General features: G+C 44.6%; 1 protein-coding gene across 1 annotated transcript; it reads right to left on the bottom strand.

Annotated features, from left to right (window-relative positions):
• Nucleotides 1-31,304: 31,304 nt before the first annotated feature.
• Nucleotides 31,305-42,242, bottom strand: LOC121551852 (zinc finger protein 883-like). The gene is made up of 3 exons (XM_045221447.1): nt 42,010-42,242; nt 34,215-34,398; nt 31,305-33,799 (listed from the first exon to the last, which is right to left on the bottom strand). Exons 1-3 carry the CDS (start codon nt 42,019-42,021, stop codon nt 31,881-31,883), a joined length of 2,115 nt encoding a protein of 704 aa, XP_045077382.1. The 5' UTR covers nt 42,022-42,242; the 3' UTR covers nt 31,305-31,880.
• Between the last annotated feature and the right edge of the window lie 29,847 nt (nt 42,243-72,089).

Raw genomic sequence — 72,089 nt, 5'->3', positions numbered from 1 at the left:
CAATATCTAAAAACCTGTTTTCGCTTTGTCATTATGGGGTATTGTGTGTAGATTGTTGAGGCAAAACATGTATTTAATCCATTTTAGAATAAAATGTGGAAAACGTGAAGAGGTCTGAATACTTTCCAAATGCATAAAGTGACCATTTGATTAAAAAAATTCCGGATTGACTAAGTTTGTAGCTGCAACAGATTTGATAATTTATCACTCTCACATGCACATTTCCATCCATTAGGAACCAACGATTTCTGACAATGCTAACATCTTTTCAGCCGTATCTCAGAGTTCTATCTAAACGGGTCAGCAACTCTGTTTCTCTGTAACAATACAGCTGCTATTAGCTAACGTTAGCTTGCTTGTCCAAAGTCCAGCAACTAGCTTCTGTAGCTAGCTAGCTAACACCAGTCAGCTGAAAGCTAGCTAGTTAATGAACAGGCAAAGAAAGGTAGCTAGCTATACAGTGAGGGAAAAAAGTATTTGATCCCCTGCTGATTTTGTATGACAGTTTGCCCACTGACAAAGAAATGATCAGTCTATAATTTTAATGGTAGGTTTATTTGAACAGTGAGAGACAGAATAACAAAACAATCCAGAAAAACGCATGTCAAAAATGTTATAAATTGATTTGCATTTTAATGAGAGTATTTGACCCCCTCTCAATCAAAGATTTCTGTCTCCCAGGTGTCTTTTATACAGGTAACGAGCTGAGATTAGGAGCACACACTTAAAGGGAGTGCTCCTAATCTCAGCTTGTTACCTGTATAAAAGACACCTGTCCACAGAAGCAATCAATCAGATTCCAAACTATCCACCATGGCCAAGACCAAAGAGCTCTCCAAGGATGTCAGGGATAAGATTGTAGACCTACACAAGGCTGGAATGGGCTACAAGACCATCGCCAAGCAGCTTGGTGAGAAGGTGACAACAGTTGGTGCGATTATTCGCAAATGGAAGAAACACACAATAACTGTCAATCTCCCTCGGCCTGGGGCTCCATGCAAGATCTCACCTCGTGGAGTTGCAATGATCATGAGAACGGTGAGGAATCAGCCCAGAACTACACGGGAGGATCTTGTCAATGATCTCAAGGCAGCTGGGACCATAGTCACCAAGAAAACAATTGGAAACACACTACGCCATGAAGGACTGAAATCCTGCAGCGCCCGCAAGGTTCCCCTGCTCAAGAAAGCACATACAGTGGGGAGAACAAGTATTTGATACACTGCCGATTTTGCAGGTTTTCCTACTTACAAAGCATGTAGAGGTCTGTAATTTTTATCAAAACAAAAATCCAGAAAATCACATTGTATGATTTTTAAGTAATTAATTTGCATTTTATTGCATGACATAAGTATTTGATACATCAGAAAAACAGAACTGAAGATTTGGTACAGAAACTTTTGTTTGCAATTACAGAGATCATACGTTTCCTGTAGGTCTTGACCAGGTTTGCACACACTGCGGCAGGGATTTTGGCCCACTCCTCCATACAGACCTTCTCCAGATCCTTCAGGTTTCGGGGCTGTCGCTGGGCAATACGGACTTTCAGCTCCCTCCAAAGATTTTCTATTGGGTTCAGGTCTGGAGACTGGCTAGGCCACTCCAGGACCTTGAGATGCTTCTTACGGAGCCACTCCTTAGTTGCCCTGGCTGTGTGTTTCGGGTCGTTGTCATGCTGGAAGACCCAGCCACGACCCATCTTCAATGCTCTTACTGAGGGAAGGAGGTTGTTGGCCAAGATCTCGCGATACATGTCCCCATCCATCCTCCCCTCAATACGGTGCAGTCGTCCTGTCCCCTTTGCAGAAAATCATCCCCAAAGAATGATGTTTCCACCTCCATGCTTCACAGTTGGGATGGTGTTCTTGGGGTTGTACTCATCCTTCTTCTTCCTCCAAACACGGCGAGTGGAGTTTAGACCAAAAAGCTCTATTTTTGTCTCATCAGACCACATGACCTTCTCCCATTCCTCCTCTGGATCATCCAGATGGTCATTGGCAAACTTCAGACGGGCCTGGACATGCGCTGGCTTGAGCAGGGGGACCTTGCGTGCGCTGCAGAATTTTAATCCATGACGGCGTAGTGTGTTACTAATGGTTTTCTTTGAGACTGTGGTCCCAGCTCTCTTCAGGTCATTGACCAGGTCCTGCCATGTAGTTCTGGGCTGATCCCTCACCTTCCTCATGATCATTGATGCCCCACGAGGTGAGATCTTGCATGGAGCCCCAGACCGAGGGTGATTGACCGTCATCTTGAACTTCTTCCATTTTCTAATAATTGCGCCAACAGTTGTTGCCTTCTCACCAAGCTGCTTGCCTATTGTCCTGTAGCCCATCCCAGCCTTGTGCAGGTCTACAATTTTATCCCTGATGTCCTTACACAGCTCTGTGGTCTTGGCCATTGTGGAGAGGTTGGAGTCTGTTTGATTGAGTGTGTGGACAGGTGTCTTTTATACAGGTAACGAGTTCAAACAGGTGCAGTTAATACAGGTAATGAGTGGAGAACAGGAGGGCTTCTTAAAGAAAAACTAACAGGTCTGTGAGAGCCGGAATTCTTACTGGTTGGTAGGTGATCAAATACTTATGTCATGCAATAAAATGCAAATTAATTACTTAAAAATCATACAATGTGATTTTCTGGATTTTTGTTTTAGATTCCGTCTCTCACAGTTGAAGTGTACCTATGATAAAAATTACAGACCTCTACATGCTTTGTAAGTAGGAATACCTGCAAAATCGGCAGTGTATCAAATACTTGTTCTCCCCACTGTATACAGGTCCGTCTGAAGTTTGCCAATGTACATCTGAATGATTCAGAGGAGAACTGGGTGAAAGTGTTGTGGTCAGATGAGACCAAAATCGAGCTCTTTGGCATCAACTCAACTCGCCGTGTTTGGAGGAGGAGGAATGCTGCCTAGGACCCCAAGAACACCATCCCCACCGTCAAACATGGAGGTGGAAACATTATGCTTTGGGGGTGTTTTTCTGCTAAGGGGACAGGACAACTTCACGCATCAAAGGGACGATGGACGGGGTCATGTACCATCAAATCGTGGGTGAGAACCTCCTTCCCTCAGCCAAGGCATTGAAAATGGGTCATGGATGGGTATTCCAGCATGACAATGACCCAAAACACATGGCCAAGGCAACAAAGGAGTAGCTCAAGAAGAAGCACATTAAGGTCCTGGAGTGGCCTAGCCAGTCTCCAGACCATAATCCCATAGAAAATATGTGGAGGGAGCTGAAGGTTTGAGTTGCCAAACATCAGCCTCGAAACCTTAATGACTTGGAGAAGATCTGCAAAGAGGAGTGGGACAAAATCCCTCCTGAGATGTGTGCAAACCTGGTGGCCAACTACAAGAAACGTCTGACCTCTGTGATTGCCAACAAGGGTTTTGCCACGAAGTACTAAGTCATGTTTTGCAGAGGGGTCAAATACTTATTTCCCTCATTCAAATGCAAAATCAATTTATAACATTTTTGACATGCGTTTTTCTGGATTTTTGTTGTTGTTATTCTGTCTCTCACTGTTCAAATAAACCTACCATTAAAAGTATAGACTGATAATTTCTTTGTCAGTGGGCAAACGTACAAAATCAGCAGGGGATCAAATACTTTTTTCCCTCACTGTATATGTTTTTGAAGGTTTGTTACACAAATAACAAAGTCATTAGGTAGTTAGAGCCAGACAACACCAGATGACCTCGACACTGAAGGTAGCTAACGATAACTAGTTCACTTCCAAATGCCAGTCCTACATTTTTCCATGAAACATAGCTAGCTAGCTAACTAAATTACATCAGTTCAAAACCAACATCAAACTTTGGGCAAACTGTCACTCTGCTACTTTACAATGCATACAATGCAATTGGCTTTTGCAACACTAGCTAGCTCTATAGTCCAAGCTATGGTAAGAGCTAGCCATATTTCACTGTCAGACAGGACACAACTCAAACTGTAGCTGAGAAAACAAATGCACATGTAAACAGCATGTTGTGCACTGCAGTGAGCAAATGCATGCCTGCTAGCATCAGGAAAAACTCACAATTTTCGAACATCCAGAATACATTCCAGTATGCTCCTTCTCCCGTCATTGTAATCCAAATCTGTTTAGATCAACAGTGCCAAACTAACAAATCTGCCATTTGACAGGCTTGATTGTTTTTACAGCTCTGATCTAAAATGGTGGACTAGCCCATGTGTTGGAAATGTGTCAACAACTCTGCAGTACACGCTATTCCAGTGGTGTGGCGCTTGGGGTGGGAGACGGGGCTAATATCCCCCAAACCCAGATTATATAAATGTATAGGATGCATAACTGCAATGGTTTAGGCTAGAAACAAGCTGTAAACGGCACAAGAAAGACCTGGCTCTATTGTACATGGGGATATCTTTGTTTAGTTTCTATGGCTGAGTTATATGACCTTCAGGTATACAACCTTTAATTAAATGACAACCATTTTCCTTTACTTAGCTTTTAATGGGAATTGATTAATATTTTACAATGCAAGACCGTCACAATCAACTGAGCTATTCACCTTCTGAAAACTGTAGACAATTACCTTTGACTATCCATGGTCAATTCTAAAAACATACTTTAATATTTAGTTTAAAACTGATTTGAGCTATTAGAGGACAACAGCCAATAGACTGTATATTCCCATTTTAATCTGACATCTAGAATTTGAGCTAGATAGGCGCAGAAAATACTCTGAAAACTCAATTGCTAAGGACCCTGTTAGAAATCCGGTATATGGTACTCCGTAACGGCTGGACAGCTCATGACGAGAGGTGGGGAGTGTGTTGTGTATCTCCAATCAAGTTGATTTGCGAGTTTTCATCAACGTTGGAGTCATAATGGCTTGGATATGATGGTAGGGAGATTTGAATTTAACAGAAATTCTGAATCCAGATGTGTCTTTTAGACATATATGATATTGTGATTACTCCAAATATCACACATGGACATTTCCTATGGTCGGATATGGACTCATTCAATATCCTGAGATATGTGACATCCTATTTTCTCTCTTCATGTTTACAAATACTGACTGTATACATTGCATCTTTTTTTTTCTCAGTACATTCAAGAAATGAAACTTCTCTTGGTTGAGGTCCATATATGGATCTTGATATGCTGAAAATAAGGAGGATTTCTGAAGCATTTCTGAGTTTTCAGCAAAGGCTCAATAATTAGACACATATGAAATCCATAATTTTTATTTTATGCACAAATCATTTTGGGATTCCCTCCAGATATCATACATGGTTTGGCCGGATATTAACTCATTATATATCCTGAGATAGGCCTATGTGGACACCTTACTTTCTCAATATGATAACAAATACTGATGGTAGGGCTACATAGTATATTTTCTCAGCACATACAATGCATATTCTCTTGACTGAGGTCCACATCAGGATCTTGATATGCTAAATAAGGACAATTTCTGATTCTTACTTGAGTTGAGGACATGCTCAATAATTTGACAAATTTTACATCTTTAACATTAGCTATAATTGTTGTATTCCCTCTGCATAAAGGCGGGAGCAAACACAAGCTAAAAGCGCTGTAACTGGTAGCCTAGCAACAAGCATCAAGTATTTTCAACTTGCGCCACAAATGAGTGTGTAAACGGTGTGTGGTCGAACTGACATCTGGAGAAACGAAGTGAGGTGGTGTTCAAAATCAAATCAAATCAAATGTATTGGTCAAATACACATGGTTAGCAGATGTTATTGCGAGTTGTAGCGAAATGCTTGTGCTTCTAGTTCCGACAGTGCAGTAATATCTAGCAAGTAACATCTAACAGTTCCACAACAATTATCTAATACACACAAATTTAAGTAAAGGAATGGAATAAGAATATATAAATATATGGATGAGCAATATCGTTGTCAGAGCGGCATAGGCTAAGATGCAATAGATAGTATAGAATACAGTATTGTATATGAGACGAGTAATGCAAGATATGTAAACATGATTAAAGTGGCATTATTGAAGTGACTAGTGTTCCATTTATTAAAGTGGCCAGTGATTTTCAAGTCTGTATGTAGGTAGCAGCGCCTTTGTGCTAGTGATGGCTGTTTAACAGTCTGATGGCCTTGAGATAGAAGCTGTTTTTCATTCTCTCGGTCCCAGCTTTGATGCACCTGTACTGACCTCGCCTTCTGGGTGAATGCGGGTGAACAGGCAGTGGCTCGGGTGGTAGTTGTCCTTGATGATCTTTTTGGCCTTCCTGTAACATCGGGTGCTGTAGGTGTCCTGGAGGGCAGGTAGTTTACCCCCAGGTGATGCGTTGTGCAGACCGCACCACCCTCTGGAGAAACCCTGTGGTTGTGGGCGGTGCAGTTGCCGTACCATGCGGTGATACAGCCCGACAGGATGCTTTCAATTGTGCATCTGTAAAAGTTTGTGAGGGTTTTAGGTGCCAAGACAAATTTCTTCAGCCTCCTGAGGATGCAGAGGCTCTGTTGCGCCTTCTTCACCACACTGCGTGGGTGGACCATTTCAGTTTGTCGGTGATATGTACGCCGAGGAACTTAAAACCTTCCACCTTCTCCACTGCTGTCCCGTCAATGTGGATAGGGGGGTACTCCCTCTGCTGTTTCCTGAAGTCCACGATCATCTCCTTTGTTTTGTTGACGTTGAGTGATTGGTTATTTTCCTGACACCACACTTAAGAAAGTACCTCAAAGAAGTTAACAATGGCCAATACATAACATCAGCAATCCAGGGTTTATATACATCATTGGTGTAGCCTATGCTTAATTATTTCTCCCTGGTTCTGACTTTACCTGCTGGTTGCGCATTGCTTGTATCATCAATCTGTGTGCGATAGGCTAGTAGGCTACTTGGCTGAAATTACCACCATGGTTTATTTTGTCTAGCTGTTCAAATCAAATGCATGGATGTGGAAGATCAAAGATGATGAAGCTAGACCTAGACATTTTATACACCACAGTAAGCATACTGTTCTTAAAAATCAACCCAATTTACCCGATCCATCGTGGAGGCTACTGTATTCTTTCTTCAACGTTTCTTCAAATAAAAAAACATGACAGTAAATGTTTATGCTGCAGTTACTTTCTTTGTCACAGCGTTCAGATAAATAAAAAGCTAGACCACACCTTTTTAAATATCCAAACTCTATCAAAATTAACATCTCATGTAGACTAGTCTTACATCAGAAAGATCCTGCAAAAACCTGTGGAATTTTATTTGGTTTGAAACCTCGATTTAGGATGGTAACAAAGAACTTCCTGTTGATGCTTTTTGTCTTCTTCTGTGGTGTTTAAGAGGTGCCGCCACCTACTGTACATAGTCTTCAACACTTCTCTTCAAGTGGGTGAGGCGGTTTAGGGAGTGTCATTTATTGCTAGAAAATAACTGTATTGCCTCAAATATATAGCATGTTAAATGAATCGCAAAATGTTGGCTATTTTTGGCATAGTCAATATATCATTAATATTTTTTAAGTGTAAATTATTAGATGTATCACATTTTTGTGTCATTCTCAATTATTGTAAATGCATTTTGTCCACATGTCCACATGTGGTTGTATTGTGTTTTTAAAATTGGCAAATAAAATAAAATAAAAATCACAACAAATCTTAAGGTATTTATAGAAACAACAAAAACTGCTTGGCTGGCTTCGGTTTGCTGGAAGGTGGCAGGCCGAATTTGAGATGAGAGTAATTCCTTGCTATTGTCTTTCAAATTAGTTCATGGCTAGATGGCTTGCCTAGGGCTTATAGCCGTCAAGGGCTTGTAGCAGTCCTATGAGTGCAGGCTAAGAAACTTCTATTCGATCAAATAAACCTCACGTAGAAAATAAGCCATTTGTTTTCTGGATGACCAAATTCAACACTCTCATTGACCTCCATACAAAAACTCCTTGCTTGGTGGGGAAAAAACTAACAAACGCCACCACCTCCCTCGAGTTGGGCCTCTCTCTTTGCCTCTTCCTCTCTGACAACGTTCTCTTCGAGAGTCCAGATATTGTTATTGGCTGATGCCCAGTAAGAGTAGCCTCGTAAATACCAGACTGATTACCGATACACTATCCATGCAGTAAACCAGTAAAGCCCGATTTATGTTCAATCCGACCTCTGCAGTGGCCATACACAGTGGCGATTTTAACATGTAAATCTTGGTGGGGCGAACCCCAAAATTTTTTGGATGTATGGCCACTGCAGAGATGCATACCAGAAAAGCAACAACACAACACTAAACCATACATTAATTGCACTATAAGTTAGTGACAAACGGTGCCCACTAACTATTAGGGCCTACATAAAGCTGTCCCAACAGCAAAGCTTTATTTTCAGCACCATGGAGTGCATCCTCAATACTGCTACACCTGGCTATCAGCGGAGCCTTGTCTGGCAGCAGTGAAACAGTTCATTCAGCCTCATTTCCTGCCTTTGAAAAAAACTAGCTTAAACAAATGTGGTTTCTACTGACAAGTGAGATGTACAAACTATGGCAAAAGCAAACGATGAGCATATAAGAGGCAATCCGTAATTTTTATTAAGACAATGAGCAACGTAGTAGTAGTCAATATAACTATTTGTTCAGCACTTTTGAAATGTAGTGACAGAATTCAGAACATGGGCCGTTCTTACAGTATTCTCCCTGTACACCAAGTCAGACCGTAGGATAAATAAAGGGGGTATATAAGCAGACAATGAAAGCTCTTACAATATTTGATGATGACATTTCTCTAAAACAGGCTATAGGCTACATGTACACCACCAAGTCAGAACAGTTGGCTACGTTATGAGGGGGAAAGGACCAAATTATTAGGGAGAGGCACATGGGCTATTAACAGCTTACTACACAACATACAGTTAGTATTACTTTCTTAGCTACAGTATACATATCTCGCTGACATATTCCATCATTTATGCAGCAGCATACAATACATTTTTGGACTCACCTTCTTGTGCTGTGCTCACTTGAACAGGAAGGTGGCGCAACGGTCCTTCTTGTGGGCAAATTTTGTCATCAAAGTCTGTCATTCTCTGGATTTATGATGCTATCAAGACAACTGAAAAAACTTGGAAAAAAACAATGTTGAATCATGACGTCAGTGATCTTCAGGTCGGAGCTATAGAAAGAGACCCGAGTTGGATGACCGTTCAAAACTAATTTTCATAGTTCACAGTTGTTTTGAACTCACTGAAATCAAAATGTTCGCAGTTCCGTGTTTCCAGTTGTTTTGAACGCGGCAGAAGTCGTGCTGGATTGACAGCATGGCCAATGTATTCAACAGTTTCTGGCCCATGGTGTTATAATAATATAAATAATAATATAATAAGTGAATGTTTATCCTTTTAAGCTTGGAAAATAGACTCTTAAACCCAGACTTGGACCACACACCCTCTCCACTGAATAGCAGGCTAGTGATTGCTTTGCAGTGCTTGCAGTTATCCGCTGATACCTTACAAACCACTCATAGTTGAAGTTGCGATTTCCAACTTGTTGTGTAATGTCCAATAGCCATTGAGCACCAATACGTTTTATCTATAATTTCCCTTCATATGATAAGGATTGAAAAGGATTTGCCAGTAGATTGTTCACCTGACTGATAACGTAACTTATTACATTGAATGGAAAAGTTATTCCGATAACAATTCAACATTTTATTATATTAACCGACAAGTTATTACATTGTATATCTAAAATTATTACATTAACCGTTGTTACAAGACACAGCATACACAGTTCTTGCCTTGACCTCATGGATATTATTATCCATTGTATAATATATTCGTTTTAGGAACACACACACAAACACACACACGTTCACTATGACATCTTCTATGATAACATTTATCCATTTAGATCACAACGTGTGATATTACACAGACACAGGGGACCTGATCCTAGATCAGAGCTGCATATTATGCGACACAGAGGTTACCATGGTGATCAGACTAAGTCAACTGTTTAAGAATGGGAGATGGATATGACTGTTCACTAGATGTTTTCTGTTGATCCTTTATTTAGGGATCTGGAACTGGTGCCGGATAGGAGGGAGATAAAATACCACATGTTTTTGATTTCTGGTGTTTTTTCATTGACCCTAACTGAGCAAAGCTCTTTCCACATAGACAAACATAAGGTTTCTCTCCTATGTGGGTTCGCTGGTGTGAATTCAGGGTCCCTGATTGACTGAAGCTCTTTCCACACTGATTACAGCTATAAGGCTTCTCTCCAGTGTGTATCCGCTTGTGTATGGTTAGGGCTCCTGCACTAACAAAGCTTTTCCCACAACCAAGGCAAGGGTAAGGCCTCTCGCCTGTATGAATTCTCAGATTATATTTTAAGGTGTTAAATGCAGCAAAACTCTTCCCACATTGTGAACATTTGTAAGGTTGCTCTCCTGTATGGATTATTTGGTGTACTTCAAGACCCCCTGTAGAGATGTAACCCTTCCCACACTGAGAGCAGCGGTACGGTCTCTCGCCGTTGTGAATCCGCTGTTGAATAATGAAGCTACTCCGGCTAGTGAAACTCTTCCCACAGTCGTAGCAGCAGTGTTGAGGTTTCTTCCCTATACGTCTCTGCTGGTGTTTCTTGAAGTGTTCTGATCTGGAGAAACTTCTCTGTCTCATCAGCAATGTGGTTGAAGTTCCCCAGATGATAAGCCCCTCCCACCGAGATAACGTTTAGGGGTGTCCCCTGTGAAACAAAGACATTGAATAACTAGGTTTATGAAATATGGGTCCATAAACACAAATTATCAACAAAATACAGTTCACTCAGTGGCCAGTTTATTAGGTACACCTACAGACAGTGAGTCACATGGCTGTGGCTTGCTACATAAAGCCGGCAGACAGGTATTGAGACATTCAGTTACTGTTTGATTGAATGTTAGAACAGGAAAAAGGAGTGACAAACAAAAGACAACGTCAGCAGCAGTCCTGTGGGTGAAAACAGCTCGTTGATAAGAGAGGTCGAAGGAGAATGGCAAGAATCGTGCAAGCTAACAGGCGGGCCACAAACATACAAATAACAGCACAGTACAACAGTGGTGTGCAGAACGGCACCTCGTCATGCATAACTAGTCGATCCTCGTCACGGATGGGCTACTGCTGCAGACGACCACACCGGGTTCCACTCCTATCAGCTAAAAACAAGAAGAAGTGGCTCCAGTGGGCACGCAATCAACACTGGACAATTGCGGATTGGAAAACGTTACCTGGTCTGACAAATCCCGGTTTCTGTTGCGTCATGCTGATGGCAGTCAGGATTTGGCGTACCGAGCATGAGCCCATGGACCCATCCAGCCTGGTGTCAACAGTACAGGCTGGTGGCGGTGGTGTACTGGTGTGGGGAATGTTTTCCTGGCACACGTTAGGTCCCTTGATAACAATTGAGCAACGATTAAACGCCACAGCGTATCTGAACATTGTTGCTGACCAAACCCAATAGAGTTTATTTGAGATGAAATAGAGAGGGCTGTTGGCAGCATGAATGTGCCGCCGTCCAATCTGCAGCAACTGCGTGATGCCATTGCGTCAGCATGGACCAACATCCCTGTGGAACGTTTCCAACACCTTGTAGAATCCATGCCCCGAAGAACTCAGGCTGTTCTGGAGGCAAAGGGGGGTCCGGTCCGGTACTGTTATGATGAGTTTTCTGGTATTGAGAAGTTCAGGATGCAAGAGAATAGCTAAACACTTAGATTGAGAGTTGATTCAGAGTTGATTTAATATTGACAGTACTGGAATCGAATGACAAGCGGTAAGGGCGTAGCCTATTGTCATCCAAATTACTTACATAGAAAACCTCTCAGTTTATATAATGCTTTTCGAGCTAATTCCATCCAACAGTTGCCAACCATTATTGAGTGTCACTCATCTCCTGCAATAGGATCCCCCTACATGGTATCGTGTGGCACCCTAGCCAGGCTATTCCATCACGTACTCCTTCTAAGATTAGCACAAGTGGCCCCCAATCTATCTTGGCATGCAGACCTTCTGGCACCCACCAGAGACATAAATAACACATGGCGTGTCCTTATCCTCTCTCCCACATACAGCTCATGAGTTTAAAGACATTAACAAATACTATATAAAAAGATGTTATATCAGGTACCAGATTGGGTGTACCTAATAAACTTGCCACTGAGTGTATATTGTTTATCAATCAATTAACAGACGTTTCAGAAGCAGATTGTAGTCTAATCCACATACAACATTGTTCTTACTTGATGAAATCAAATCTCCATCTCCCTCTTCCTCGTGTCCCACTCTCGAAGTTCCACTCTGCCCTGGTGTTTTCCTGCATTTGACCAGCCACAAAGACACCCTCTTCAGACCCAGCAGTAAGGGGCTACCGGGAGAGTTGTGACCAGGGGACTCCAGCAGGGTGGAGGAGGACGGGCTAGCTCTGTCCTGGTGACCACAGGAAGTATTGTACATATAATATTATTAGACCAAATATTTCTGATTGATTGGGTGCATCCTTATAATATCTCCTTTCTCTTATGGACTTGCCAAGGTTATTTTCCATGAATGCAGAGCTATGATAGTCAATTAATTAACACTGCTTTTAATTAACACTGCTTTTTTACCAACCATTTCCATGAGCAGCAGCACTTAAGAGCTCCTCAAATATAATTGTTTATACAAAAAACAATATATTGTATGTGAACAGTTTTGTTATTTTTGTGCATTGCTGTGTTCTACCCAGTGGTGAAAAAAGAACCCAATTGTCATAGTAAAGATACCTTAATAGAAAATGATTCAAGTGAAAGTCACCCAGTAAAATCATACTTTAGTAAAATTCTAAAAGTATTTGGTTTTAAATATAGTATGTAATTGCTAAAACATCCTTAAGTATCAACAGTAAAAGTTAAAGTATAAATAATTTCAAAATCCTTAAGTCCGCCAGATCAGAGACAGTAGAGATGACCAGGGATGTTATTTTGATAAGTGTGTGAATTATACAATTTTCCTGTCCTGCTAAGCATTCAAAACTACATCATTTTTTTTAGGACTGTAGTAAAGTAAAAGTAGAAAAAAATATAAATAGTAAAGTAAAGTACAGATACCCCAAAAAAACTACTTAGTAGTTCTTGCAAGTATTTTTACACCACTGGTTGTGCCCTTCTAGAGGAATTGGAAGATACTTTTCTTTTGTGGAAATAGTTTGGAGAGATTAACCGACTTGGTTCTTGCAAGACTCCTCTGCTGAATCATCTGGCAACACAAGGAAGGAATGGGATAGGAGGACTATAAACCCAACCAGGACAACAACAAGAATTATGGCATAGATAAACACAAAACCAACAGAGGGAGAAAGAGGTAGGATTTCTGAGGGATTTCTGGAGGATAGTTCAGGCCTTGATATGGAAACAAGCATACATATGAACAGACAAAGCGAAAGAGCACTTGGAAAAGAGGTAGAAACATTCTGAACATTGAGAGAGTATCTTCATTTATGTGTAATGTGTTGTTTAATTGAAAAACATTGAATATATTTATTTGTATTGTTCATTCATTGTTTAAAAAGTCTATAGGTGCATTTTTTAAATAAGTGCTTTCATCAAGAGGCACATGCACATCATTCTAGAGCAGAGTGCATTGTTTAAAGAGGCCACCATGGAGATACATTCTCTATTAATTGTTTCAGAGTCCTTGCCTTCACATATCCTGAAAATGCTACAAGTGAGTCAGGAAAAAATCAATTAGAAAATCAATTGCTAAGAAAATCCCCAGAGACTCTGAGGGCAGACGTCATCCTAAAAGCGAACAAGGAAATATTAGGAGACCTTCTGTTCTACACAGATGATCCTAAAGCTTGGCACACAGCTCTCCACAAGACCAACATGATGGTCCTAAAGCTTGGCACACAGCTCTCCACAAGACCAACATGATGGTCCTAATGCTTGGCACACAGCTCTCCACAAGACCAACATGATGGTCCTAATGCTTGGCACACAGCTCTCCACAAGACCAACATGATGGTCCTAATGCTTGGCACACAGCTCTCCACAAGACCAACATGATGGTCCTAATGCTTGGCATACAGCTCTCCACAAGACCAACATGATGGTCCTAATGCTTGGCATACAGCTCTCCACAAGACCAACATGATGGTCCTAATGCTTGGCACACAGCTCTCCACAAGACCAACATGATGATACTAATGCTTGGCACACAGCTCTCCACAAGACCAACATGATGATACTAATGCTTGGCACACAGCTCTCCACAAGACCAACATGATGGTCCTAATGCTTGGCATACAGCTCTCCACAAGACCAACATGATGGTCCTAATGCTTGGCACACAGCTCTCCACAAGACCAACATGATGGTCCTAATGCTTGGCATACAGCTCTCCACAAGACCAACATGATGGTCCTAATGCTTGGCACACAGCTCTCCACAAGACCAACATGATGGTCCTAATTCTTGGCACACAGCTCTCCACAAGACCAACAATGAACTTCAAATGTCAGAAAATAGAACAACGAGTTAACTGTACGTTAAAAATCCTACAATGTGATTTTCTGGATTTATTTTTCTCAATTTGTCTGTCATAGTTGACGTGTACCTATGATGAAAATTACAGGCCTCTCTCATCTTTTTAAGTGGGAGAACTTGCACAATTGTTGGCTGACTAAATACTTTTTTTCCCCACTGTATGTGGCATTGTGTTGTGTGACAGAACTGCACATTTTAGATTCACCTTCTATTGTCCCCAGCTCAAGGTGCACCTGTGTAATGATCATGCTGTTTAATCAGCTTCTTGATATGCCACACCTGTCAGGTGGATGGATTATCTTGCAAAGGAGAATTGCTCACTAACAGGGATGTAAACAAATTTGTGCAAAACATTTGAGAGTAATAAGCATTTTGTGCGAATGGAACATTTCTGGGATTTTTTATTTCAGCTCATGAAACATGGCACCAACACTTTACATGTTGCGTTCATATTTTTGTTCAGTGTATATTAAAGCAAGCTTTGCTTTTATCCTTACACAGACCTTCATGATTAATTGACCGAGCGGTTTTGTCTTGTGGTAATGTGGTGCCTGCATGTATTTCCTTAAACCTTCCTTAATTCATAATGTATTTTTTGCCCCCATTAGCCCCACCCCTAGCGCCGCACCACTGGAATGGCCGTGCATGGCAGAGTTGTTAACAAATATCCAACAGATGGGCTAGTCCAGCATCCAGATCGGAGCTGTAAAAACAATCAAGCCTGTCAATTGTCAGATCTAAACAGATTTTGATTAAAATGTCAAGAAGACAGGAGAAGGCACATACTTGAATTTATTCTGGATATTTGAAACTCGTGAGTTTGTCCTGATGCTAGCCAGCATGCATTTTCTCAATGCAGTGCACAACGTGCTAACTAGCTAGCTAGCTAATGGCTGAAGTTATTTGTGTAACAAACCTTCCATAAACAATTACAGCTAGCTACCTTTCTTTTCCTGTTTGTTACCTAGCTACTTTCAGCTGACTGGTGTTAGCTAGCTAAAGAGGCTAGCTGCTAGACATTGCGAGACACAAGCAAGCTAACGTTAGCTAATAGCAGCTGTATTGTTGCCAAGCATCCAAGTTGCTGACCAGGTTAGATAGAACTTGGCTAAAACGAAATTGTCATTGTCAGAAATGCTACAAAAAGGTAGCACATCATTGGTTCTTAATGGACAGAAATGTGCACGTGAGAGTGATAAATTATAAATTTGGGGCCCCGTGTAGCTCAGTTGCAACGCCAGGGTTGTAGGTTGATTCCCACGGGGGGACAGTATGAAAAAAATGTTATGCAATCACCAACTGTAAGTCACTCTGGATAAGAGCATCTGCTAAATGACTAAAATGTAAAAAAAACTGTTGCACCTACAAACAGTCAAACATTTTAAGTCCAATGGCAACTTTATGGAAGCTATAGTGCCATTTTAAATCAGACACAAGACGTTTAGCGAAGTAGGCGCAGAAAATACTGAACACTAACGACTAGAATATAATGGAATTTAAAACATTAAAATAGAATATAATCTTAAAAAATTGGTGGGGCAGTGTGTAGTGAGATCAGCATCTCACAGTTACTTCTCAAAATGAGTAATAATTTGAAAAGGGGCTATTAATTAGCTGGCCTGGCGCATCGTTGCCCATGAATGGAAGTTACTAGGCTATCGTGCAAGCATCTTAGCCAGGTAGCCTAGGCCAAAAAAACTAAAACATTTTACATTTACATTTTAGTCATTTAGCAGACGCTCTTATCCAGAGCGACTTACAGTTAGTGAATACATATATATATTTTTTTATATATACTGGCCCCCTGTGGGAATCAAACCCACAACCCTGGCGTTGCAAACACCATGCTCTACCAACTGAGCTACATCCCTCCTGGCCATTCCCTCCCCTACCCTGGACGATGCTGGGCCAATTGTGCGCCGCCCATGAGTCTCCCGGTCGCGGCCGGCTGCGACAGAGCCTGGATTCGAACCAGGATCTCTAGTGGCACAGTTAGCACTGCGCCACTCAGGCGTGTACAATATGACAGAGGAGGGTGGAATTTGCTTTCTTTACAAGTTGGGTGAGTCAACAAGTTTTTTTCTACTTGCACGCACACATAGACGCATCATATTAAGCTTAGGTTGATCGGACTAAATCGTTTTTTGGCAGGGGTGCAACATTGGTTTTAGAAGTGGGGGGCCCATAATGATTTAATTGTTTTATCCAGTCGGATAAACACTCCAAACAGCCTACCCGACCGTTCGGAGGCGTCCGCATGGTCCTAAAACACACCGTTGCAGGTTTTTATCACATTCCAACGATAAAACTTGTGGGGGGGGGATGCAATTTAAGAAAGTTGGGGGCACATGTCCACCCTGTCCCCAGTGAAAGTTGCACCCCTGTTTTTTGGTATCTTTTAGTTGTCACTGTAGTAGACAAAGCGTAGGTGATTAGATGATGATGAAGTTGAAATGGTGCTTGTATAGTGAAGGCAGCGTCTGTTTTCTTTGCGACTTGCGGTAACTCTAAATCAATAGTTGTTTAGAAGGCCGAAAACATTAACTTGCTTGACCATTCTGTAGGTCATGTAACTGTTTGTTACATGCAACATGTTTTGTGAACTGAACCGGACAGATGTTCCTCTCCGGTTTTATGATTGAAAAAAAGATGTGGTTGAATTTATTCTGCCACTGTCTTCTTGTCTCGGCTGTGTCAAGGCATATGAAGTAACAGGTTACAGAATAAAAAACGCAATTATCACAACAAATAGGTTGTAATATGGCAATTTTTCTGGATTGTCTTCCCCTGTGATTTTACCCACCCACCCCTACTGCAAGGTGTAGACTTGGCCTCATTATTTCTCCATGGTTCTGACTTTACCTGCTCGTTGCGAATTGCCTTGTATCAATCTGTGTGCTTTAGGCTAGTAGGCTACTTTGCTGAAGGCCAAAATATACCAAGTGTTTATTACCACCATCGTGGATGATATTCTTTCTTCAGCGTTTCTTTAAAAAAAAGACGTCAAGAGTAAATCTGTAGCTAGCCTACACTACAGTTCCTTTCATTGTCACAGCTAGACCAGAGCAATCAAACGTCCTTTTAAATATCAAAACTGGATTTAAGTTGTGACAAATAAACATCTAATGTAGGCTAATCTTACTTCAGAAAGATCCTGGATAAGATTTTACCTGATCTATTAGTCAATAAAACGTTCAACACCCTATTCACCAAGAATCCTGATGTCTGTTATCGTCTACCTCTACCCGAGAGCCACTTGGAACAACATCCTCGTCGAGAGTCCAGATAGTAATAATTTACTGAGGCCCAGTAAGGGAAGCCTATAAAATACCAGTGTAACGATCCCGGCAGTCTGAGTCGGGTCCTGTCTGTGGACTAGTTTTTCTGTTCGTGATCTCCAGTTTCCCGAGGGTTCGGGAACGCTCCGGGGAGCTCTCTTGATTTCCGCACCTGCATCCCATCAGCAATCTGCACACCTGGTCCTGATCATCACCCTTCTTAGGCTCTGGCCTAACATCCATTCCCTGCCGGATCGTTAGCCATGAACAGTAGGTTTACCAGAGTATCAGTCTTAGAGCCTAGCGTAAGTTTTGTTGTTTTTGCACCTTGTTGGTTTGTTGCTTACTTACCCCGTTTTGTTCCATCTGCAGTCACCCGTCCGGAACCTTCATCCAACCTCTGCCTGGTGGTCGGCGGCTGCCGACCCAGGATGGGATCAACCACTGCACCCCCAACAACTAATCAACGCCGCCCGCTCTGTTCCCTGGATTATTCAGCATCACTCTTGAATTTGTAAATAAACACTCACCTTCGTTTCAACTTACCTTGTCCTGGTCTGCTTCTGGGTTCTGGCTTAGCAACTCGTGACAGAACGATCCGGCCAGTAATGAACCCAGCGGACCTGGACTCTGTTCGCCATGCCATTACCCAGCAGGAGAAGATGTTGGGCCATCATAGCACGGTACTACAGGAGATCGCGTTGTCAGTTCGGAACCTTTCTACCGGTCTGACGGAGGTCCAGAACCAACGCAAGTGTCCGGTGGAGGATCCACTACCGGTTTCACCCATCTCGCCTGCCGCTTCTGAAGCTGTGTCCTTCCGTGAGCCCAAGGTTCCGACGCCGGATAAATATGAGGGGAGCTGGGAAGATGCCGTTCCTTCCTTATGCAGTGTGGATTAGTGTTCGATCTACAGCCCTACTCTTATGCCACAGACAAGGCTAGGATAGCCTTTGTGATTGAGTTGCTGCGTGGTCGAGCGCTGGAGTGGGCTTCAGCCGTTTGGGGAACGACAGGATCCCTGCATGGCTTCATACCAGGGGTTCACGGCCGAGATGAGGAAGCTCTTCGACCATTCCGTCCGAGGGAGGGACGCAGCTAGGCGCCTGTTTCGCTTCGCCAAGGAACTCGCAGCGTGGCCGACTTCGTGATCGAGTTCAAGACGTTGGCTGTGGAGAGTGGGTGGAATGAGGAGGCTCTGCAAGCGGCCTTTTACCAGGGTCTGTCGGAGCAGCTCAAGGATGAGTTGATCTCCTATCCGGAGCCTAGTGACCTGGACAGCTTGGTAGCCTTGTCTATTCGGGTGGATAATCGAGTCCGAGAGCGAAGGAGGGAGAAGCAATGGGTTCCGTCCAACCGATCAGCTTCTCAGGTTCCAGTCGGGTCGTCAAACTGCGCGGCTCGCTAAAGTTGGGAGGACTTTTAGCGAGCCAGTTTCGACCTCTCAATACCTCTGTCAGACCCCGTTTCCGGCTACCCTTATGAACAGGAATCAGAGCTTAGCGATTAACGCTTTATCGATTCAGGTGCCGATGGAAGCTTTCTAGATGCCGAGTTGGTGGAACAGCTGGGGCTTTCCAAGGAGCAATTGCCGGAAGCCATTGAAGCTACCACTCTGGACGGCAGTAGTCTGGCACGTATCACGATGAGGACTGAACCGGTTAAGATGCGGTTGTCGGGGAATCATTCTGAGATGATTTCATTCTTCATTCTGCCGTCTTCCCATGTTCCTCTGGTCCTTGGATACCCCTGGCTGAAGGAACACAATCCCACGTTCGATTGGGTGACGGGCAAGGTAACGAGTTGGAGCCTTGATTGTCATGCTAACTGTCTCAAGACTGCCTGCCCCCATTCGGTTCCCAGTCAGGTGATTGAGGCTAAACCCCAGATTTGTCCCTGGTTCCCGAGACATATCACGATTTGGGGAAGTTTTCAGTAAGCAGAAGGCTCTGTCACTCCCTCCCCACCGACCATATGATTGTGCCATCAACCTGTTCCCTGGAGCTGTCTACCCCAAGGGAAGGTTATACAGTATCTCCCGACCTGAACGTGAGGCTTTGGAGACCTACATCAAGGAGTCCCTAGCTGCTGGTCTCGTTCGTCCCTCGTCATCACCCCTGGGGGCAGGATTCTTCTTTGTGGGTAAGAAGGATGGCTCTCTTCGACCGTGTATTGATTATCGGGGGGTTGAATGACATCACGGTCAAGAACAAGTATCCCCTGCCCTTGATGAGTTCTGCCTTCGACTCCTTACAGGGTGCTACGGTGTTCACCAAGCTAGACCTACGCAATGCGTATCACATGGTCCGGATCAGAGAGGGGGACGAGTGGTTGACGGGTTTCAATACACCGATGGGTCACTTCGAGTATCAGGTGATGCCGTTTGGACTGACCAATGCTCCAGCGGTATTCCAGAGTATGGTGAACGACGTCCTGAGAGATATGATCGGTCTCTTTGTGTTTGTTTACCTGGATGACATTCTGATCTTCTCGAAGGAACCTTCCCGACCACGTCCAGCATGTCCGGCAGGTTCTGCAGCGATTGTTGGAGAATCGCCTGTTCGTGAAGGCCGAGAAGTGCGAGTTTCACGCCCACACGACATCCTTTTCTCGGGTACATCATCTCCAGGGGAGAGATTAGGATGGACCAGGAGAAGGTTAGAGCGGTTCTGGAATGGGCCCAGCCCGGTACGAGATTGCAGCTCCAGAGATTTTTGGGGTTTGCGAATTTCTACCGCAGATTCATCCGGGATTACAGCCGTGTGGCCGCTCCGTTAACTGCCTTGACTTCCAGTATCAGGACCTTCAAGTGGAATCCGGAGGCGGATCGAGCGTTTCTGGATTTGAAGAGGCGATTCACCAACGCACCGATTCTCTCTCAACCGGACACGGCCCGTCAGTTCGTCGTTGAAGTGGACGCGTCTGATGTGGGAGTTGGCGCCATCCTGTCGCAGCGATGCTCCACGGACAGTAAACTCCATCCCTGCGCCTACTACTCTCGCCGCCTTTCGCCTGCGGAGAGGAATTACGATGTGGGTAACCGGGAGCTTCTCGCGGTGAAACTTGCCTTGGAGGAGTGGCGCCACTGGTTGGAGGGGGCGGAGCAACCGTTTATTGTCTGGACTGACCACAAGAATCTTGCTTACGTGCAATCGAGCTAAACGTTCTCAACTCCCGGTCAGGCCAGGTGGGCGTTGTTTTTCGGACGATTCAAGTTTTCCCCTGACGTTCCGACCTGGATCTAAGAACGGCAAGGCGGACGCCTTGTCCCGGATGTTCTCCAAGACGGAGGAGAGTGGGTCCAAGACCGAGACAATTCTCCCCCGGAACTGCGTCGTGGGAGCAGTTATGTGGAAGATTGAGGAGGAGGTGCTGGCGGCCCTTCGGACTCAGCCCGGTCCCGGTAACGGTCCACCCGGTCGGTTGTTTGTGCCTGAGTCGGTTCGTCCTGCTGTCCTCAAATGGTCCCACGCCAGCAAGATGGCTTGTCACCCTGGCGTGGCTCGGACAATGGCGTTTCTTCGCAGACGTTTTTGGTGGCCTGCCATGGCCGAGGATACTCGGGGTTTTGTTGCTGCCTGTCCAGTGTGTGCGCAGAATAAGAGTACCAATCGGCCCAGCTCTGGACTACTTCACCCCCTTCCTATTCCCCGGCGACCATGGTCGCATCTGGCCCTGGACTTCGTCACTGGGTTGCCCGCTTCTGAGGGGAACACGGTCGTTCTGACTATCGTGGACAGATTCAGCAAGTTCGCCCACTTTGTGCCAATTGCCAAGCTTCCCTCTGCCTCGGAGACGTCCGAGATCCTGGTTAGGGAGGTTTTCAGGGTCCACGGTTTGCCCAGTGATATCGTTTCCGACCGTGGCCCTCAGTTTACCTCTGCTGTCTGGAAGTCCTTCTGTTTGGCCATTGGAGCTACAGTCAGTCTCACATCTGGTTTTCACCCCCAATCCAATGGTCAGGCGGAGAGAGCCAACCAGAAGATGGAATCCACGCTACGCTGCCTGGTCTCTTCCAACCCCACCTCCTGGGTCTCTCAGTTGCCTTGGGTTGAGTATGCCCACAATACTCTCCCTACATCTGCCACTGGGATGTCTCCCTTCCAGTGCCTGTATGGCTACCAACCTCCCCTGTTCCCTTCTCAGGAGAAGGAGCTCTCAGTGCCTTCTGTTCAGGCCCATATTCGCGTTGCCACCGGACCTGGCATCGGGCCAGAAAGGCACTCCTTAGAGTTTCGGACCGGTATCAGCTCCAGGCGAACGTCGCCGGATCCCCGCTCCCACCTATACCATCGGAGATAGGGTCTGGTTGGCCACACGGGATCTTCCGTTACGGACTGAGTCTAGGAAGTTGTTACCGAAGTTCATTGGTCCGTTTGTGGTGGAGAAGGTGATCAATCCAGTGGCAGTTCGACTCAAACTACCGAGGACGCTCAGAGTCCATCCCACCTTTCATGTCTCCTGCCTCAAGCCTGTTTTCCTCAGTCCTCTGTTGCCTCCTCCGCCTCCTCCTCCTCCTCCTCGGATGATCGGAGGTGGTCCTGCCTACACGGTGCGACGCATCATGGATTCCAGACGGCGGGGCCGGGGTTTCCAGTATCTCGTGGACTGGGAGGGGTATGGTCCTGAAGAGAGGAGTTGGATTCCGCGGCGACAGATCCTAGATGCTGACCTCATCCGTGACTTCTACCGCCTCCATCCTGGCGCTCCGGGGAGTCCGCCCGGTGGCGTCTGTCGGAGGGGGGGTACTGTAACGATCCCGGCAGTCTGAGTCGGGTCCTGTCTGTGGACTAGTTTTTCTGTTCGTGATCTCCAGTTTCCAGAGGGTTCGGGAACGCTCCGGGAGCTCTCTTGATTTCCGCACCTGCATCCCATCAGCAATCTGCACACCTGGTCCTGATCATCACCCTTCTTAGGCTCTGGCCTAACATCCATTCCCTGCCGGATCGTTAGCCATGAACAGTAGGTTTACCAGAGTATCAGTCTTAGAGCCTAGCGTTAGTTTTGTTGTTTTTGCACCTTGTTGGTTTGTTGCTTACTTACCCCCGTTTTGTTCCATCTGCAGTCACCCGTCCGGAACCTTCATCCAACCTCTGCCTGGTGGTCGGCGGCTGCCGACCCAGGATGGGATCAACCACTGCACCCCCAACAACTAATCAACGCCGCCCGCTCTGTTCCCTGGATTATTCAGCATCACTCTTGAATTTGTAAATAAACACTCACCTTCGTTTCAACTTACCTTGTCCTGGTCTGCTTCTGGGTTCTGGCTTAGCAACTCGTGACAACCAGACTGATTACAGCAGCGCTATCTGTGCTGCGAAGCAGTAAAACCTGGTGTATGTTCAATCCGACGTCTGCAGTGGCCATGAAGCATTTACAGCAATACAACCTCCGCAGTAGTCAGTGGCAGTGGCGGCTCCTGAAAAAATTCTCAGGGGGGGCAATTTTTCTGATGATTTAGGTGACCTACACACATTTAAAAAAAGATATGTCCAGCAACAACATGAAGACAGGGGCAGCATATAAGTCAATGCCAGAAGCATTTATTGACTGATCTCAAAAGTGTTGGCTTACAAAAATAAGTTATCACAGTAAAAATAATCAAGGGTGTTCTTTCACATTCCTCAACACTGCATAAACAATATGCATTTCCATAAACAAATGAAATATCAGCTGAAAATACAGCATCTTGGTATTTGTTCAGATTGCAGGATCAACAAGAGCTTTTACCACATTTTTTGCCTCATGGTTGAATTGGAAATATGTGCACCTGAGCATAATTCACAACAAGCAAGCAGGAGCTTTTGATAGAGGCTACTGAAAACATTGATGCAAGTTATTGGTAATAAGACATTTTTATAGACTTCCATATTCTGCCCTCTTGTATAGATTTGTGAAAATGAACAGTGATAGACATTTTGCCTGAAAACAGAATTTGAAAATAATTTCTAGAAAAGGTAAACACAGCTATCTGTATGGCTTTGTAAAAATGAACAACCATATTCTGGCCAATTGTATAGATTTGTAAATATGAACAACCATATTCTGGCCAATTGTATAGATTTGTAAAAATGAACATGAACAGATTATTTTATTTTTTTAAACTTTTTTTAAAATGAAAAATAACTATTTTAAACAACATCAACTGTGAACTGATTTGGGCGTGTGTGTGTTAAAGAGACAGACAGGGAGGGACAAAGAGAGAGAGAGGCTACATTACTTGTACTGAAACTGTTCTCTTCTCTCTTTCAATGCAGCAAAGTGGTCAATGACTTTCTCATTGAAATCAGGCATGCTGAGGACTAGTTCCCTCTCCATGGAAAGCATGGCCAGTGCATTCAGACGTTCCTGGCCCATTGAATTTTGCAGGAATGTCTTAACTCGTGTCAAAGTTGAGAAACATCTCTCAGCTTCAGCTGTTGTCATGGGAGTAGTTATGAGGATGTTCAACAGAGTCACAGTCTCAGAGAACGTCTCCTGGAGGTTGTAGCTCATGAGAACCTGGTACAGTGCCAGTGCACCACAGTTTGACTTTCTCGTCGTCGGCAAAAAGACCGTTCAGTCTCTCCAAAAGCACACTGGCGATTGAGACTGAGGTTGATTCCGAGATGGGAAGGAACTCAAAAAGCGCTCCTGCACTTTGTGGTTGCTATCTATGTACCTCAGCACAAGCACCAGCTGTGTCTGTGTAGAAACGTCCGTGGTCTCGTCAGCTTGGATAGCTACGAAGTTCGCCGACTTCACCTCCTCCACAATATGTTCCCTCATGACCGCTAGCATACACTCCAGTAGCTCGTTTTGAATGGTCTTTGATGTGAACTTCTTTCAAAGAGACAATCGAGTTGCACTGAACGCTAGCCATCTTTTGATAGTAGTACGTGAATTGATTGACGCTGCTACCCGCTCTTTACTTAGTTACGTTCATGGTTATGTTACGTATGACGAAAGCGCGTAAGTGCAAGCCCTCAGAAACCCATAGAGATTGTATTGAAAGCTCTGATATTTGAAAAAAAAAGATTTTACATGAGAGGCTATGACAGACTTCTGGGGCGATTTTCAACCTGACTGAAATCGCCCCAAAAGGGGCGGGGCCATTTGAAGCACGACTTTAGCCTGATTGGACATTTAGTGGCAGATCAGACGTCTAGATTAGAACACTGATAACTACTGTTGCCGTGATATAATTGATTAGAAAAAAAATCCCTTCCTTTTCCCGTTTGGCAGTGCGTCGCCCATATCGCCCTAATGAACACACCGCCCCTGGTCAGTGGATGTATACTTCTTACGCTTCACCGAACAGAGCAGACTGAAGGAAGTGGGCTTCTTCTTTGGTATTATGGCGGTCGGCAAACAATTGTTATAGGTGCATGCCGCTACGAATTGAATTGGGCTGTGTGTCAGCCTACTGTGCTGTAGTATGAATTAATTACACTTTATGAAAAACCAACTAATCGTACATCCATTAAAACCTCATTATAATTCCACTACTTTGGCCATCTGATCCTACACCAGGCCAGTAGCCTGAGCGGACAGGATATTATCGTTCAAAACCCCTTGGAACTCTGCAGTAAAATATTGTACACCCAAGTACTTCTCTGCAGCTGCCACCACAACATTTATCCACTGTGATTTCCGTTCTATTCCTGCTGGTCAGTTGACAACCATGGCATGTTATTCTTATCACTCTCTGTTGACCTCTGCCTAATTTTAATCTTGTAAAAATAGCCTCCTCTCTTCTGTCCCTTCCTGCTGTCCTCCCCGACTTTCCTCTGTACTTGAAATAAATGCCTTCCCTTATTATCTCTATTCCACTGCTCCTGCCATCTCTGCACCATCACTGTATATATCAGTCTTTTTGCCTCTGCCTTGCTCATTGAAACTTCAACATCAACATCCCCACTACTAAGAGCTTGTTTAGCCTGTTCATCTACTGCCTCATTCCCCTCCACATGGGCTGGGACCCAAGTAAATCTTATCTGTATACCCATCTGTTTAATCGTGCCATGGGTTTGTAGCACCTCATAAAGCAGGTATTGTCTGCTACGTGAGCTAAAGGACAGGAGACTCATTAACACTGCACATGAATCAGAGCAAATAACTCCTCTGTCTTGTGTGACTTCCTCCACCCACTGCAAGGCCAACAGTATGGCCATCAGCTCCGCCGTATATACAGCCAGATGATCTGTAATACGTTTCCTGACTTCCACCCCACATTCCTGCATTACAAATGCTGACCCAGTATGTCCTGTCCTTGGATCTTTTGAACCATCTGTGTAAATGGCCACAAAATCCTGATACACAGTTTCCAGACGTCTCTTAAAGAAATCAGATGGATCAACACCCTCCGTATCTTTCTGTAGTCTCTCCAACACTTCTAGATCAACTACTGGAGGCGGGAGTAGCCATGGTGGATTTACAGGAATAACTACCATTGGACTAAACTCCCTTCCATACAGTCACCATTTCCTTCACCTGGGTTTTACCCACCTACCCAAAGCTCGTGTTCTGTCTTCGCTCATGTTCCCAGCATGCCTGTAAAATCCCTTTTGCAGGATGAGACACCCCATGTCCTTGTAGGTTGACCCAATAATTAATTGCCAGCTGCTGTCTCCTAATCTGCAATGGCATATCCCCCATCTCCACCTGTAATGCAGCAACTAGGGATGTCCGAAACGCCCCACTACATATTCTGAGTCCTTGCCCCTGTATGACATCTAGCCTTTCCAGTGAGGTCTGGGCTGCCGAACCATATGCTATACTGCCATAGTCTATTACAGATCAGATCAATGCTACATACATGGTCTTCAATGAGGAACGCCCAGTCCCCCACTCGTTCCCCGTCAGAAAGCGCATCACATTTAGCACCTTCTTACACTTTCCCACCACTCTCTCAATGTGTTCTGCCCAGGTCAGTCTAGTGTCAAAGTATACCCCAAGGAACCTGACAGCCCCCACCCTTTCCAAGTTTCTCCCATATAACCTCAAGCATACCTCATCTCCCAACTTCCTCCTGGTAAAGAACACTGTTTGAGTTCTCTACAGAGAACCTGAATCCCCACATTAATGCCCACCGCTCTACCTCAATTGCTTGCTATACCTTCCTGACTATGTATGGCACATTTCTTCCCCTCTTCCATAAGGCCCCATCATCTGCAAATAACAACCTCCCTATATCCGGCTGTACCTGAGAGTAAACATCATTGATCATGATTGAGAACAACAGAGGACTAATCACGCTCCCCTGTGTTGTACCATTATCCACCAAGTAGCTGCCTGATAAAATACTTCCCCACCTTCACCTGGATAGGACTTCCAAACAGAAAATCCTTTATCCAGTTGTACGTTCTTCCTCCTACCCCCATAATATCAAGCTTGATTAACAACCCCTCCTTCCACATCATATCAGTCGCCTTCTCCACATCAAAAAAGACAGCTACAACAGTCTCCTTGTTCACCTGAGCCTTCATGACCTCTGCTTCTAAGCAGAACACTGGATCCATAGTTGCCGTACCCTTCCTGAACCCACTCTGATGTGGCGATACTAGCGCTCTGCTCTCCAGGAAGTAAGTTAGCCTCTCCCTAATCATACGTTCCATAATCTTACATACATGTGATGTTAAAGCCATTGGCCGATAGCTTGTTGTTTCGTTGGATAGGAAGTAGTCAAGGATTGGAGTTTGTGTTTATACAGGAAGTACCGCCCCCAATCATGTCAATGTTGAGCTATACGAGCTCGCCAGTCTTAAAACTCGGAAATGAGTTACCTTTGGCTCGTTCAGCCATCCCTATGGGACAAAATGAATGGGGGAAAATGTGGGTTTTGGAATAAGCGCCGAAAATAAGGTTACCACAGGCTTAGGAGATCTTATACGTTTTGTTCTATTAAATAATAGCAGTCTGTTAATATGACCTTTAGGAATTATGAAGCCTTTATGTGATTTATATGCTTTCTATTTTACATAAATTCTTCAAAATTCACAAGAAGTGACATTAGCTGATAAAGATTATAGAACAAAACGAATAAGATCTCCTAAACCTGTGTTTACAACAGACCTTATTATCGGCATTTATCCAAACACCTTACAAAAACACCATTAATTTTCCCTATAGGCTTTGTCCAACGAACCATGTGCCTCTCAAAAGATGCCATTACTATTTCTCTCTATAGAGCCCCCCCAGTGGATGAGTCATAATACCCATAAAACGTAGTGGTCAAGCAGGCAAATGGTTCCATTTGTTTTCCACCATTCATTTTTCCCCATAGGCTTACCCCGGCGAGACATTTTGATAACCGTGTAAATCTCTCCCGGACAAGGTGACTTTTATCAACATAGTCGCTCTATTTACTCACAAATTTTGCAAATTCTAATTAGCATGAAAGCAGACATCATGCTAGAATACAAATCCCTGCAAGCTCGTGGACATCATCTGTAGCTGACACCTTTCCTAACAGGTAGTGTAATTTTAAAACTTGCCCATGACAGGTCACAGATTTGTCAATTTAAAGAAATGTATTCATTACTACATTTACAACATTTTCCAAAAGTATTCACGCCCCCTTGGCATTTTTCCTATTTTGTTGCCTTACAACCTGGAATTAAAATGGATTTTTTGGAGGTTTGTATAATTTGATGGGGTGAAACAAACAAGAAATAAGACAGAAAAACAGAAAACTTGGGCATGCATAACTATTCCCCCCAAAGTCAATACTCTGTAGAGCCACCTTTGGCAGCAATTACAGCTGCAAGTCTCTTGGGGTATGTCTCTATAAGCTTGGCACATCTAGCCACTGGGATTTTTGCCCATTCTTCAAGGTAAAACTGCTCCAGCTCCTTCAAGTTGGATGGGTTCCGCTGGTGTACAGCAATCTTTAAGTCATACCACAGATTCTCAATTGGAGAGAGGTCTGGGCTTTGACTAGGCCATTCCAAGACATTTAAATGTTTCCCCTTAAACCACATGAGTGTTGCTTCAGGGTTATCTTTGGTCTCTTTGTTGCCTCTCTGATTAATGCCCTCCTTGCCTGGTCCTTGAGTTTTGGTGGGCAGCCCTCTCTTGGCAGGTTTGTTGTGGTGCCATATTCTTTCCATTTTTTAATAATGGATTTAATGGTGCTCCGTGGGATGTTCAAAGTTTCTGATATTTTTTTATAACCCAACCCTGATCTGTACTTCTCCACAACTTTGTCCCTGACCTGTTCGGAGCGCTCCTTGGTCTTCATGGTGCCGCTTGCTTGGTGGTGACCCTTGCTTAGTGGTGTTGCAGACTCTGGGGCCTTTCAGAACAGGTGTAGATATACTGAGATCTTGTGACAGATCATGTGACACTTAGATTGCACAAAGGTGGACTTTATTTAACTAATTATGTGACTTCTGAAGGTAATTGGTTGCACCAGATCTTTAGGGGCTTCATAGCAAAGGGGATGAATACATACGCACGCACCACTTTTTCGTTATTTATTTTTTGACATTTTTTTAACAAGTTATTTTTTTCCATTTCACTTCACCAATTTCGACTATTTTGTGTATGTCAATTACATGAAATCCAAATAAAAATCCATTTAAATTACAGGTTGTAATGCAACAAAATAGGAAAAATGCCAATGGGGATGAATACTTTTGCAAGGCACTGTAGATAACATTAGATAGTTAATCCAGAGATTCTTACCTTTAATTCTAGGTAATTGATTGCAAGATATTACCTCTTGTCCCTTAGTCTTTTAATAAATGACTAAATCAAATACTCATTTTCCAAATGTGTATGTTGGTCCTGTTTCATCCAACTGACAATACATTACATTATCAAAGTATGTTTGTCTATTTTATGTTTCCATCTGAAAATATTTTTCACTCTTACCGTCTTCTGACGTTGACATCAGAGTCATCTGAGGCATGTAGTGACCTCTCCGAGGAGTGGTTGTCGGGGTGGAGGTGGTAGCCCATGATGGGGTGTGGGTGGGGGTCCGGTCAGGGCCTGGCCACTTTTTAAAGGTAATTTTTATGACATTTCAGAACCACTTGTCAAACAAAGTTTAAAATGTAGAATTGTCTTTTTAAAGCAATGACAGGCAATTCTGACATGTATCCTAGAGGTCAAAGATCACATTTCTGTCGATCTGAACATTCTGAAAATGTGTCTGATGGATGGCTATGAATCAAATATTTCCAATGATATATGAGTAAAGGGTATACATGAGCAATAACCTGATGTACTGTATGCTGACATTGTCATAGGGTAAAACTGAATAAAATGGAGGGATGGATAGAAATAGTGATAACACAGAGAAATCTACCATTGCTTCAATGATAGAACACATTTACAACTCTAGGGACATAGATCTTTAAAAATAATCACTATGGGCCATTTTCACCCTAAGTGAGCCCCCTGGCTCATTGACTATAAGGTCTACAGATTGATTCAGTAAATGTTTTATCAATGTGTGTGTATGATTGTACAGGTGTGTACATGTTAGATGTGCGTGTATTGTTGTGTATTGTTAGACATTACTGCACTGTTGGAGCTAGGAGCACAAGCATTTCTACACCCGCAATAACAACTGCTAAATACAGTACCAATCAAAAGTTTGGACACACCTGCTCATTCAAAGGTTTTTCTTTATTTGTACTATTTTCTACATTGTAGAATAATAGTGAAGACATCAAAACTATAATTTGTTTTCAACAGGACAATGACCCAAAACACACCTCCAGGGTGTGTAAGGGCTATATGACCAAGAAGGATAGTGATGGAGTGCTGCATCAGATGACCTGGCCTCCACAATCACACGACCTCAAACCAATTGAGATGGTTTGGGATGAGTTGGACCGCAGAGTGAAGGAAAAGCAGCCAACAAGTGCTCAGAACTACTTCAAGACTGTTGGAAAAGCATTCCAGGTGAAGCTGGTTGAGAGAATGCCACGTGTGCAAAGCTGTCATCAAGGCAAAGGGTGGCTACTTTGAAGAACCTCAAATATAAAATATATTTTGATTTGTTTAACACTTTTTTGGTCACTACATGATTCCATGTGTTATTTCATAGTTTTGATGTCTTCACTATTATTATACAATATATAAAAGATCAAAAATAAATAAAAACCCTGGAATGAGTAGGTGTGTCCAAACTTTTGACTGGTACTGTATGTGTATGCGAGCAATACAATTTGATGATTAGAGTGTGTGTTTGTGTGTGAGTACAACTGCATTGGTTTGTGTGTGTGTGTGTGTGTGGGTTTGCAATTGGTGGTGTGTGGTATGTGCATTAACATTAGTGAAGTAACACATAAAACATTGGTTTAGGTGTTATTACATGATCGGTTGAAGTCATTATGTTAGTTATTCATCAAAAAAGTTGTTACTCACCTGATAATGTAACTTATTACATTAAATGGAAAAGTGATTACTATAACAATTTAACATTTTATATAACCTGACAAGATATTACATTTACCGGTTTTATTACATTACCAATCTAAAAGTTATTACATTAACCGTTGTTACAAGACACAGTATGCATAGTTCTTGCCTTGACCTCATGGATATTATTATCCAATGTATCATTGATTAGTTTTAGGGTCATTTTAATCAATTTAGATCATTATTATAAAAATATCAAATTAAAGTGATAACTTCTTGTTTAGAAGATAATGGATGAATTTATTGATGAATTGAATACATGAATATACACCTATTGTTGAAACATTACTCTACATAATGACATTTAATAATAATAGTATCATGAGTATATGAAAGAAGATACAATTATCAACATCCCCAACACACACAGGTTCACTATGACATTTTCTATGATAACATTTATCCATTTAGATCACAATGTGTGATATTACACAGACACAGGGGAGACCTGATCCTAGATCAGAGCTGCATATTATGATCCAGAGGTTACCATGGTGATCAGAATCAGTCAACTGTTTAAGAATGGGAGATGGATATGACTGTTCACTAGATGATTTCTATTGATCCTTTATTTAGGGATCTGGAACCGGTGCCCGATAGGAGGGAGATGAAATACGGCACATTTTTACTTTTTGGTGTTTTCTCATTGGCCCTAAATGAACAAAGCTCTTCCCACACATATCTATCTAAGGTTTCTCTCTAGTGTGTGTTCGCTGGTGTGAATTCAGATTCCCTGATTGACTGAAGCTCTTCCCACACTGACCACAGCTATAAGGCTTCTCTCCTGTGTGTATGCGCTGGTGTGAATTCAGATTCCCTGATCGAGCAAAGCCCTTCCCACACTGATCACAGCTATAAGGCTTCTCTCCAGTGTGTATGCGCTTGTGTCTAGTCAGAGTTACTGATCGAGCAAAGCTCTTCCCACACTGATCACAGCTAAAAGGTTTCTCTCCAGTGTGTGTTAGCTGGTGTGAATTCCGGTTCCCTGAATGACTGAAGCTCTTCCCACACTGACCACAGATATAAGGCTTCTCTCCTGTGTGTATGCGCTGGTGTCTATTCAGGAATACTGATCGAGAAAAGCTCTTCCCACACTGATCACAGCTATAAGGCTTCTCTCCTGTGTGTGATCGCATGTGTCTAGTCAGCTCTCCTGAGCAAGCAAAGCTCTTCCCACACTGATCACAGCTATAAGGCTTCTCTCCAGTGTGTGTTCGCAGGTGTATAGTCAGTTGGCCTGAATGTTTGAAGCTTTTTCCACACTGATCACAGCTAAAAGGTTTCTCTCCAGTGTGTGTTCGCTTGTGTGAAATCAGGTTCCCTGAATGACTGAAGCTCTTCCCACAATGACCACAGATATAAGGCTTCTCTCCTGTGTGTGTTCGCAGGTGTATGGTCAGCTCTCCTGAGCAAGCAAAGCTCTTCCCACACTGATCACAGTTATAAGGCTTCTCTCCAGTGTGTGTTCGCAGGTGTATAGTCAGTTGGCCTGACTGATTGAAGCTTTTTCCACACTGATCACAGCTATAAGGCTTCTCTCCAGTGTGTGTTCGCAGGTGTATAGTCAGTTGGCCTGACTGATTGAAGCTTTTTCCACACTGATCACAGCTAAAAGGTTTCTCTCTAGTGTGTGTTCGCTGATGTGAATTCAGGTTCCCTGAATGACTGAAGCTCTTCCCACAATGACCACAGATATAAGGCTTCTCTCCTGTGTGTGTTCGCAGGTGTATAGTCAGCTCTCCTGAGCAAGCAAAGCTCTTCCCACACTGATCACAGCTAAAAGGTTTCTCTCCAGTGTGTGTTCGCTGGTGTGAATTCAGGTTCCCTGATTGCCTGAAGCTCTTCCCACAATGACCACAGATATAAGGCTTCTCTCCTGTGTGTATGCGCTGGTGTATAGTCAGCTGGCCTGACTGAGCAAAGCTCTTCCCACAATGACCACAGATATAAGGCTTCTCTCCTGTGTGTATGCGCTGGTGTATAGTCAGGGAAAAAGCTACAGCAAAGATCTTCCCACAATGATCACAGCTAAAAGGTTTCTTTCCAGTGTGTGTTCGCTGGTGTGAATTCAGGTTCCCTGATTGGCTGAAGCTCTTCCCACAATGACCACAGATATAAGGCTTCTCTCCTGTGTGTATGTGCTGGTGTGTAGTCAGATGTGCTGATCGAGCAAAGCCCTTCCCACACAGATGACAGCTATAAGATTTCTCTCCAGTGTGTGTTAGCTTGTGTATGTTTAGGGCTCCCAAAAAAGCAAAGCTTTTCCCACAATCAAGGCAGGGGTAAGGCCTCTCCCCTGTATGAATTCGCTGATGAAATTTTAAGGTTTGAGAGGCAGTGAAACTCTTCCCACACTGAGAGCAGCAGTACGGTTTCTCTCTGTTGTTAATCCGCTGTTGAATAATGATTCCACTCCGGCTTCTGAAACTCTTCCCACAGTCAGAGGACCAGTGGTGAGGTTTCTTCCTTGAACGTATCTGCTGGTGTTTCTTGAGATGTTCTGATCTGGAGAGACTCTTCTCTGTCTCGTCAGCAACATTAAGTGGTTGAGGCTCCCCAGATGATAAGCCCCTCCCACTGAGAGAACGACGGTTTGGGGTGTCCCCTGTGAAACAAAGAGATTGAATAACTAGTTTTTGGAAATATGGGTCCATAAACAAATACTATAACAATGTTCATAAATGTGTTATTTAGCAGACGCTTTTATCCAGAGCGACTTAAAGGAGCAATTAGGGTTAAGTAACTTGCTCAAGGGCACATCGACAGATTTTCCACCTAGTCGGCTCAGAGATCCAAACCAGAAACCTTTCAATTTGTGGCCCAACGCTCTTAACCACTAGACTACCTGCCGCCCTTATCATCAATATACACTCAGGCCAGTTTATTAGGTACACCTCCCTCCATTCACAAAATTGGATCGACAAATTAACTGTCCACTGAGTGTTTTACTGTTTATAAATCAATTAACAGAAGTTGCAGAATCAGATTGTAGTCTAATCCACACACCCCATTGTTCTTACTTGATGCAATAACATCTCCATCACCCTCCTCGTGTCCTTCTCTTACAATTCCACTCTGCCCTGGTGTTTTCCTGCAGTCGACCAGCCACACAGACACTCTCTTCAGACCCAGCAGTAAGGCGCTACCGGGAGAGTTGTGACCAGGGGACTCCGGCAGGGTGGAGGGGGACGGGCTAGCTCTGTCCTGGTGACCGCAGGAAGTATTGTACATAGAATATCATTAGACCAAACAATTGATTACTTTAGTCTAAATCTCAGATTGATTGGGTGCATCCTTAAAATATCTCCTTTCTCCTGAAGTGTGCAATCGTTCACTACTTTCCACAAATGTACCGTTTTTTCAAATCACTTTTTGAAAGATGCTTACATCTGCGAAAACGTGATTTGTTCAAATAACCAGTGAGGAAAAACCTGAACTACTGCTACTCATTATCCCACTATTGGAGCATGTTGAGAAAAATGTCAGTCTTATAGTTTCAGTATCCTTATACACTACATTAATAGAAGAAACCATCTGATATAGGGGTATTGTGGCATGTAGCAGAAGCCTACAGTAAAAAGGTATTGGTGTAGCTTTGTGCAATTTCTGCCCCATGCAACATTGCTCAAGATCAACTTTTCTATGTGACTTGTTACTGTAACAGCATCATCATCATCTAAAATCAGCTTACAGTGTAACAATATTCAGATAATGAGTGGAATAAACTAATTTACCACCCAAGTATTTCAGCAGTGCATTGTACACTACACCATCATTTCAAATGGTAGCACATAGTGACCAACTTTGCCCTACTGTATAGACACTATACAATTTTGTCTTCGTAGTTCAGTTTTTAGCAGTTTGATGAAATGATAGTTCAATGTATTGTTAACAAATGACAGGAAAATATTTTCAAAAGTTATCGATTGAAAATGGCCGAAGAGTTTTGAAACCTATTTTTGTGCTTTGAGTTGTGGAAATGTACCACATACTTGTGAAAATCGAAACTAACAGAAAAGTCATGGGCTAGTGGGAGTATCCACCATATGTTGTATACCAGTTATTTCATTTCAAATCAGTGAACAAGTGCACACTTTGGGAGCACAGAAAGACAATTAGGGATTCGTTAACATAGTATCTAGGCAGAAGTGGAGATAGCGTGAGGGCCATGTGGGTGACTAAAATAATAATACATGTAAGCCTACCAACAAACAAACAAAAACATTATGTAACACTATAAAACATTATGTAACACTATAAAACATTATCTAACACTATAAAACATTATCTAACACTATAGAACATTATGTAACACTATAAAATATTATTTAACAATATAAAACACTATAGTACATTATGTGACACTATAAAACATCATTCACAAAGATGCACCATTTCCTGGTTGCTACATTTTTTACAGTTTGCCTAATTTCTGTTTATGTGACAAAACAAGCAAGTACAGTGTAGATAATAATTGTAGCATCTAAACCGCTGTGAAATATATTTTCCATAACCAAACTATTGTATTTTCAGCTGTTTGAAGCTGGTGTACAAAACCGAAAGTAAAATAATCTAAATCTGTTTGTCACACATAATATACACGCAAACAATCATTCGTTCATTTCACCACACAGACAAGTCATTCATGCTTTGAAATTCAATCAAGCATTTTAGTTTTAAAATAAAGTAACAAAGGGAGCTTTGAGTAATTTGCCTAAGCAATAAATAAACCACAATTCCCTAACTGTTTTTAGTCTTCGCTGTAATAAAGGCTTTATATATTTTTTCTTTAGAATAGACTCTGGTACACTTATCATTTATTTAGTGTTGTTTACACAGCTCCAAATGGTGATAAAGAATTATACATCTAACAGCACCTGTTTGGAACACATAATACTCACGCAGCGTGCTTGCTGCTTTTTCGGGATCTGCAGTAGTTTCCTCAACTAAGTCAAATGTCTTCCACACATCTGACTTCCCCTTTCCCTCCTGAGCAACCAGTAAACATTCCCCCGTTTTTCATGATTCTGTTTTTCATGTCCTCCGGATCCATTTTGCTGTGTTACTGTGTTCTGAGTTTTATAACCAATTTATGGATGTGATTATGATAGGCTATAGATCAGGCCCTACTGGTCACGTGCATTCAATGCATACCTGTTTCACGTAAAGAGAGCAAGGGTTGAGGCTGATGGAATAGGGAATGTTTTTGCTAAACCAATGAGGGATTTTGGTAACAACTTTCAGTCGGAGAAACAAGTAAGGAATGAAATGTGATGTGGTGCCCGTTCGCTGCAGCAGGGAGGAGAGAGATTACCAATGTGCGCCAGTCATCTGACTCCCTTGAGTCTTTTGTGTTTCTTCATTATTTAATTGAACACTGTGCTTAAAGCATCAGACAAGCTCAGTGCATATTGTTGATTTTATTCAATGACATAGGGTGTATCTATATGGAAAAATACACGTTTTGACATTTCAACCAATTGATTGGTCGAAAGAACAGACCACTCTTGGACGACCGATATTTTTTTATATTTTCATATAGATTTGACCTACTACAGTAGCTATGTTGGTCTATTGTACTTAGCCATAAGTACAATAGACCAACATTGCTACATTAGTTGGTCAAATCTGTATGCTGGAAAACCTTGGTAGAGCATGGGTGGAGTAGGGATTGTGGTGCTCATGTGAATATCCTTTGTTTTTCAGCTTCACACCAATGCCTACTTCTCACTTAAAACAGTTCTTTTAAATTTCCATGATTTTTACACTGGAAGGTTATTTTCTGTTAAAGGTACATTATACAACATTTCCACATGCAAAGCCAGATTTTCTTTGAGCAACCAAGTCTGCCATTGGCAGTGCTATTGTAACCTTTAATTTGGCCTCTTCCAAAAGGTCTGCGCCTTAATGGCACAGGTGATGTGCTTGCATAACTCCCCAAATACAGGTGTGCCAAGCTTGTAGCATCACACCCAAGAAGACTCAAGGCTATAATCACTGCCAAAGGTGCTTTAACAAAGTATTGTGTGTAGATTGATGAGGCAAAACATTTAGTTTATCCATTTTAGAATAAGGCTGTAACGTAACAAATCGTGGAAAAAGTGAAGGGGTCGGAATACTTTTCAATTTTTATTTAAACATGTCAGATTGACTAAGTTTGTAGCTGCAACAGATTTTATAATTTCTCACTCTCACGTGCAAATTTCCGTCCATTAGCAACCAATGATGAGCTACCTTTTTTGTAGCATTTCTGACTATGCTAACATATTTTCAGCCATATCTCAGAGTTCTATATAAACAGGTCAGCAACAATACAGCTGCTATTAGCTAACATTAGCTTGCTTGTCCAAAGTCCAGCAGCTAGCCTCTGTAGCTAGCTACCTAACACAAGTCAGCTGAACGCTAGCTAGCTAATGAACGGGCAAAGAAAAGTAGATGGCTATATTTGTTAATGGAAGGTTTGTTACACAAATAACAAATCCATTAGGTAAATAGAGCCAGGCAACAACAGCTGACCTCGACAAAGAAGGTAGCTAACGATAGCTAGTTCACTTCCAAATACCGGTCCTACCTTTTTCCACAAAACATAGCTAGCCAGCCATGTACATCAGTTCAAAACCAACACCAAACTTTGGGGAAATTGTCACGCTGCTACCTCACAATGCATGCAATGCAATTGGCTTTTGCAACACTAGCTAGCTCTATAGTCCAAGCTATGGTAAGAGCTAGCCATATTTCACTGTCGGACACAACTCAAACTGTAGCTGAGAAAACAAATGCACATGTAAACAGCATGTTGTCCACTGCAGTGAGCAAATGCATGCTTGCTTGCATCAGGACAAACTCACCAGTTTCAAACATCCATAATACATTCCAGTATGCTCCTTCTCCTGTCTGCTTGACATCTGTTATGATGAGTTTCTGGTATGAAGAAGTGCAGGATGTAAGAGAGAGCAGTCGACACTCAGATGGAAGTTCGATTTTACATTTATTTCAGTACCGGATCATAAAACAAGATTAACATGCTTTGCCTCTTATCATATGACTGACTTCCCTACCACATCTCTCAGCTTATATAACGCCCTTCCAGTCTACTTTTATCGTACACAGTTGCTAACCATTATTGAGTTGTCAGTCATCTACGACCATATATTTCCTCTCTTTGGTGTCGTGTGGCACCCTAGCCAGGACATTCCATCACGCACCAATCCTAAGATTAGCACCAGTGGCCCCCTATCTATCTTGGCACACTGACCTTCTTTACTCACTCGTGATACTACTAACACATGGCTTGTCCTTGTTCTCTCATGCACATACAATTTATAATCTTTATAATCTTGGATCAAACACTCGTCATCTCAACATTTTTATCCAAATCGGTTTAGATAAACAGTGCCAAACTGACAACTCTGCCATTTGAACCGCTTGATTGTTTTTACAGCTCTGATATGGATTGTGGACTAGCCCATGTGTTGGATATTTGTCAACAACTCTGCAGTACACGCTATTCCAGTGGTGTGGTGCTTGGGGTGGGAGACGGGGCACATTTCCCCCAAACACTGATTTGTATAAATGTATAGGATGCATAACTGCAATGGTTTAGGCTAGAAACAAGCTGTAAAAGGCACAAGAAAGATGTGGCTCTATTGTACATGGGGATATCTTTGTTTAGTTTCTATGGCTGAGTTATATGACCTTCAGGTATACAACCTTTAATTCAATGACAACCATTTTCCTTTACCTAGCTTTTAATGGGAATTGATTAATATTTTACAATGCAAGACCGTCACAATCAATTAGCTATTCACCTTCTGAAATGCTGCAGACAATTACCTTTGACTATCCATGGTCAATTCTAAACATACTTCAATAGTTAGTTCAATACTGATTTTAGCTATTAGAGGACAACAGCAAGCAGACTGTATATTCTCGTTTTAATCTGACATGTAGAATTTGAGCTAGGTAGGCACAGAAAATACACTGAAAACTCTATTGCTAAGGACCCTGTTAGAAATCCGGTATATGGAACTCCGTAATGGCTGGACAGCTTATGACGAGAGTGTGTTGTGTATCTCCAATCAAGTTGATTTGCGAGTTTTCATCAACATTGGTTTAATAATGGATTGGATATGATGGAAGGGAGATTTGAATTGAACACACATTCTGAATCCAGATGTGTCTTTTAGACATATATGATATTGAGATTACTCCTAATATCACACATGGACATTCCCTATGGTCAAATATGGAATCATTCAATATACTGAGATATGTGACACCATATTTTCTCTCTTCATGTTGACAAATTCTGACTATATACACTACCAGTGAAAAGTTTTAGAACACCTACTCATTCAAGGGTTTTTCTTTATTTTTACTATTTTCTACATTGCAGAATAATAGTGAAGACATCAAAACTAGTTCCCACATATGCTGAGCACTTGTTGGCTGCTTTTCCTTCACTCTGCAGTCCGACTCATCCCAAACCATCTCAATTTTGTTGAGGTAAGGGGATTGTGGAGGCCAGGTCATCTGATGCAGCAGTCCATCACTCTCCTTCTTGGTAAAATAGCCCTTACACAGCCTGGAGGTGTGTTGGGTCATTGTCCTGTTGAAAAACAAATGATAGTCCCACTAAGCCCAAATCAGATGGGATGGCGTATCACCGCAGAATGCTGTGGTAGCCATGCTGGTTAAGTGTGCCTTGAATTCTAAATAAATCACAGACAGTGTCACCAGCAAAGCACCCCCACACCATAACACCTCCTCCATGCTTTACGGTGGGAAATACACATGTGGAGATCATCCGTTCACCCACACCGCGTCTCACAAAGAAACGGCGGTTGGAACCAAAAATCTCCAATTTGGACTCCAGACCAAAGGAAACATTTTCACCGGTCTAATGTCCATTGCTCATGTTTCTAGGCCCAAGCAAGTCTCTTCTTCTCATTTGTGTCCTTTAGTAGTGGTTTCTTTGCAGCAATTCAACCATGAAGGCCTGATTCACAGAGTCCCCTCTGAAATGTTGATGTTGAGATGTGTCTGTTACTTGAACTCTGTGAAGCATTTATTTGGGCTGCAATTTCTGAGGCTGGTAACTCTAAAGAACTTATCCTCTGCAGCAGAGGTTACTCTGGGTCTTCCATTCCTGTGGCGGTCCTCATGAGAGCCAGTTTCATCATTGCGCTTGATGGTTTTTGCGACTGCACTTAAAGAAACGTTCAAAGTTCTTGAAATTGTCCGGATTGACTGACCTTCATGTGTTAAAGTAATGATGGACTGTCGTTTCGCTTTGCTTATTTGAGCTGTTCTTACCATAATATGGACTTGGTCTTTTACCAAATAGGGCTATCTTCTGTATACCCTACCCCCCACACACACACACACACACACACACACACACACACACACACACACACACACACACACACACACACACACACACACACACACACACACACACACACACACACCTTGTCACAACACAACTGATTGGCCAAACGCATTAAAAAGGAAAGACATTCCACAAATTAACTTTAAAGAAGGCACACCTGTTAATTGAAATGCATTCCAGGTGACTACCTCATGAAACTGGTTGAGAGAATGCTAAGACTGTGCAAAGCTGTCATCAAAGCAAAGGGTGGCTCTTCGAAGAATCTCAAATATAAAATGTATTTTGATTTGTTTAACACTTTTTTGGTTACTACATGATCCCATGTGTTATTTCATAGTTTTGATGTCTTCACGATTATTCTACAATGTAGAAAATGGTAAAAATAAAGAAAAATCCTTGAATGAGTAGGTGTTCTAAAACTTTTGAACGGTAGTGTACATTGCAAATCTGTGTTTCCTCAGCACATTCAAGACATGAAGCTTCTCTTGGTTGAGGTCCATATATGGATCTTGATATATGGATCTTGATATGCTGAAAATAAGGAGGATTTCTGAAGCATTTCTGAGTTTTCAGCAAAGGCTCAATAATTAGACAAACATATTTGTCTTATGCACAAATCATTTTTGGATTTCGTCCAGATATCATACATGGTTTGGCCGGATATTGACTCATTATATATCCTGAGATAGGCCTATGTAGACACCTTACTTTCTCAATATGATGACACATACTGACAGTAGGACTACATAGTATATTTTCTCAGCACATACAATGCATATTATCTTGCCTGAGGTCCACATCAGGATCTTGATATGCTAAATAAGGACCATTTCTGATGCTTATTTGAGCTGAGGACATGATCAATCATTGTACAAATATTAACTCCATATCATTATTTTACACTAGCTATCATTGTTGTATTCACTCTGCATAAAGGCGAGCAAACACAATATAAAAGCACTAACTGGTAGCCTAGCAACAAGAATCACGTATTTTCAAATGTCATTTTTTATTTGGGCGCCACAATGAGTGTGAAAACGGTGTGGTTGAACTGACATCTGGAGAAACGAAGTGAGAAGGTGTTCGGAAAATACCTCAAAGAAGTTAACTGGTGGCTTCATAGCCTCTCAATGGCCAATACATAGCATGAGCAATCCAGGGTTTATATACATCATTGGTGTAGCTTATGCCTAATTATTTCTCCCTGGTTTTGACTTTACCTGCTGGCTGTGCATTGCTTGTATCATCAATCTGTGTGCGATAGGCTAGTAGGCTACTTGGATGAAATTACCCCCATTATTTTATTTTGTCTAAGTGTTCAAATCAAACGCGTGGATGTGGAAGAGCAAATATGAAAACTAGACCTATACATTTTATACACCACAGTTAGCATACTGCTCATAAAAGCCAACCAAACTTACCCGATCCATCATGGAAGCTACTGTATTCTTTCTTCGTTTCTTCAAATACAAAGATTGACAGTAAATGTGTACGCTACAATTAATTTCTTTTTCACTGCGTTCAGGTGAATAAAAGCTAGACCACAACTTTTTAAATGTCAAAACTCGATTTAAATTGTGACAAATAAACGTCTCATGTAGACTAATCTTATATCGGAATATATCCTACAAAAGCCTGTGGAATTGTATTTGGTTTGAAAACATGATAAAGGATGGTAACAAAGAACTTCCGGTTGATGCTTTACGGCTTCTTCTGTGGTGTTTAAGGGGTGCTGACACCAACAGTACATAGTCTTCAACACATCTCTTCAAATGGGAGAGGCGGTTTAGGGAGTCATTTATTGCTTAAAATAAACTGTTTGTATTGCATATATATATATTAAATGAATGGCAAAATATAGGCTATATATTGTAATGACCCAGCTGGGTCATAAAGTAAAAGAGAGACGGGCCCCAGGTGTACAGGCAGAACACAGGTTTATTCCTAAATGGGCTATTGTTCAGGCCACAACCCACGCCGCTAAACCTCAAAACATACACAAATAGAACATGTCAAATAAAGGGTCCCGAACAGAAGAGAGAGAGATGAGACCGTAACCCCTATTTAATCATTCCCAAAATCCCGCGGGATTACCCATCATACCCCCCAACCTTTCCATCTGTCCTGGCATATTTAACCCCTGCTAGTACCCATGAGAACGATAACACATCCATGAACACAGAACACAATACAGGGTCGTTACATAGCCCCCTCCTTTCTAAACCCTAGCCCCTAGGGTTACAAAACAAAATCCTTAAAACGACCCGGAGGTCGCATCAGTCTCTTGTGCCTTCCCTTGACTCTCACTGGTGGACCCCCAGAACACTCATCTGCCCCAATGTCATTTCCAGCACCCCCGAAGAGGCAGCCCCCGTCCCAGGCTCAGCTTGCATTAGAGTCTCCTCGCTAGACTGTCCCCGTGTGCTCACATCAGAGTCCTCACTTCCATTCCCTACCGTTTTCCTCCCTCTGTAGGGCGCCAATCGGTCCCGGTGGACCACCACCTTCCTGCCCCGTGGGGAACCTCCACCCGGTACGTCACCTCCCCCACTCTCTCTATCACCAGGCACGGCCCCACCCAGGCACTGTCCAGCTTTGGGCACCGCCCCTTCTTGCGCGTGGGGTTGTGAAGCCACACGCGTTCTCCCGCTCCAAAGTGCCTCCCCCTAGCGCGTGAGTCATAGTGGCGCTTTTGGCGCATTCCTGCGTTCTCGAGTTGCTCTCTTGCGAAGGTGTGAGCCGCTTCTAACCGGTTCTGCAGTCGACGAACATAGTTCGGGCCAGGCAAAATCCCGTCGTCGTTATCAGGAGGGTGGCCAAACGTCAGTTCGGCTGGGGTGCGCAACTCACGACCTAACATTAGTAGCGCTGGGGAGCACGCAGTCGATTCCTGAACAGCCGACCTACATGCCATGAGAATAAACGGTAAGTGGGTGTCCCAATCTCTCTGGTGTTTTGAGGTAACGATAGCCAGCTGTTGTGCTAATGTTCTGTTAAATCTTTCCACCAGCCCATCACTCTGGGGATGAAGCGGAGTAGTGCGCGTCTTCTCCGCGCCTAACCGTCTACACAACTCTGAGAACACCCGTGACTCAAAGTTTCTCCCCTGGTCGCTGTGTATAGACTGTGGCACCCCGAACCGACTGATTATTCCCCCTACCAATGCATCAGCTACTGTTTCTGCCTCCTGGTCTGGGAGAGCGTAAGCCTCTGGCCACTTGGTGAAGTAGTCCATAGCAGTTAGAATCCACCTGTTACCGCTGTCTGTGATTGGAAACGGTCCAACTATGTCTACCCCCAGTCTCTCCATGGGCTCCCCCTACTGGGAATTGTTGTAGGAGGGCGTGTGACTGACCTGGAGGTCCTTTCTTAGCAGCACACTCATCGCACTGCCTGCAAAAGTCCTCCACATCCCTCCTGTGCCTGGCCCAATAGAAGCCTTTACGTACGCGCTTTAACGTTTTGGAGACCCCAAAATGCCCTGCGCCTACTCCCCGTGAAGCTGCTGTAACACGCTCCCTTGCAGCCTTTTGGGAACCACTACCTGCCACGTCATTTCTCCAGTAGCTGGCTTTTTCCACCCCCTCTGGAGCACTCCTCAGCCACTCTAAGGACTGAGAATTTAGCCCAGAGTCCTTTGGTGACTGGTGATAGAGGGGCTACTTCCCCCCATGGCGGTCGTCTTCTCTCTTCCACCCACCCCCAGCACAGGACGCAGCTCTGCGTCCTCCTCCTGGCGACGCCTCCACTCCCCGACGTCCACAGCCTCAAGCTCCCGGCACTCTGTCACCCTCAGCTGACTCACCGTGGCGGTGACTCCCTCCTCCATGCACAGTTCCCTCTCTCGCTCCACCCGTTTGGCGCAGTACCCACAGCCGTCCTCAGCACACGGGCGGCGGGACAAGGCGTCTGCATTGCTGTGGCGAAGGCCGGCCCTGTGCTCCACCTGGAAGTCGTAGGGTTGCAGCTCCTCCAACCAGCGGGCGATCTGACCCTCTGGCTCCTTGAAGGAGAGAAGCCACTGCAGGGCGGAGTGATCCGTCCGCACCACAAACGGCAGGCCCCCAGGTAGTACTTGAAATGGCGTACTGCTGCCACGACAGCCAAAAGCTCCCTCCTTGTCACGCAGTAGCGTTTTCAGCCTTATCAAAAGTTCTGCTGTAATAAGCTACTACGTGCTCCCCGTCAGAACCACGCTGAGCCAGCACGGCCCCCAAGCCCTCATTGCTTGCATCGGTGTCCAGAATAAACGGACGGTTTGGGTCTGGTGAGGACAGGACAGGGGCCTCCACCAGGGCACGTTTGAGGGCCTCAAACGCCCGCTGGTGCTCTTCGGTCCACTGAAAGACAGTGTCCTTCTTGAGAAGGTGGTTCAAAGGAGCTGCTATCCCCGCAAACCCTTTCACAAACCTACGATAGTAGGATGCCAGACCCAGGAAGCTCTTAACCTCCTTTTTTTCCTTTGGAATTGGCCACCCCCTCACAGCCTCCACTTTGTCTGGCAACGTGCTGATACCCTCACCACCCAGCTGATGACCCAGGAACGCCAACTCCCTTTGCATGAAATGGCACTTTTCCGGGTGTAATTCTAGCCCCGCCCCGAGATCCTCTCCAGCACTCGCCTAAGTGCCCCCCAGTGCCCCCTCAAACGACGTGCCATGTACCAATATGTCGTCTAGGTACACGACACACTCGTCTCTCGGAACCCCCGCCAGCACTCTGTCCATGAGCCTCTCAAAGGTGGCAGGAGCATTACAAAGCCCGAAGCACAGCACCTTGAACTGCCAATGGCCCCTATCCGTGGAGAAGGCCGTTTTTCACGTGCCCCAGGCGAGAGGGCACCTGCCAGTAGCCGCTGCGCAGATCAAGGGAAGAGAACCACGAGGACCCTCTGACGTGGTCTAGCGACTCATCGATCCTCGGTATGGGGTAAGAGTCTTTAATGGTGACAGAATTTAGGCCCCTGTAGTCCGCACAAAACCTAAGTTTACCCCCTTTCTTAGGCACCATGACGACCGGCGCGGACCACGGGCTATCTGATGGCTCAATGAAATCAGCCCGCAACATGTCAACAATAGCTGTGGCTGCTGCTTCCCTCTTGGCAAGGGGAATGCGACGGGGCCGAATTTTAATGGGTTGGTTGTCCCCAGTGTCGATGTCGTGCTGAACCAGGTGCGTTTGCCCTACCTCATCTTCCCCCAAGCCGAAGCTATCTTTAAAGTCAAACAGCAGCTGCTTTAATTGTCTCTGTTGTCCCTCGTCCAGACCTTGACAGTTTTTCAGCCACACAGCCTCAACGGGCGTCGATAACTTCCTCCTTCCCCCGTCGGGCTGATGGGGTGAAGGAGCCAGTGTGTTTTGGGCTACTGGGATGCCTGTGCTTGCACCATTATGGGGAGTGAAGGTCGTTGCCGCCGGAGACAGCTGCTGGGCTGGAACAACGACCAAGGGAGCAGCCGGGACGACCAGTGGAGTTTCGGCAAGCTTGGAGGAAGACAGAGGAACAGCCCTGCCCCCTGCTGGCCCTCCCGTAGGCGACATTCCCACTGTGGGCCCCCCCGACAGCCTCAAAGTGCCCGAAGCTAAGTCCAACTGAGCCCCACAGTTTTTCAAAAGTCCATTCCCAGTATACAGGGGTCCTGTACCGCTGCTACCCACACCGGACACCCCACAGTTCTCCCCCCACAGTCACAGACACCCGACACTTCCCTAACATGGGGGCTAGCTCCCCCGTGACAGTCCGTAGCTGGACAAAGGTCGGCTCCACCCGCACCCCAACAGGTAGTATGTCTGGTCTCACCAGGGTTACTGTAGAGCCCGTGTCGACCAGGGCCAAACATTCCACCCCTCTACCTTGACGATGACATTGCAGAAGTCCCCAATGGTGGTACGTCCCACCACAACTACCGGACTAGGAAACACGGTGGCCGCTACACCCTGGGGAAGCAGGTCCCCACCCTCTTGCCTGCACTGCTGGGTACATCTTCTGCTTACTGTGGGTTCGGGGCGGAGGAATGGGCCCGCGCTGCCCCCTGCGCGAGAACCCGCTGTCGTTTCCCTGTTGACTGGAGAATCTGCCACACTCCGCTGAATGTGGCCAGTCTGGCCACAACCCCAGCAGACAATGGAAGTTGAGCTGACACTGCGATGTTGTCTGGAGCCCTTCTCAATGACAAGCGAAGCGGTCTTGACTAACCCTCCCAACTCGTCGACCCACTCTGGTTTGGTGACCCCCAGCACCCCGGCCGCCGCTGCTCTCACCTCTGGTTGACTGGCAACCTCCACTCTCACTCCCTCACCCCAGATCAGCTCCCTCTTCCTGGCTATCTCCACTGCAGCCCGCAGAGATGCTGGGTCCGACATCTGCACATGCTTACCCAGTTCGGTGGGGGAGAGCGCTCTAATGAAACTGTCCCGTGCCAGCTCGTCTTGCACCCCAATCGACATATTTGCATAAGCCCGCCTGGTCAGGCTCAGAATATCACTTGCCAACGCCTTTAATGATTCCCCCTGAAGTCTCTTTTTGTTATTCAGTTCAATCCGCAGCATGTTGGGCTGTGCATCGCTGCCGAAACGGCCCCCCCAATGCCTCCACTAGCGCACCGTAGTCGCCCTCTCGTCCGGGGCTAGCGTTAGCAGGCATTCCGACGCCTCCTCTGACAGGCTCAGGGCAAGCTGTAACCCTTTCGTCTCGTCAGACCACCTCCCGGCTCTAGCCAACAACTCGAATTGAGTGAAAAAAACTTCCCATTTACCTTGTCCATTGAACTTTGGGAGTTTAGCCGCTACCGTGGCTAATGGCAATAGGGCGCTGCCATCTCTGTTTACATAAGGAGGTCCAGCCATTTCCGCACGCGGTGACGTCGATATCTCCGTCGCCGTGACGTCTGTTCTGGTCGAGCGGTTTGAAGGAAAACCCGCCCGTTCTGCCATCTTGCTGACTGACAATTTAACTCCCGCCATGTGGCTCTCCAGCTCTTCTACAGCCGTCATCGCCTGACCCTCCCGACCGGGTACACCCGAGCCCACAACGGCCACTTTGTCCGACTCTTCCTTAACTTTCCGCCTCGCCCCGATCATCCTGACCGTAGATGCGAGTCACGCTAAAGCTAACCACGGCCTATACTGAAACAGATAACTCGCCTAATCTCGATCTATCCCGTCGTTCGAAAGCACTTCTGACACCAATGTAATGACCCAGCTGGGTCATAAAGTAAAAGAGAGACAGGCCCCAGGTGTACAGGCAGAACACAGGTTTATTCCTAAATGGGCTATTGTTCAGGCCACAACCCACGCCGCTAAACCTCAAAACATACACAAATAGAACATGTCAAATAAAGGGTCCCGAACAGAAGAGAGAGAGATGAGACCGTAACCCCTATTTAATAATTCCCAAAATCCCGCGGGATTACCCATCATACCCCCCAACCTTTCCATCTGTCCTGGCATATTTAACCCCTGCTAGTACCCATGAGAACGATAACACATCCATGAACACAGAACACAATACAGGGTCGTTACAATATCATTCATCTATTTAAACTGTAAATTATTAGGTGTATCACTTTTTATATGTCATCCTCAATGATCGTAAATGCATTATGTCCGCGATCATTATATTGAATTTTAAAAATTTGGCTAATGAAATCAAATGTAATCTAAGGTATTTATATTAACAAGAAAAACAGATTATAGCCTCTGGCTGGCTGTGGTTTGCTGGAAGGTGGCAGGCTGAATTTGAGATTGTAGATATTCCTTGCTCTTGTCTTTCAAATTAGCTCATGGCTAGATGGCTTTCCTAGGGCTTATAGCCGTCCTCTGAATGGAAGACGCAAAAGCGGCCTGCCAAGGGCTTGTAGCAGTCCTATGAGTGCAGGCTAAGAAATTTCTATTAGATCAAATAAACTTCATGTAGCAAAAAAGCCATTCGGTTTTTGGATGATCAAATTCAACACTCTCTCATTGACCTCCATACAAAACACATTGCTTGCTGGGGAAAAAAACGAACAAACGATACCTGCTGGAGGAAGACAGATTTTCCCTCGAGTTGGGCCTTTCTCTTTGCTCTCCTCTCTGACAATGTTCTCGTCGAGAGTCCAGATATTGTTATTGGTTGAAGCCCAGTAAGAATAGCCTCCTAAATAACAGACTGATTACTGATGCGCTATCTGTGCAGTGAACCAGTAAAGCCTGATTTATGTTCAATCCGACCTCTGCAGTGGCCATACACAGTGGCGATTTCAGCATGTAAATCTTGGTGGGGAAAACCCCAAACATTTTTGAGGGATGCATGCCAGCAAAGCAACAACACAACACTAAACAATATATTAATTGCACCATAACAGTGACAAACGGTGCCCACAAACTATTAGGGCTTACATAAAGCTGTCCCAACAGCAGAGCTTTCTTTTCAGCACAATGGAGTGAATCCTTACCCACGGCTATGCCCGGCTATCACAGAGCCTTGTCTGGCAGCAAAACAGTTCATTCAGACTCATTTACTGCCTTTCTAAAAAAACTGCTCATATGGCTGACTTGCTTAAACAAATGTGGTTTCTACTGACAATTGAGATGTACAAACTATGGCATAAGGGAATGAAAAGCGGAGGAGAGGCAATCCGTAATTTTGATTAAGACAATGAGCGACGTAGTAGTAGTCAATACAAAGAAGGACAGTCAATATAACTATTTGTTCAGCACTTTTGAAATGTACAGCTACAGAATTCAGAACATGGGCCGTTCTTATAGTATTCTCCCTGTACACCAAGTCAGACCTTAGGATAAATAAAGGTGGTATATAAGCAGACAATGAAAGCTCTTACAATATTCGATGATGACATTTCTCTAAAACAGGCTATAGGCTACAGTGGGGAAAAAAAGTATTCAGTCAGCCACCAATTGTGCAAGTTCTCCCACTTAAAAAGATGAGAGAGGCCTGTAATTTTCATCATAGGTACACGTCAACTATGACAGACAAAATGAGAAAAAAAATCCAGAAAATCACATTGTAGGATTTTTTATGAATTTATTTGCAAATTATGGTGGAAAATAAGTATTTGGTCAATAACAAAAGTTTCTCAATACTTTGTTATATACCCTTTGTTGGCAATGACACAGGTCAAACGTTTTCTATAAGTCTTCACAAGGTTTTCACACACTGTTGCTGGTATTTTGGCCAATTCCTCCATACAGATCTCCTCTAGAGCAGTGATGTTTTGGGGCTGTCGCTGGGCAACACGGACTTTCAACTCCCTCCAAAGATTTTCTATGGGGTTGAGATCTGGAGACTGGCTAGGCCACTCCAGGACCTTGAAATGCTTCTTACGAAGCCACTCCTTCGGTGCCCGGGCGGTGTGTTTGGGATCATTGTCATGCTGAAAGACCCAGCCACGTTTCATCTTCAATGCCCTTGCTGATGGAAGGAGGTTTTCACTCAAAATCTCACGATACATGGCCCCATTCATTCTTTCCTTTACACGGATCAGTCGTCCTGGTCCCTTTGCAGAAAAACAGCCCCAAAGCATGATGTTTCCACCCCCATGCTTCACAGTAGGTATGGTGTTCTTTAGAAGCAACTCAGCATTCTTTGTCCTCCAAACACAACGAGTTGAGTTTTTACCAAAAAGTTCTATTTTGGTTTCATCTGACCATATGACATTCTCCCAATCCTCTTCTGGATCATCCAAATGCACTCTAGCAAACTTCAGATGGGCCTGGACATGTACTGGCTTAAGCAGGGGGACACGTCTGGCACTGCAGGATTTGAATCCCTGGCGGCGTAGTGTGTTACTGATGGTAGGCTTTGTTACTTTGGTCCCAGCTCTCTGCAGGTCATTCACTAGGTCCCCCCGTGTGGTTCTGGGATTTTTGCTCACCGTTCTTGTGATCATTTTTACAGGTCCTCTGTAGCTCAGCTGGTAGAGCACGGCGCTTGTAACGCCAAGGTAGTGGGTTCGATCCCCGGGCCACCCATACACAAAAAAAAAATTATGCACGCATGACTGTAAGTCGCTTTGGATAAAAGCGTCTGCTAAATGGCAGATCATATCATATCATATATTTTGACCCCACGGGGTGAGATCTTGCGTGGAGCCCCAGATCGAGGGAGATTATCAGTGGTCTTGTATGTCTTCCATTTCCTAATAATTGCTCCCACAGTTGATTTCTTCAAACCAAGCTGCTTACCTATTGCAGATTCAGTCTTCCCAGCCTGGTGCAGGTCTACAATTTTGTTTCTGGTGTCCTTTGACAGCTCTTTGGTCTTGGCCATAGTGGAGTTTGGAGTGTGACTGTAGTGTATTGGATTATGTCTGTGTTAAATGTTTTTCATGAAGAAATGGAATGTTGTTTCATTTAGTGCAAGAAGGGGGGATGTTTTATGATGTTATTTGAAATGTGCAGTTTTGAGGGTGACGCCCGAGGGGAGACTGGTGATTGGCTAGAAGAGGGGGTAACCCTTATTTTGGCAGTGTCTATATAAGAAGGGTTTTAGACAATAAACCCCAGAGCGGTTATTATAATTCGAGGCAACTGCTCTGCAGACAACGCGTGTCTGTAATTTATGCTGTAACCTCGTGGTATGAATAAAAACTTCTGACACGATGCAGCATAAACCGGACTCTTTTGTTGACAGCGATGATGACCACCATTCATCATATACGACATGACTGTTTGAGGTTGTGGACAGGTGTCTTTTATACTGATAACAAGTTCAAACAGGTGCCATTAATACAGGTAACGAGTGGAGGACAGAGGAGCCTCTTAAAGAAGAAGTTACAGGTCTGTGAGAGCCAGAAATCTTCTCTCAATGTGTCTGTCATAGTTGACGTGTACATATGATGAAAATTACAGGCCTCTCTCATCTTTTTAAGTGGGAGAACATGCACAATTGTTGGCTGACTAAATACTTATTTCCCCCACTGTATATGTACACCACCAAGTCAGAACAGTAGGCTAAGTTATGAGGGGGAACGGGACCAAATTATAAGAAAGAGGCACATGGGCTAATAACAGCTTACTACACAACATACACTTAGAATTACTTTCTTACTACAGTATACATATCTCCCTGACATATTACATCATTTATGCAGCAGCATACAATACATTTTTGGACTCACCTTCTTGTGCTGTGCTCACTTGAACAGGAAGGTGGCACGATGGTCCTCCTTGTGGGCATATTTTGCCATCAAAGTCTGGCATTCTATGGATTTATGGTGCTTTCAAGACAACTGAAAACTCTGGAAAACACTAGGTGGAATCATGATGACGTCAGTGATCTTCAGGTCGGAGCTTTAGAAAGAGGCCCGAGTTCACGACTTGGAATTCCGAGTTGGATGTCCGTTCAAAACGTATTTTCCCAGTCTGAGCTAGTTTTTTTCCACCCAGAGTTCCCAGTTCTCTTGAATTCACTGTCTAAAATGTCCAAATTCTGAGCTTCCAGTTGTTTTGAAAGCGGCAGAAGTCGTGCTGGATTGACAGCATGGCCAATGTATTCAACATTTTCTGGCCCATGATGTTGTAAGTTTATATTTATCATTTTAAGCTTGGAAAATATACTTTTAAACCCAGACTAGGACCACAAACCCTCTCCACTGAATAAAAGGCTAGTGATTGTATTGGCGATTTATTATTCTCCTAAATTGATGGGATGACTAACTTAGAAAGAATGCATTCTTGACTGGGCTAATGTAGGTTGTGACACCTGGCAAGGCTGTGATTGATGTGAAGAGCTGTTTTAGGGGGTAAAATGAGATAAGGATTGTGTCTCCAGATGCTGGAGTATACTGGTTCTTTGTGATCTGTGAGCCTTCCTTGGACATAGGAATGGTGTCTAAGGGAGCTGGCTCTTCTCACTATGACAGGTTGTTATGATGAACGTATGCCTGGTAACAGAAGAGGCTGGCAACAGGGGTGCATCAATGGATTGGCTGAGTAAGTTTAAACCACGCTCAAGTCTCTACTCTAATTGGCCAGCAGAGAAGTGGGAAATTCCCTCTGTATTTGAGTATTGGATCTGAAACAATGTTTTAGTTCTCTGAAGTGCCCTGCAAGGTATTTCAAAGAGCCCGTATATACGAAACATCATATTTACCATTGAAGGTTTTTGCATTAATTAAAATAACTAGTATACCTTAAAAGTCGTGTTGACCTCTTTTGTTCCTAATGCCAGATTTGAATTGACGCAACTTTGACAATTGGTGACACCCGTCGCGATCTGGTAGAAGGGACTTCGCTGGATACTTTCCGGCCCATTGGTCATCTCTTTCATTGGACTGTGTTTCACAAAAAGTCCGGACAAACTTAAAGGTAAGCAGATACCTATTGTTAAATAACTAAAGATCTGCAAATTGGCTTTATTCAAATTAATTTTGTGAAACAACTGTCTGATGTAAGTGAACTAAATTATGAAACTATTATGAGTAGATAAGCACAATATTGTGACCTGTAAACCTGTGGTGAATGTGATGTTAAAACATTGGTACCATTGAGTATTATTTCTTTGACACATATCCAGAGAGATATGGCTAGGTTCTGAGAAAAATACTGAAGTCTCCAGGCTAGGATCACCAGGGGTGAGAACTGGAGACACAGGGAATTATTGGCTAAGGGCGTTGGCTACTGACACATATCCATCGAGATATGGCTAGGATCAGAGGAGCGCCAAAATTTTAGTTGAGTATTGTTTCTTTGACACATATCCAGAAGAGATATGGCTAGGTTCTGAGGAAAATACTGAAGTCTCTGGACCACAAATGGTGTAACTGTGAGATACAGGGATTAATTGATCAAAGTGTAACGTTGTGGCACATATCCACTGAGATACGGCTAGGATCATAACGGGCACTTAAATTTTAGATAGTGTTACGCTACTGACACGTATCAGAGGGCTAGATACAGCTAGAATCAGGGGGACACTGGGTGTTGTTGTATGCATGAGTGCGCAAATGATCACAGACTAAATAAAATAGTGAATAGGGGTTATTAAAAATAATGAACCTGTATATTAAGACGTCTGTGGCTGTCCAAACTGTATAATTTGTGAATAACTGTTGGGTTTGTGGTTGCCTAAATCGTATAACCCGTTAATAACAATTGGGAATATGAAGGTAAAATGATGAATAACTAGTATGACTAAACTGAAACGTTTGAACTGATATAATTAAATTGTAACATTTGATGTTTGACATAGCATAATACTGGTTTTAAATAAGTAAATTAAAGTGATATATTTAATTTGATGTATCAACCATTGGTTAAATAATTGAAACACTTGGGTTTATTCGTTCAATTTACAATTTGATGTGTAGCGTTTAATTTGATGTATCAACCATTGGTTAAATAATTGAAACACTTGGGTTTATTCGTTCAATTTACCAATTGATGTGTGGCGTTTAATTTGATGTATCAACCATTGGTTAAATAATTGAAACACTTGGGTTTATTCGTTCAATTTACAATTTGATGTGTGGCGTTTAATTTGATGTATCAACCATTGGTTAAATAATTGAAACACTTGGGTTTATTCATTCAATTTACAATTTGATGTGTGGCGTTTAATTTGATGTATCAACCATTGGTTAAATAATTGAAACACTTGGGTTTATTCGTTCAATTTACAATTTGATGTGTGGCGTTTAATTTGATGTATCAACCATTGGTTAAATAATTGAAACACTTGGGTTTATTCGTTCAATTTACCAATTGATGTGTGGCGTTTAATTTGATGTATCAACCATTGGTTAAATAATTGAAACACTTGGGTTTATTCGTTCAATTTACCAATTGATGTGTGGCGTTTAATTTGATGTATCAACCATTGGTTAAATAATTGAAACACTTGGGTTTATTCGTTCAATTTACCAATTGATGTGTGGCATTTAATTTGATGTATCAACCATTGGTTAAATAATTGAAACACTTGGGTTTATCCGTTCAATTTACCATTTGATGTGTGGCACTGTAAGAATACTGCTTTCAAACAATTAAGGCTGAAATAACCTGCCGCCGAGTTTAACTAATTAGGTGGGAATAATAGATAGATGTACTTTAAATAACTAAATAGCGGACGAATATTACAAATTAAAACGTAAAAAACATGACTACCAGCGGAGAAGCGGAAAGAATATTGAAGGCTCTAAAATCCACACTTGAAACAAACGGAGGAAAAGATGGAAAAGAATGGAGCAGGCGAGGAGAAAAACTTTATAGGGGATGGATAGACGATGGTTGTATACTGTCCCCCGATGGAGTGCCTGTAGAAGGCGAACCAGGGAGAATACTGGAGACGTTGAAACGGAAAACCCAGAAAGCAGAAGGCGAATGGAAAAATGAAGGAGAGCCCCGCAGTGGCAAAATTAAAGACGCAATGGAGAAAGCAAAGCTAAAGGAGAGGATTGGCCTAGCAATGCTTGGAAAATTGAAGAAACTGTGTGCGGAGAAAACAGGACAAAAGGAAAGGACCCGTTTATACCCACCCTTACCAACAGCGCCACCACCATATGACGACCACCCAAAAACAATGGCTCCGGTTCTGGATATAGTGGGAAAAGTCCACTATCAACAAAGGACAGATGAGGGGGAAGAAGGAATGTGGGTCAGAAAGAGCGATATGACTGACAGAAGGGGAGAAGTGGACGTACTTTTAAAAGCTGCAAGAGCGCTAGAAAAAGGAGTGTTTGAACTGAGTAGAATTGATGGAGAGACGGGGAACAGATGCGGAACAGAAGGAGGAGGGAGTGTTGACGGTGATGGTGAGAGTGAGAAGGAAGAGAGAATGAGCCTAACTGGAGGAAACGTAAGGGGTGGTCTAGCCCAGGGGGAGTGGCAACAAAACAAGGATGCTGAAGAAGGGGAATTGAGGGAGAGACTTGAGAGACAGAGAGATGAAGAACGACTGGAAGAGTTGAAGATGATAAAAGAGGAAGTACGACACCAGGAAGCACAATTGCACAAGTTAAAGATGGAGCTCAAAGCGAACAAAAACAGGAGTGAAAGTGAAAGCTCACCAGTAAGGGGACACTGTATTGACCTCAGAGACTGGGAAGAGAGTGAGGAGGAAAGAGGGAAACAACAAAAACTCATATGTGGAGCTTTTGATGGAGACATATGGGACAACAATGATGGACCCGCATACCATACCCGAGCCAGGGCGCAGTCCAGAGAGGGACACAAAGGGGGGCAGTACCCGTTGAGGGAGACCCCAGGGGGGGCCTCAGTTTACAAGCCATGGTCCCACAGAGACATACAGACCCTGGTGGACAGTCTCCCTCAACCTGAAGAATCTGGACACAGATGGGTGAAGTCTTTTGAGAGTCTCACAGCAGCGGATGAACTCACCATAGGTGATATGGTTACTGTAATGAACAGGTGTATGGGAGACCAGGAATGCAGAGAGATAATGACCTCTGGGGGACTGAGAGGGCAAGTGGGGTCGGCTACAAGATTTGACCCCCACCGCAGTGACGTATGGGATGTCATAAGGAGGAAGTATCCTACCCAGGCCAGACCCGAACTGATGAGAACTCTGATATTGAATGACAATGAAACCATACCAGCATACATGAAGAGGGCTAAGTGCCTCTGGAGGCAAGCATGGAATGAAGAACCAGGAAAAGACACCATGAAGCACCTCTTCCTGACAAACTGCTTGGGGGGACTCCCGGATCAGGCTCGAGCTGAATGTGAAAAAGTTGTGGCAATCACCGCAAAAATCAATTCCGGAATTTACCGAGATAGCACAACACCATGTGGAACGATGGAGAGAGGGTAAGCGAAAGGAAGAGGATGAACTCAAACAACTTCAGAAAAAGGTTCTGAAGAAGCAACTGACAGAGGACAAGCCGGGAAAACAAATGGTGGTAACCAGTACCCCAACATCTAATCCTACCGCTCCTGCACCAGGAAATGATACTGCTGCTGCAGTTACTGCTGTAATACAGGCAATGACGGGAATGATGGCACCTTCTGGTCCTCCTGGATATGGTGCACTCGCATACCGGCAACCCTATGTACCACCACGACAACAGGGCTACACCCCTAGATACGCTGACCAAGGGTGTTTTAACTGTGGGATGCATGGCCACCAGGCAAGATATTGTCAGCTCCCAAGACAGGGACAACAAAGAGGGAGGGGTTACATGGGACAGTCCAGAAGACAAGCACCGAGATACCAGCAAGGATGGGGAAACTGGCAAGGAGGAGGAATGCCAGTCCAGCAGCACCAACCACCACAACAGCAGAACCGAAAACAAGACCCAGCAGTGCCTAACGCTGCCTTCCTGCCCAGCATGTCATGGCTGGGTGATGAACACAATTACCAATGAAGCTGCCCAGAAACCCATAAGGATCCCACCACCAACATTTACACTTTCCCACCAGGTTCAGAGCCGATAGTGACATGTTTGATTGGAGGAAGACAACATAATATGCTGATTGATACAGGATGTACATGGTCTTCTGTACAAGCAACATATCAACTCACTACCAAAACACAAGCTTTCTCTGGGGTTTCTGGGGCTATTATGAGAAAGCCATACACAGTTCCATTGGAGGTTGTATGGGATGACCAACAGGTTACCCATCAGTTTCTATACAACCCGGAATGCTCAATGGGGCTCATGGGGAGGGACCTGCTTTCCAAACTGGGATGTAGTATCTATTGTAACCAGGAGGGTCTACATGCATCCATCACACCCATAGATGATCTCATGCCAGTAATCATGAAAAAACTCTCCGATCCCCCTCACATGCTATATGTGGGAACACACCTAAACGAGGAAGATGAGGAGGAAGCATATGTTTACTGGCTGAAACTCATGGATACTGACCCTGATGCTCCCCGAGTATGCAGAGAGTTCCAACTATGGAAGGCCTGGATACAGACCTTAAATGCATACTATCCACCTGAGGACCCTCCGCACATGACAATGAACTATACCAGGGACCTGGATGAAGCATATGATGAAGCCTGGGAGGAGGAAATGGACGATAGGCACCCGATTGTGACCAGCAATTATATGTACATACTCAAAGAAGGAGTGGCTACCAGCTGCATGGTCATGGATGGAGACGTGGTACTCACAGACAAATGGTTTGCTCTTCCTAGTGATTCTGTGCCGCATGTTACCCTTCTCGTGGGATTTGGATATGAGGCAAGATCTCTGGGACCAGCGGTAAAGGCAGCAAGTTGCCTACGGTGGAACAAAACCTCTTGTTACAACGTGGAAAGCGCATTCCTTGAGGGAAATCAAGTATGGAGAATTAAACTCAATGTGGATGATGTGTCAAAACCAGAGGTTGTGAGGAGGTCACGTTACCATGGCAGGGAGATGACTGATCATCCGGATACTCCTAACATTTTCAATCAACTACCAGAGGAACTGTGGACAACAAGTGCTGAAGATGTGGGGCTGGTTGATGTAGAACCAGTGGTTGTCTCCATTCGAGAAGAAAGTGAACTCACTATCCCAGTTCACAAATCTCAATACCCTCTCAGTGAAGAGAAGACGAGGGGTATTGAGCCTACGATATCAGGACTCCAAAAAGGACAGGTTATATATCCAACCTGTTCTGTGTGTAATACACCCATCCTTCCAGTAAAGAAAGGTGACACTGGGAAATGGAGGATGGTGCAGGACTTCAGACCAATCAACGAAGTAACTGTACCAGATGTTCGACCTGTACCAGACCCATATCTGGCCTTACAGAACATTTCACCCACCCAAGATTGGTTTACAGTAGTGGATCTCGCCAATGCATTTTTCTGCATCCCATTACATCCAGAGTCCCAACCACTTTTTGCATTTACCTATAGGCTACCGTGATTCCCAGGGAATCTTCAACGCTATCCTGAAGAGCCACTTGGAAGAACTAATATTACCTGAGGGGGTGACACTACTCCAATACGTTGATGATCTTCTGTTGGCAGCACCCACTGCTGAGTCTTGTTTGCAGGCCACCAAGTCCCTTCTCCTGTTGGTGGCCAAAAAGGGATACAAGGTAAAGAAAGAGAAAGTGCAGTGTTGTCGGAGAAGTGTCCAGTTCCTGGGAAGAGTGCTGTCAGGGAAGGGACAAGCTGTGTCTGTGGCTCAGAGGACCTCCATCTTGGAACATCCCAAACCTACTACTGTACAACACCTTTTGTCATTTCTTGGCCTTACTGGATATAGCAGAACGCACGTGCCATAATACTGCCTTAAAGTGGAACCACTGCAGGCAATTTTGAGAGAAGCAGGAAACAGAAACCTCACAGCAGTCCTTAAGTGGACTCCGGAAGCAGAGGCAGCTTTAATCCAACTCAAACAGACGCTGGCACAGGCTGAAGCACTGTCCTTACCCGATTACACCACGCCATTCTGTTTGGATGTTTCTGAGCAGGATGGTTATGTACATTCCATCCTGTATCAGAAACAAAAGAGGGAAAGAAGAGTGTTACACTACTATAGCGCGAAACTGGACAACATTGAAACAGGACAGACTGACTGTGCCAGACACATGGCTGCCATTGCAAAAGCTATAGGTAAAACAGCCCACATTGTGATGAGACATCCACTTGAAATCAATACAGATCATGGGGTGACCGCTTTTATAGGATCCAAACTTTTCACACTGTCCAGTAAAAGAAAATCCAGCATAACAAAGGCCATCACTGCAAAGCACATTACATATGTGACAACAGCAACCAATATGACCGATGGTATGGGTCTTGGAGAACCACGTCTGTGAGGATAGAGCAGCCAAACAGATCAAAGTCCGAATGGACCTGCAAAACTCACCCTTGGAGGGGAACAAAATCACCCTGTTCACTGATGGATGCTGCTACAGGTCAAAAGACCCAAAGGAAGGAAACACTGCTGCCTATGCAGTGGTGAAACAAGACACAGAAGGAGGACATGAAGTAATGGAAGCAGAGAAACTTGGTCCCAATGAAGCTTCAGCACAGCTAGCTGAACTTAGGGCGTTGAGGAGAGCTCTACAACTAAGTGAAGGAAATAATGTGGACATCTACACAGACTCTGCCTATGCACATGGGATTGCACACATTGATGGACCACAGTGGATGAGGAGAGGATTTGTGACCAGCTCAAATGAGCCCATCAAACACAAGATTGAAGTACAGAAGTTAATTGATGCAATCCAGCTTCCCAAACGAGTGGCAATAATGAAGTGCAAAGGTCACAGCAGAGAAAGCACCAGAGTGCGTGAAGGAAATGATCGGGCTGATCAAGCAGCAAAAGATGCAGGAGGATACAATGCCCAGCAGATGGTGCAACGAGCCACTCAAGGACAGGAGGAGTTGACGACAGACACAGTAAGACAGTTGCAAGAAGCAGCAGGCGCCTACGAACAGAACGTATGGAGCAGACAGGGAGCAAGACAAGACCATCATGGGATTTGGAGATCTCACACAGGAAAAACAGTGGGACCTGCAAAACTCCTCAGATCAATCGTAAGGGAAGAGCATGAGAAGGCTCATGGAGGATGGAAAAGTGTCGCAAAATCAGTTGAGAAAGCATGGTGGCATCCACACATGTTGGACATGGCAAGAGAGACATCAGAGAGCTGTGAAGTGTGCAAACAATACAACAACAAAGTGTCACTTGGAGCAGTGATAGGCAGCTTCCCAATACCTGATGCACCATTTCAAGACATATGCATAGATTTCACGGACATGGGACAGGACAACAAAGTGGAAGGAAAAAGGTACCTGTTAGTAATGGTGGACAGATTCACCAGATGGGTGGAAGCCATCCCCACAGCAAGAGAAGACGCAAAGGCCGTGATTAAGTGGCTGAGGCGAGACCTCATTCCAAGGTTCGGGGTCCCGCGAATGGTCCGTTCTGACAACGGTACCCATTTCAAGAATAAACACCTAAGGGAGGTAGAGCAGGCCCTAGGAATCACCCACAAGTTTGGGTCAGTGTACCACCCCCAATCGCAGGGACTCGTAGAAAGAGCTAACCAATCGCTGAAACGAAAAATGGCCAAAATCATGGCCGGAACTAAACTGAAATGGGTAGATGCCCTACCCCTTGCTCTAATGTCAATGAGAAATTCACCTGGGTCTGATACCCACTTGACTCCACATGAGCTTATGACAGGACGCAGAATGCCAGGGCCACCAGCAGACAATCTTAGTATGCCTAGGCTAGATATTGCAAAAATCAGATATACAGACTACATGCAGGCACTAATTTCTCTTGTTGAAAGATTGTCTAAACAGGTGGTGGAAGTGCGCACTCCTGCTGTTGAAACCACGGACGAGAACAGAGACATCCTGGTGGGAGATTGGGTGAGAGTGAAGGTGCATTCCAGGAAGTGGACGGAGCCAAGGTGGGAAGGGCCTTTTCAGGTGAAAGAGGTATCAAGTCACTCGCTGAGGGTAAACACGAGTAAGAAGGACGTGTGGTACCACAGAACACATTGTGCCAAAGATATAGTTCCAGGAAGAACTCTAGATCAAGTACAACAGGACTTGGCTGCAGAAGGGGATGATGTTATGGTTACTAGCGGGGCTGGCCCTATGGGGAACAGTGACATCCAGTCAGTATCATAATATAGTCATTACCTTACAGGAAGGGGAATCTCAAGTGATGTCCCTAGAACCATGTAAGATCTGGTCATGGAGGAATAGGGCTAGTGGAATTGGGGACACTGGTTGCAATTGGAACCAGAAGGAAAACTGTAACAAAATGTATCCCCATGTGTTAAAGAGAGGTACTTATCTGTGTGAGGGAAAGTGGTGTCCATATTGGGATTTTATGATTACAAATGTTGGCACCTTCTGGGAATGGCGTAGAGGCTATCCATATGTATTAGGAGATGCTTCTAAAGCAGCTAGGTTTTCAATGATAAGGGGTGTGCAGGGGTCAAAAGGGGGTGCATGTAAAGGCGATGAAATCCTACTAACCATCCAAGACATTAAACTTACAGACGCAGGTGTGTACACCTTAGCAGCAGTACGATCCGGACCAGACACCATGGGTGTGTTCACCATCGTGGTCACACCCAAACCTGCAGCTGGGGAGAGACAGACCCAGTTGAACCACATCACCACTCCAGGACCAGCTCAGCTTCAATCCACTAAGGTACCAAACCCCGTTCGGGTGATTAATGTTAGGGATATAACGGACAGCGACCAATTGGGGACAGAAACTGGTTATGAAGGGAAAGAAAATATGTGGTTGGCATACATGAGGTATACGGCTAGGACACTGGTCAGGAAGAATTGTGTTATCTGTGGGCATGCAAGACCTGGGTTGGCAACCCACCCATTCACTTTAGGAGAAGGGGAAGGATGGCAGTGCATATTGGAAGAGTTCTACCATTCACTGCCAAACACCACCCTGTGCAAAGCTCTAAGTTTGATTTTCCCTGAGGTTCTCCCACAAAAGGCACCTGCGGGAGTTCAGGCTTATGGAGGTAATTACAGTTGCATTACTGGAACAGGTATGTAACGATCCCGGCTGTCTGAGTCGGGTCCTGTCTGGTGACTAGTGTTCCGGTTCGTAATCTCCAGTTTCCCGAGGGTTCGGGAACGCTCCGGGGAGCGCTCTTGTTTTCCGCACCTGCATCCCATCAGCAATCTGCACACCTGGTCCTGATCTTCACCCTTCTTAGGCTCTGGCCTAACATCCAGTTCCTGCCGGATCGTTAGCTATGAACAGTATGTTTGTCAGCGTATCAGCTTCTGAGCCATTAGTGTTAGTTTTGTTGTTTTGCACCTTGTGACTTGCTGTGTACTGACCTCCGTTTTTGTTCTGTCTGCAGCCTTTTCACCCGGAACCTTCACCCAACCTCTGCCTGATGGTCGGCGGCTGCCGAGCCAGTACCGGACCAACCACTGCACCTCAACAACCCATCCACGCCACCCGCTCTGTTCCCTGGATTATTCAGCCTCACTCGGAATCTATTTAATAAACACTCACCTTTCTCTCTACGTACCTTGTCCTGGTCTGCTTCTGGGTTCTGGCATAGTAAACCGTGACAGAACGATCCGGCCAGTATGAACCCAGCGGACCTGGACTCTGTTCGCCATGCTATTACCCAGCAGGAGAAGATGTTGGGCCATCATAGCACGGTACTACAGGAGATCGCGTTGTCAGTTCGGAACATTTCTACCGGTCTGACGGAGGTCCAGAACCAACGTAAGTGTCCGGTGGAGGATCCACTACCGGTTTCACCCATCTCGCCTGCCGCTTCTGAAGCTGTGTCCATCCGTGAGCCCAAGGTTCCGACGCCGGATAAATATGAGGGGGAGCTGGGAAGATGCCGTTCCTTCCTTATGCAGTGTGGATTAGTGTTCGATCTACAGCCCTACTCTTATGCCACAGACAAGGCTAGGATAGCCTTTGTGATTGAGTTGCTGCGTGGTCGAGCGCTGGAGTGGGCTTCAGCCGTTTGGGGAACGACAGGATCCCTGCATGGCTTCATACCAGGGGTTCACGGCCAAGATGAGGAAGCTCTTCGACCATTCCGTCCGAGGGAGGGACGCAGCTAGACGCCTGTTTTCGCTTCGCCAAGGAACTCGCAGCGTGGCCGACTTCGTGATCGAGTTCAAGACGTTGGCTGTGGAGAGTGGGTGGAACGAGGAGTCTCTGCAAGCGGTCTTTTACCAGGGTCTGTCGGAGCAGCTCAAGGATGAGTTGATCTCCTATCCGGAGCCTAGTGACCTGGACAGCTTGGTAGCCTTGTCTATTCGGGTGGATAATCGAGTCCGAGAGCGAAGGAGGGAGAAGCAATGGGGTCCGTCCAATCGATCAGCTTCTCAGTTCCCAGTCGGGTCGGGTGGTGGACCAGAACACGTCGATCATTCTCCACCACAATGGATTAGTGGAGAGGTCCTCTCTCCGATTCTGAACCCATGCAAGTGGGGGCGGCACGGGTTAACCAAGGAGGAGCGTCAACAGAGACGTAAGACCAACTGCTGCCTCTACTGTGGTAGCTCGGGACATTACATCTCCACTTGTTCCCGGCGGTCGTCAAACTGCCCGGCTCGCTAAAGTTGGGAGGACTTTTAGCGAGCCAGTTTCAACCTCTCAGTACCTCTGTCAGACCCCGTTTCCCGGCTACCCTTGTGAACAGGAATCAGAGCTTAGCGCTTAACGCTTTTATCGATTCAGGTGCCGATGGAAGCTTTCTTGATGCCGAGTTGGTGGAACAGCTGGGGCTTTCCAAGGAGCAATTGCCGGAAGCCATTGAAGCGACCACTCTGAACGGCAGTAGTCTGGCACGTATCACGATGAGGACTGAACCGGTTAAGATGCGGTTGTCGGGGAATCATTCTGAGATGATTTCATTCTTCATTCTGCCGTCTTCCCATGTTCCTCTGGTCCTTGGATACCCCTGGCTGAAGGAACACAATCCCACGTTCGATTGGGTGACGGGCAAGGTAACGAGTTGGAGCCTTGATTGTCATGCTAACTGTCTCAAGACTGCCTGCCCCCATTCGGTTCCCAGTCAGGTGATTGAGGCTAAACCCCCCAGATTTGTCCCTGGTTCCCGAGACATATCACGATTTGGGGGAAGTTTTCAGTAAGCAGAAGGCTCTGTCACTCCCTCCCCACCGACCATATGATTGTGCCATCAACCTGATCCCTGGAGCTGTCTACCCCAAGGGGAGGTTATACAGTATCTCCCGACCTGAACGTGAGGCGTTGGAGACCTACATCAAGGAGTCCCTAGCTGCTGGTCTCGTTCGTCCCTCGTCATCACCCCTGGGGGCAGGATTCTTCTTTGTGGGTAAGAAGGATGGCTCTCTTCGACCGTGTATTGATTATCGGGGGTTGAATGACATCACGGTCAAGAACAAGTATCCCCTGCCCTTGATGAGTTCTGCCTTCGACTCCTTACAGGGTGCTACGGTGTTCACCAAGCTAGACCTACGCAATGCGTATCACCTGGTCCGGATCAGAGAGGGGGACGAGTGGTTGACGGGTTTCAATACACCGATGGGTCACTTCGAGTATCAGGTGATGCCGTTTGGACTGACCAATGCTCCAGCGGTATTCCAGAGTATGGTGAACGACGTCCTGAGAGATATGATCGGTCTCTTTGTGTTTGTTTACCTGGATGACATTCTGATCTTCTCGAAGGAACCTTCCGACCACGTCCAGCATGTCCGGCAGGTTCTGCAGCGATTGTTGGAGAATCGCCTGTTCGTGAAGGCCGAGAAGTGCGAGTTTCACGCCCACACGACATCCTTTCTCGGGTACATCATCTCCAGGGGAGAGATTAGGATGGACCAGGAGAAGGTTAGAGCGGTTCTGGAATGGGCCCAGCCCGGTACGAGATTGCAGCTCCAGAGATTTTTGGGGTTTGCGAATTTCTACCGCAGATTCATCCGGGATTACAGCCGTGTGGCCGCTCCGTTAACTGCCTTGACTTCCAGTATCAGGTCCTTCAAGTGGAATCCGGAGGCGGATCGAGCGTTTCTGGATTTGAAGAGGCGATTCACCAACGCACCGATTCTCTCTCAACCGGACACGGCCCGTCAGTTCGTCGTTGAAGTGGACGCGTCTGATGTGGGAGTTGGCGCCATCCTGTCGCAGCGATGCTCCACGGACAGTAAACTCCATCCCTGCGCCTACTACTCTCGTCGCCTTTCGCCTGCGGAGAGGAATTACGATGTGGGTAACCGGGAGCTTCTCGCGGTGAAACTTGCCTTGGAGGAGTGGCGCCACTGGTTGGAGGGGGCGGAGCAACCGTTTATTGTCTGGACTGACCACAAGAATCTTGCTTACGTGCAATCGGCTAAACGCCTCAACTCCCGTCAGGCCAGGTGGGCGTTGTTTTTCGGACGATTCAAGTTTGCCCTGACGTTCCGACCTGGATCTAAGAACGGCAAGGCGGACGCCTTGTCCCGGATGTTCTCCAAGACGGAGGAGAGTGGGTCCAAGACCGAGACAATCCTCCCCGGAACTGCGTCGTGGGAGCAGTTATGTGGAAGATTGAGGAGGAGGTGCTGGCGGCCCTTCGGACTCAGCCCGGTCCCGGTAACGGTCCACCCGGTCGGTTGTTTGTGCCTGAGTCGGTTCGTCCTGCTGTCCTCAAATGGTCCCACGCCAGCAAGATGGCTTGTCACCCTGGCGTGGCTCGGACAATGGCGTTTCTTCGCAGACGCTTTTTGGTGGCCTGCCATGGCCGAGGATACTCGGGGTTTTGTTGCTGCCTGTCCAGTGTGTGCGCAGAATAAGAGTACCAATCGGCCCAGCTCTGGACTACTTCACCCCCTTCCTATTCCCCGCGACCATGGTCGCATCTGGCCCTGGACTTCGTCACTGGGTTGCCCGCTTCTGAGGGGAACACGGTCGTTCTGACTATCGTGGACAGATTCAGCAAGTTCGCCCACTTTGTGCCTATTGCCAAGCTTCCCTCTGCCTCGGAGACGTCCGAGATCCTGGTTAGGGAGGTTTTCAGGGTCCACGGTTTGCCCAGTGATATTGTTTCCGACCGTGGCCCTCAGTTTACCTCTGCTGTCTGGAAGTCCTTCTGTTTGGCCATTGGAGCTACAGTCAGTCTCACATCTGGTTTTCACCCCCAATCCAATGGTCAGGCGGAGAGAGCCAACCAGAAGATGGAATCCACGCTACGCTGTCTGGTCTCTTCCAACCCCACCTCCTGGGTCTCGCAGTTGCCTTGGGTTGAGTATGCCCACAATACTCTTCCTACATCTGCCACTGGGATGTCTCCCTTCCAGTGCCTGTATGGCTACCAACCTCCCCTGTTTCCTTCTCAGGAGAAGGAGCTCTCAGTGCCTTCTGTTCAGGCCCATATTCGTCGTTGCCACCGGACCTGGCATCGGGCCAGAAAGGCACTCCTTAGAGTTTCGGACCGGTATCAGCTCCAGGCGAATCGTCGCCGGATCCCCGCTCCCACCTATACCATCGGAGATAGGGTTTGGTTGGCCACACGGGATCTTCCGTTACGGACTGAGTCTAGGAAGTTGTTACCGAAGTTCATTGGTCCGTTTGTGGTGGAGAAGGTGATCAGTCCAGTGGCAGTTCGACTCAAACTACCGAGGACGCTCAGAGTCCATCCCACCTTTCATGTCTCCTGCCTCAAGCCTGTCTTCCTCAGTCCTCTGTTGCCTCCTCCGCCTCCTCCTCCTCCTCCTCGGATGATCGGAGGTGGTCCTGCCTACACGGTGCGTCGCATCATGGATTCCAGACGGCGGGGCCGGGGTTTCCAGTATCTCGTGGACTGGGAGGGTATGGCCCTGAAGAGAGGAGTTGGATTCCGCGGCGACAGGTCCTAGATGCGGACCTCATCAGTGACTTCTACCGCCTCCATCCTGGCGCTCCGGGAGTCCGCCCGGTGGCGTTCGGCCGGAGGGGGGTACTGTAACGATCCCGGCTGTCTGAGTCGGGTCCTGTCTGGTGACTAGTGTTCCGGTTCGTAATCTCCAGTTTCCCGAGGGTTCGGGAACGCTCCGGGGAGCGCTCTTGTTTTCCGCACCTGCATCCCATCAGCAATCTGCACACCTGGTCCTGATCTTCACCCTTCTTAGGCTCTGGCCTAACATCCAGTTCCTGCCGGATCGTTAGCTATGAACAGTATGTTTGTCAGCGTATCAGCTTCTGAGCCATTAGTGTTAGTTTTGTTGTTTTGCACCTTGTGACTTGCTGTGTACTGACCTCCGTTTTTGTTCTGTCTGCAGCCTTTTCACCCGGAACCTTCACCCAACCTCTGCCTGATGGTCGGCGGCTGCCGAGCCAGTACCGGACCAACCACTGCACCCTCAACAACCCATCCACGCCACCCGCTCTGTTCCCTGGATTATTCAGCCTCACTCGGAATCTATTTAATAAACACTCACCTTTCTCTCTACGTACCTTGTCCTGGTCTGCTTCTGGGTTCTGGCATAGTAAACCGTGACAAGGTAAGGGTGTTAACTATGCTAGGCTACCACCAGGGGACTGTGCTGTGAATGTAACTATGAACAGCACTTGGCCAGTAGAGGGTAAAACCCAGACAAAAGGGGTGGCTGATGTGTGGTGGATCTGTGGACCAAATAGAAAACTAACCCCGATTCTAAAGGGGGACTGGCAGTTTGATTATACCTCTGACCATTATTGATGTTTCCTCAGACCAACTTTTGGGCATCGCCCAGCTAGCCCCAGACAGAGAGAGAATGAGGCGGGGGAAACGTAGTGCCCCATGGTCAGCAGGAGAGGAGATCCACTCTAACCTGTTGGGGGTGCCTGTGGGAATACCATTACAGTTCCAGGCACTCAACAGGAATGATGGGTTGTGGCATTTGTTGCCAATCATAGGACCTGCCATAGATGCTGCTAAACAGCGATCTTGGATAAATTACATCTATTATAACCAACAGCGATTTGTTAACTATATACGCACTGCCCTGACTGGAATGTCGGAACAACTAGAGGCCACCTCTAGGGTGGCTAGGCAAAATAGACTAGCACTTGACATGTTGCTTGCTAACCAAGGGGGTGTGTGTAAGATGTTTGGGGAACAATGCTGTACGTTTATTCCTAACAATACTAGCCCGGACGGGAGCATCACAAAGGCCCTAGTTGGCCTGGATAGGTTGTCAGCAGAAATGAAGAGCATGGCTGGAGTGGGGAGTGGTGGGCTGTTCTCCTGGTTAAGTGACTGGTTCGGTAAGTATTCTTCTATGGTGGTTACTGGATTTCTGACCCTAGTAATTGTGTTTTTATTGTTGATGTGTTGTGCTGCTTGTATCATTCCCTGTCTCAGGAAGTCAGTGGTAGGAGTGGTGCGGGTGTCAGGAGTGATGCCGTTGTTGCCAGCCCAGGAAGTTGCGGGTGACTCTGCCACTGACTCTGAGACCAAGTTGGATGATCCATGGTTTGCCTAGTAAAATATATACACGCATTTATTTTCAGTTTTTGCTCATTTATTACCTTGTGTTTTTACTAACCACTGTGATTGTTTATTCCTCCTGAAGTGAAGGTAAAGGATTCCTGGGTGGCTGGTAGCCAACTCAGTACATGTTAGGTGTAGGGGAGAAATAGAGGGTTAAAATTATTATTTTTCGTTTATTAAAATTTGTTGATGTGATTTAATTTCCATATCCTGTTATACTCAGGGTTGTTTATATTCTGTTCAAACTGTTATTTGGAGTGACACCATAAATGGTGTCAACAGAGGGAATCTTAAATTTTCCCTTTCACATTTTTGGAATCACACCTTAGAGGGTGTCAAAAGGGAGTCAAAATGTACTTCTCTGTTTGTGTTTTATGTTTTAATAGTCTTATGTTTTGTGTTCTATTAATCCTGTGTTTTATGCTTTATTAATCAAGTTAACCATGTGAATGTTTGCCTTTCCTTATGTGATGGTTTGATGTTCTTTGATGACTGGTAATAATTTGCAAGTTGGGTGCAGATGGACTGAGGGTTTTATTTTTAGTATCATTATGGCCTATTAATAAAAGTGTGATTATTTTTGTTGGTATTGTATTATAATGAATGACACCCTGTGTTTTCTTATTTTTGAATCACACCTTATTAGGTGTGAAAAGGGGGATTATTGGGGATTTATTATTCTCCTAAATTGATGGGATGACTAACTTAGAAAGAATGCATTCTTGACTGGGCTAATGTAGGTTGTGACACCTGGCAAGGCTGTGATTGATGTGAAGAGCTGTTTTAGGGGGTAAAATGAGATAAGGATTGTGTCTCCAGATGCTGGAGTATACTGGTTCTTTGTGATCTGTGAGCCTTCCTTGGACATAGGAATGGTGTCTAAGGGAGCTGGCTCTTCTCACTATGACAGGTTGTTATGATGAACGTATGCCTGGTAACAGAAGAGGCTGGCAACAGGGGTGCATCAATGGATTGGCTGAGTAAGTTTAAACCACGCTCAAGTCTCTACTCTAATTGGCCAGCAGAGAAGTGGGAAATTCCCTCTGTCAGAGTATTTGAGTATTGGATCTGAAACAATGTTTTAGTTCTCTGAAGTGCCCTGCGAGGTATTTCAAAGAGCCCGTATATACGAAACATCATATTTACCATTGAAGGTTTTTGCATTAATTAAAATAACTAGTATACCTTAGAAGTCGTGTTGACCTCTTTTGTTCCTAATGCCAGATTTGAATTGACGCAACTTTGACAATTGCTTTGCAACGCTTACAGTTAGCCACTGATTAATTCCAAACCACTCATTGTTGAATTTGCGATTTCCAAATGGTTGTGTAATGTTTATGTTTTATCTATAATTTCTCTTCATATGACAAGGATTGAAAAGGATTTGCAAGTAGATTGTCGACGTCATTCATGATTTTGGTTCTTGTCTAGCTTGCTAGCTAAGATTTTGAAAGTATGATGTTGACATGATCAGTCCAATCAAAGCTACGGTAGATCTAACGTGATTTGACATCATTTTATCTGTGGCCAATGACCATGAGCCTTCTTGGATGGGCACTTCTAATGTAAATCTATGGCAGCACCCAAGGGGCTTGAATTTTCGAGCTCTCCCCGTAGATTTTGCGGTGACCTAAGCTGTGTTTGAATACTCATGCTAACCACACTAACCGTGCTATTTGTGACGTAAATTGAGTATGTAGTATGTTTATTAATCATAGTATGGATATAGTTAGTATGCCAGAAGTTCCCGGATGTCGTACTACATTCGCCAAAATAAGAAGCATACAAGCAGTGGACAATATTTCCGTACTTTTAGGGCCCATAATGCAATTCTTCAGAAAATGGGCATGGCTTCACAACATTTTCAGGTTTGAAGAAAATGGCGGAAAATGTGCAGCCGAAGTCCGACAAGAGAGGATACAAATTCATTGCTAATTATGACAAATGTTAAGAAAATGCGCAACACGGTGCAACTAGAGAACATTACCAAAGCCTATGCTCTGTATGTTCCGCTGGCTGTCCCTCCATCACAGAAAGCACTGAGCTAGGCTGAAACACCTCCATTTTGGAGCTGCCTTACTCAAGAAAGCAAAAAAATGACCATGTTTGTATATGGCTTTATTAACTCAAAGATTATTTTTTTTATGCATTGTTTGCAAACTGATATGTGACACGTATTAATATCAAAACAAAATGTAAAACAGCCAATAAATAAATAAAACATATACATATTTTTTGCCCCACCTGCCCTGACTGGCAGGTCGCCACTGGCCATACAGCATTTACTGCGATGCAGCCTCCACAGAAGTCAGGCATTCGGAAATTGTCTTGTTCGGTGTCATGGCGTTTGCACATTTTGTTTGTGCATGCTGCCACCTACTCTGGAGTAGAGGGTGTTTTCAATCACGTTACATGTGACACACACAAAAAAAGAACATTTCACCACCAACCAACCCTACACCTATGTCTCATAATATACATATACAGCTCTGGAAAAAATTAAGAGACCACTGCAAAAATATACGTTTCTCTGGTTTTACTATTTATAGGTATGTGTTTGGGTGAAATTAACATTTTTGTTTTATTCTATAAATTACTGACAACCTTTCTCCCAAATTCCAAATAAAAATATTGTCATTTAGAGCATTTATTTGCAAAAAATTAAAACTGGTCAAAATAACAAAAAATATGCAGTGTTGTTAGACCTTGAATAATGCAAAGAAAATAAGTTCATGTTCATTTTTAAACAACACAATACTAATGTTTTAACTTAGGAAGAGTTCAGAAATCAATATTTGGTGGAATAACCCTGATTTTCAATCACATCTTTCATGCTTCTTGGCATGCTCTCCACCTGTCTTTCACATTGATGTTGGGTGACTTTATGCCACTCCTGGTGCAAAAATTCAAGCAGCTCGGCTTTGTTTGATGGCTTGTGACCATCCATCTTCCTCTTGATCATATTCCAGAAGTTTTCAATGGTGTTCAGGTCTGGAGATGTTTTATTTATTTTTTATTTTACCTTTATTTAACCAGGTAAGCCAGTTGAGAACAAGTTCTCATTTACAACTGCGAGCTGTCCAAGATAAAGCAAAGCAGTGTGATAAAAACAACAACACAGAGTTACATATGGAATAAACAAAACAAAACGTACAGTCAATAACACAGTAGAAAATATATATACAGTGTGTGCAAATGTAGTAAGTTATGGAGGTAAGGCAATAAATAGGCCATAGTGCAAAATAATTACAATTTAGTATTAACACTGGAATGATAGATATGCAGAAGATGATGTGCAAATAGAGATACTGGGGTGCAAATGAGCAAAATAAATAACAATGTAAATAACAATATGGGGATGAGGTAGTTGGGTGGGCTAATTACAGATCGGCTGTGTACAGGTGCAGTGATCGGTAAGCTGCTCTGACAACTGATGCTTAAAGTTAGTGAGGGAGATAAGTGTCTCCAGCTTCAGAGATTTTTGCAGTTCGTTCCAGTCATTTGCAGCAGAGAACTGGAAGGAATGGCGGCCAAAGGAGGTGTTGGCTTTGGGGATGACCAGTGAGATATACCTGCTGGAACCCATACTACGGGTGGGTGTTGCTATGGTGACCAATGAGCTAAGATAAGGCAGGGATTTGCCTAGAAG

The sequence above is a fragment of the Coregonus clupeaformis genome, chromosome 7 (assembly GCF_020615455.1).
Source record: "Coregonus clupeaformis isolate EN_2021a chromosome 7, ASM2061545v1, whole genome shotgun sequence".
NCBI lineage: Eukaryota > Metazoa > Chordata > Actinopteri > Salmoniformes > Salmonidae > Coregonus > Coregonus clupeaformis.
This window is presented reverse-complemented; position numbering and strand designations above follow the sequence as displayed.

Excerpts from the sequence above, each read along its gene's own strand:
- LOC121551852 (XM_045221447.1), bottom strand. Across the intron at positions 33,800-34,214 it reads TGGAGATGTTATTGCATCAA|GGGACACCCCAAACCGTCGT; the intron begins GTAAGAACAATG and ends TTTGTTTCACAG.